This window comes from Delphinus delphis, chromosome 16 (genome assembly GCF_949987515.2).
Source record: "Delphinus delphis chromosome 16, mDelDel1.2, whole genome shotgun sequence".
Taxonomy (NCBI): Eukaryota; Metazoa; Chordata; class Mammalia; order Artiodactyla; family Delphinidae; genus Delphinus; species Delphinus delphis.
Window position 1 is genome coordinate 35,297,199 of NC_082698.1, and position 67,779 is coordinate 35,364,977.

Here is a 67,779-nt window from a genome sequence, read left to right on the forward strand (position 1 = left end):
CGCCACCAGGGAAGCCCCCATCATTCTTTTTGACATGACATATCCCAAATTTGGAGAGCAGGAGCCCTTACAGCCGTTACAGCTGCATCTTTGGGCAAGTTCCCCATACTCCATGAGTACCTCCTTGCTTTCCAGCACAGTGTAGTCTGAGCTCATCTTGTACCTTCTCCATTCCAGACCTGGAATCAGCTATTTCTCCAAGGAATGGGAGCCTATATATATTAAAGTGACCAAGGTATAAACCTCTGTATAGGAGGAGACAAAACATGAAATGATACAGTGTGGGCATTTAAATACTTGGAAGGGAATAGACCACTGAATATCAGCTAGCGTGAAGAAAAATAACCAAGATACTTGTAAGCTGGGGATGGAGTACTGGCCTGGAAGTAGGGAGACCTCGACTTGGATCCTGACTCTGTGTGTGATTTGGGATGAAGTACTTAATCTCTTCTGGTGTCACTTGCTCCACTGTGTTTAATTTGGGGACTGGGCTAGACAGTACTGAAACCCTTTCTATGCTCCAAAATTTGATGTCCTGAAGAGTTTGACAATACATAGTTATAAGAAGGGTTTTGAGCCCATAGAGGGGATTGTTCCTGTAAGATTTCAAGGGCAGAAACTTCACCTTTTAGCTTTTTCTCCTCTTGATCTAACAAAACTCATTGTAAATGTGCTCAATCAATGTTTTTGGTGGTGATGATCTTTCCTGAAGCTAGAATGAAACAAACAGACTGAACTGCCAAGATTTAGGTAAACCATAAAAAAAAAAAAAAAAAAAAAACTATGTTAAAGTGAGAGTTTAAGCATTGGGATGTTTACAAAGGGAGGTTTTAATCTTTAAAGTAAGAGGGTCCTACCTGCCTAAACCTGGCCCTTCCTGATGGTTAGCAAATGGACTCAATGAGTGCTCAGTGCTTTTCCTGGCCCTCGAGTTCTCTTCTTCCCAAACTTAAGATGTTTTGCAGCATTTTCTCTTTTATTAGGAAACTCCAAACTACACCAAGAAAAATTTTTTTCTAACACTCCTTAAAGTCAGAAACTGTATTTAAAAAATAATTCTCCTCTGCTTTAATAAATGGACTAGAAAGCTTAAATGGACTTTCTTTCCGTTTGCAGTGACAGAAGCACTTATCTCTCACCCCAAGTGGATGTCCTATGTAATTGAATGTGAAGTAATTCCAAAGTTGCATCAAAATCTTTTCAGAGTGTTACTATGACAATCAGACTTCTTTTTTAAAAACCACTTCAATGCAAACTCTCCATCATCCCACTGTCCATTCAGTACAATTTCATCGCATGAAGTAAGCTTAGCTTTTCAGAAAGCTTAGGGGCAGGAGGGGGAGTCATTATGCACTCACATTAGCTGCTTCTTCCACACACCCATTCTTCTCCGAGTGGTAACAGGCAGTCCACTCATCTTTATCACCATCTCAGAATGTTGGTTGTTAAAGGCTCTGCCTTCCTAAGACTGGGAATTAGGACAGAAGCCTAAAAGAGAACACACTGAGGAAATAAAGTCACTGGCAGCTCTTCCTGCTTATTGATACCTTTCCTGCATGGACTCTGGCAAAAGCAAGAACCTGGGCAGAGATTCTCAGAGGGGAAGGAGGAGGGAAGGAGCCTTATCAATATCTCGAAGGCCTGGGAAACTTTGGAAAAGCATATTACCATTTCTTTCATTGGTTTGGGCCCCAGGCTGATCTTGACATTTCTATTCATGTTAACAGAGGGTGTGAGATCTTTATGTTTATCAAGTGGGGCATGTCTTAAAAATGGTTGAAATACACTGGGCAAGTGAAGGCTTTACCGGCCATTTCCTGTTTTAGAGGTTTTGGAGAATCAACTTTGTGGTCTGCAAGTGACCTTCACACGTGAGTGTTGTTTATTTCTATCTTTTGATTCAGTGGTTTTGAGACCTCAATAAAACTTTAGGGGCCCAGAAATCATTTTGTTCAAAGTTCTCCTTTGGTAACTTGAGGAGTTGAAGGGACTTGCTCAACTAGTCCCAGGGCAGAGGCAGGATTAAAAGCCAGGTTCCCTAATTCCTCATCCTACACCCTTCATCCTTTACAACTTCATATATATACAACTGCTGCCTTCCCTGACCCTCCTTGGCTTTGTGCCAGAAGAAGCATATTCTATTGCCTGCAGTTTTCCTTAAATAGCTCAGTAAAACTGAAAACTCCACAAGGGCAGGAGAGTTTGTCTCTTGTGTGCATTGGTATATCTCAGCTCTAAAAAATGCCTGACACATAGTAGGGCCAAATAAATACTGATGAGTAAATTTTATGTGTGTGTGTGTGTTTGTTTCCCATAGTCATAGTAAAGGCAAAGCCTTTCACAATCAGAATTCTGAGACTGGGATAAGGATGGCTTGACTGCCTTCTACATCTTCAAGGATATACGTATGTATATTTACATACATATTCATTTAAATCTATACCCTGGAGCGGTGTTCTCAATGCTGGGTGGAAATTAGAATCAACTGGAGAGTTTTTTTTTTTTTCCAAGATAATACCTGGATATTAAAGCAAAGATTCAGATTTCATTCACCTGGGTTGAGGTCAGGGCATCAGCACCTTTTAAAAGCTTCACAGACGATTCTAAGATACACCCAGCCTTGGAATCACGCCCTAGGAAAGGGCACTTCTGAGGTGCCCTAACTGGGAGGTTACACTTGCTGTGGTTAGTTGGCGTTTGAAAGATGCTAATAGGTTGCTCACACTCCAGAGTAGGTCACCCACTTTAACTATCTTTACCTCTAATTAGTATTAGCAGATTATTTGTTATTTAAGAAAGGAGGATTCAAGATATGTGGTTTGGCTAGAAAAGAATGTAAGACTCCTGCCAGTTGTCAACTAAATATTTAGCCTCACTATGTGTCAGGCACTTTGCTGTGCCCTTTAGAGTCCTAGGCCTATATTCAGTAATAGGAATTGGTCAGATCTTGTGTTGGGTCATCCACGAAAGGTTCTGTCATCTGATTAGACTAGAAAGTTAGCTGAAATCTACTGCTAGAATGCTTTCATTTGCCTCAAGTAAACTTTTTGCGCCAGGCACTGTCTTAGGATCTAAATGGCCAGGGGCTGCTTCATTGAGTTTACAGAACAGTCACGTGGCTGTGTGTACCTGTTGGCTGACATGAATCCATATGTGTGGTAGAATTTGGCTGGAGACACAATTTACATAATTTACAACAAGGCACCTGCTGCTGTAAGGTGTGGAAGAGAGACCTACAGCCTTCACCTACATCTACCAAAGGAGGCCGCCGATATCTGCAAAAAGGCAGCTTGTACTGGGTTGCTCACAGCAATGTGCATGCACTTTCTATACAGAGCCCTGGATACAGGAGGACTTTGGTCTTGACTCTGTCCCTTTTTTTTTTTTTTTTTTTTTTTTGCGGTACGCTCACTGTTGTGGCCTCTCCCGTTGTGGAGCACAGGCTCCGGACGCGCAGGCTCAGCCGCCATGGCTCACGGGCCCAGCCGCTCTGCGGCATGTGGGATCTTCCCGGCCCGGGGCACGAACCCGTGTCCCCTGCATCAGCAGGTGGACTCTCAACCACTGCGCCACCAAGGAAGCCCTTGACTCTGTCCTTTGAGAGGAGATAAAGGCAGATGCCACAACCCTGCTCAAAATGTCTCAGTACGTGCGGCTTTTCAAATGCAGGTGATGCCATCCCTGGTTGGCAGGGGAGGGGAAACAACCTTGAACCTCATTTGCTTCAGCCTTATGACCTCCCTTTGGTATTTCTGACTGTGTAACTGAGCCTTGGCTTCCTTGTAGGGATACTTGGGTTCCTAGTTGCACAAAGTCAGCTATTTCACTGAGCCAACAGTGGTGAGTAGCAGCTGGGACTGGGAAGGCAATTAGGAGGGATGGCAAAATGAGCAATTACAGGTGCAACAGCAGAACAATGTGGCTTCCAAGTCAGAATCTGGCTACAGTCCCCCAGGTCCTTCCTTTTAGTATCAAGGTGGGTGCTCTAAGGGCAAGGAGTATTAATAACAATAACATATTTGTGCTATAAAATACTTTGGATTGTAGCAAATAAAAGGACCATTTTGAAACACAGCCTGAATGTCCATAAATAGGAACATGGTTAAATAAGCAACGGTATGTCCACACAGAGAAATCCGTATAGTTGTTGAAGATAATGAAACAGACCTAACTGTGCTGTTAGAAGATGATCTCTAAGACAAGGATCAAGTGAAACAAATCAAGTACCGAATCAACACTCAGCAAGATTGCAATTAAGCAACTTTCTCTCTGTGTTGTTTTAATTTTCAACAACATATTTATATATTACTTACACAGTCAAGAAAATATAGTAAAAAGTCTGAGTAGAAGTATAATATCCTAAAATTTGGAAAGACAAAATTGTCTTTGGAGCTGAGCTGTGGCCCACGAACCCTGGTGGTGTCTGGGCATGTCTCTCAAACCCTGGGGGACAGCAATAGGTGCTTTAGGCCCTGCTTCTCTGCCTCTCACTTTCCTCACCTGTAAACAGGGTTATAAGTCTGGTCTTGTTGAAATGCATAAATCCTGAGGGGAGGGGAAAGGTTCGTCAGGTAACTCTGGCCAAGCTCAGGACTATTCCCCTGCTCATTCCAGCCATAGATAGTTGACACTGGGTTGCTAAATCATTCTAGAACCAACTTGCAGGTCTGTTGTCTTAATTCATCTTGGTAAGGAAAGGTTATGCCTAGTTTGAGGTTATGATCAAGCCAAATATACAAATTTCAGAACTTATCCCACTAGGGGAACTTTTATGGGAGGGAAGCTCCTGAAAAACAAGTGACAGAGAACTCTCCTCTAGTTGCAAAGTTTGGTTCTCAATTTTGATGAATAAGAATGATTTGAAAATACAGTTTTGTCTGATGTGTTGTTAGGGAGCTAAATGTATCTAGAATTTCTTTCTGAAGAGCAAAATCCTCTCATGTTTTATAATGACAAATTACGATTTTCCTCGTCTGAAGATACGCGAGGATCTGGCCAGCTGGCTCCTTCTCTAAGTTCTGCCCATTCCATCAACCCTTCCTCAAGCGTCATCCTCTGCAAAGTTTTAATACTTCTTGGACTCTCCTGCATACAACCAGTCAGGTTTGAGGGGATGATTACTTGACCAGAGGAAGGAATGGGCTTGGTGAGCCGTCCCACCCACTTTCACTTCCAGTTTTTGAGGTGATCTGAACACAGAAGAGCCCTTTAATCAGTTTTGGTTGGGCCCTGAGTGGGTCTAGGTATGAACCACCATGGGAAATCTGCTCTGGCCTCAGTGATTCTCTGCTTCTGATGGATGGAATCCAAACTCTTCAGCCTAGCATCCACCAACTGGCTGTGTGTCTGCAGCCAGTGACAACACATTTCTGTGCATCGGCATCCTCTCTGCAGAATGAAAGCACTGGTCTTGTTTGAACTCTGAGGGCACTAACAGCTCTGGGATTCTATATCCAAGATGCTTAAACAACACACAACCCTTCCCTCAAAGATATCTCCTAAGGCTCCCCTCAGTTTGGGTCAGGCCTGGAACAAAAAGGCATAACACAAATGGTAGGAAAACCTTAAATGGCCACTTCTTATTTAATGAGACCAATGAAAATGGTTATAGCTGTCTCCACCTCAAAGAAAATGCCAGGAAATTTCCTTAAGTAAAACCTTTTAGGATAGAACTTTAGGAGACCAGAATAGATAACAGGAGTTATTGCGAGGGTCCCTCTTTGCCAGCACTTTGGTTTTGGGGTGTGTGTGTCAATGTCTCATTCTGAAAGTTCCAGAAAAAACATCAGTTCAAGGGGGAAGAGATTGGCAGCCATGTTTGTTGTGTGGGCACGTTTAAGGGAGTGATAAACACAGGTCAACATAACATCCTAATGAACACACTTGTTCCATTCAGACTCTCACTCCCCCACTCCTTTCTTTTGTTAGACCTTCGCGGTCTCCTAGGAGTTTCGACTCGCCCAGGAAACAACAAGAGTCGGAAGCCGATGCAAAACGCAAGAGGTTTATTGAAGGCCGGTGCACCGGGGTTCCTTGATCCTCACGCAGGAGGTCGAAGAAGGAACCCCGGTTGGGCGCGAATATGCCAGTTTTATAGGTTCCCACTTCCCCGTATGTAAATTATAGATTTGGTTGTGTTTTCCTGCTGATTGGTCCCGGTTTAGGCTCGGACCAGAGAGGGAACTTGTCCCCAGCTTCCTGATTGGTCTTTGACAGACACCTTTTTTACATTTTGTTTATCTCCCTCCTTCTCGGAAGGGGGCCGGACATCCTGGAAATTCACCCATTGTCTAAGAAGCCCCTATTGTCTGGAGAGTTCTTAATCATTAGCTGGAACAATGTCCCTCGAGTCCCACACTTTTACTAAGAAAAATTAGGTTTTAAATGGCTTTGGAGATAGTAATCTCAGTTTCTCCTTGAACTGTAAAGAGACCTAAGTATTTTCACATAGTTAAACACCTCAGAGATGAGAAGCCAGAAACAGAGGTCTTTTCACCCCATCCCCAAGTAAAGCTCTTTGCTCCTCTTGCAACCTGTCTCAAGCATTCATGCATCAGAATTACCTGAGTGCTTTGAAAAATACAGATTCTTAGGACTCACCATAAATCAACTCAGAATGCCTGAGGTGGGGCCCAGGGATATGCATTTATTATTATTATTTTTTACTTACTAATTAACTTTATTTTTTTTCCAGGAATTTTAAATTTCCTTTTTTTTTTCACCACAACTCACCCACACACACTGTATTTTATTTTTACAAGACAAACAAACTGACACCACGCATTGTAAATGGATGACCGCAACAAAAGCAACAATGATTGCAATTACCAAACACGAAACACACTCATACTATGTCATAATATTGACATTCAGTCCAGGAATCCTCCACTGTAACAGCTCCTTTACTTTGCAGTGAAAATTGATTTGTATATTTTTTGCCTCTGTGTCCTTGTGGGATTTTTTTTTTTTAAAACGGAGAGTCACAAAAATTATAATCATCCTCATCAGTTCACTCAGTCCCATATAATTAATTTTTTTTATCTTGATCTTTTGTTAGCACTTTTATGAATTCATCAGTTTTCCATTGACCAGCTCCCACAGGTTAGTCTTTTATCCACAGCACCTGAGCACTCTGGCTCTATGACCTAATCAAGGTTATATTGTTACTAATAACCGGTCTCATATAACCTATCTTGGGACATTTTGGAAACTTTTTGAATAAAAATTGCTCCAGTAAGCATGCTGTTTAAGAAGACAGTAAGCATGTCATGTGCTAATTATGGCCTGTGACACCATAAAATAAAAGTGCATTACTGAATGCTTTCAATTTCTTATAATGATGGGAAGGTGGCATGTCATGGGGCCTTTTTAGCCCCAGACATCACTCCAGAGAATTCCAAACAGATATAGACAAGGGCAATTAGGACCCGGATCCTTTCCTCGCAGGCTGTTTACCCATGGGAATAGGATGTCCTGAAGCAACACTTCCCTCAAGTGACGTGTCGATAAGTCTGGTTATCAGAAAGATATTATTGGTGGTGTGATACGCAGGGCATTTACATTTTCTTGATAGGGTTAGTCATATGAAAGCTGACAAAGAAGGAAAAGGAGCAGTGGTGTGGTGCAATGTCAACAGACAGCTGTCCCCTGGCTTCCCGATAAATAGGATGACTTGCATTGCTGAGCGGTGTGGTCACTGCCAAAGGAATGGCCCTCTCACATTTCTTCCTGATTCACATATTCAGTGGGGTTACTTGTCATCCCCTCCCTCTCCTGCTTCCCAGACACTGAGTCTGGAATGAAACTTCACCTGCCTCTGAGCTGGCCCCGGGTGGGGGCAGGGGTGTTACTTGGGTTCCCAGGTTGGAAGATTAGCTCACCCGGCCCTAGCTATATAAGCTGATCAGAGCAAGGGGGCTCCCCAGGGCCGACTCAACGTTTCAACCCCCAGGAGGAAAACAGACAGAGGAACTTTAGGTCAACATGATGGTTCTGAAAGTAGAAGAGCTGGTATGTAAAGGACATTATTTCTACGAAGTGAAAAATGGGGCAGCCTTGATTTTTATTTGAAAATTGAAATGCCCTTTTCTTTCTTGCATAATGTGCTGGTACTCTGAAAATGTCATATATGGAAAATGGTTGGTTTATGTGATGAAATAAGTGAAACTGGAAAAAGAGAGCTGGCAGTAATGAATTCTCTACATATTTCCTATCTATTATCTTCTCCTTTGCTTTTATTACTAAAGTGTGTAATCATGTATAGTTATCAAAATGCCTTAGGGGAGAAGTTCTATTGCAGGAATATATGTCTGGAAACTATAACTCAAGGCAAGGGATCATCAACCTAAAATGAAAGAATTTTAAATAATCGGTGGGGATGCGGAGGACAGATTGTGATTTTCCTAGGAGAAATGTGATTAAGTAGATTAAAAGTAGATTTAAACATTTCAACCTAACCTAAACCTTGATTTAACCAAGAGAGGGGGACAAGCATCTGAAGGTTATCCTGGAACACTGCAGCAACTCGTTGCTGCCTGAGATAGGAGAATGTGCTGCAATGGAGGCCACTGTCAGCAGGGAGGGAGGGCTGGGGGCTGCCTGCAGCATCTTCTGTGGAGAATGACCCCAGGACAGGCCTGCTACTTCTGACCCTGCCATCTTCCCTTGTAGGTTACAGGGAAGAAGAATGGCAGTGGGGACGCTGGGGAGTTCCTTCCTGAGGATTTCAGAGATGGAGAGTATGAAGCTGCTGTCACTTTAGAGAAGCAAGACGACCTGAAAACACTTCCAGCCCACTCTGTGAGCCTGCGGGAGCAACAGTGGAAAACTGAGAAACAGCGAGAGGCAGAGGTAAGACCCTTCCATGAAATTCATGCGTGGGAGGTTGGGGACGGGGCAGAGGATGGAGGTGCCAGACAGGAAGGAGAAGAGAGAGAAACCAAACAAATGCAACCATTCCAAAGATGTTTCTTTACCAGATTCTAACCTATAAAGAGGCAACTTCTATGGGACAGGTTGCAGAAAATAATTCTTTGGCAAGACTATGACCTCTGGATTCCAAATCAATCACTGTATGTTCTGTGACTGTGTTTTGATTGAAAGACTTGGAAAGAGAAATGTGTCCAGTGAATTTCTGATGTCTTACACTGTCTGGTTAATCCCAAACAAGGGAGCCTTCTTTTTCTTAGTAATGTGGTTTGTGGTCCAAGGATCATTGTTTGACTGTGGCCGCTTTCTGTGTTGACAAAATGTGTTGCTGGGTGAATTTTCATTACTTACTAACCACAGATAAAACATGCATTTGTTAGCTGTAGTCCAGGATAGTCTATTTCATGAGCCCTGCTTAGTGGGCCACCTGAAAGACAATGGCATTGAAATTTTAGAGCTTAAAACTTATTAGTGGAGTCTTCTGGGTAAAAAAAAAAAAAAAATTCATGAGCATGATACAAAATTCTACAGAAATCTGGGGTTTGTTTATGGAAATAATTACAAAATCATCACTTAGAGACTAGATCCTATCTCCAGTGAAAAGCTGATGCTATGAGAAAGGAAAGTGAAGATGAAGGCAATTAGCGGAAAAATTTGACCCCTAAGTACTTGAATAAGAAATCACTAAATCCAAGTCAAAGACTTATTATAAATTTTTTATCTTTTTGCGCAAACTGTTCACGTACTTAGCTCAGACCTTGCAGATTCTGTTTTGACACAACCAGAATGCTTGTCAGTAGAACTCACTGTATTTTGAAACATGGATTTCTTTTTTAGCTCAAGAAGAAAAAACTAGAACAAAGATCAAAGCTTGAAAATTTAGAAGACCTTGAAATCATCATTCAACTGAAGAAAAGGAAAAAATACAGGAAAACTAAAGTTCCAGTTGTGAAGGAACCTGAACCCGAAATCATCGTAAGGGCTGCTTGGTTTTGCAGTATTACACCTCGGCATTAGGCTACAGGGGAATAAATATCTGTGGAGGGTGTGATTGAATGTTGGAAAACCCATGGTAACTCTCACACTGTTTTTTCGGCTTTAGACAGAACCTGTGGATGTGCCTAGTTTTCTGAAGGCTGCCCTGGAGAATAAACTGCCAGTAGTAGAAAAATTCTTGTCAGACAAGAACAATCCAGATGTCTGTGATGAGGTAAGGCTTATACAAAGCACTGCAAAATCCAGCTCATTAATTTCGTGTTTCTTATGCTTTGCTGCAGCCTTGCTAATCTAGTGCCAAAAATCAATCCACCTGAAACAGTCTCCCCAGCTGTTGCCACATATGCCAATAGCATAACAGGGGAGTGCAGTGGTCCAGAAAAAGAAAATGCTGGATCAGTGCTAGGGATTGCATTATTGTTTGCACTCTAATATACTTCTGACTGCTTTTTCAGCTTGTCTTTAATTTTTAGATCTTTGGGATAGACTCTTAATATGGCAGGACCAACGAGTCACCAATGGAGAAATATATTATTAGCATTATCTTTGATTGGACTCAAATACATCAGCTCCACACAGGGAATCTGTAGACTGGAGTTCAAGTGCTAGCTCTATCACTACTGGCCTATTGGATTTTTAGCAGCCAGTCTGCATTTTCTGGACCTCAGTTTCCTTATCTGAAAATAGAGGGCATTGGAGTGAAATGCCTAAAAGGTGTTCCAGCACGGTCTATTAATCCATTTATATGAAGCCATTTACCAGAAATCACTAACCCTTTTTGTATCCTTTCCCCCATGAATTGGAATAAGGAATCATTTCTGAAGTTGAATGAAAAATGTCTCCCATTTTCTTAAAAATGAATTGAATGCTTTTTGATATTCAACCTATCAACTGTCCCAGATGGAAGAAAACAGCCTGAACTGCATGGCAAATACTACAGACACCATGAAGGCACAAAATACAAGAAAGGGAAATGTCAGCATTTAGGTAGTTTTGAATCTTTAAGCCCATGTGCCTTGATGTAGACCTCGAAGCACTTAGAAATGTATGTTGCAGGAGGCGCAAATCTCAGTTGCAGAATAATTGTTGTAGACAACGAGTTTAGTAAATTTGACATTTCTAATTCATAAAGAAGCACTCAAGTTTCTATCAGCTAGGTCATCAGAGTCCCCAGCTTCATACTTCTTAGAAAGGATTTATGCTCATTTTTATATGCATCGCTCCCTCTCTCTTTCTTAAATCTCTATTTTGACAGTATAAACGGACAGCTCTTCATAGAGCATGCTTAGAAGGACATTTGGCAATTGTGGAGAAGTTAATAGAAGCTGGAGCCCAGATTGAATTCCGTGATATGGTAAATATATTTCTTTGTTTGGAAGTGAGCCAAAGTAAGTAGACTATATGAAACTTGAGAAAACCTACAATGGAAAAGGGGGCTGACTGTATTGAAAATTGATCTGCAAGAACTAGGCAGAAGTTCGTTTCTCCATACAAAGGGAAGTTGGGAGATGGGACTAGGTCATGTGGGAAGTATTTTCTACACATACTGAAAGGAGAGGAGTGTTCCAGGGAAACGAAGGAAGTGAGAGCTGCTGGACAGAATTCAATATCCTCATCGAAGACTTGGGTCATTATCAAGTCAGTAGCCTTACTGAGAAGTAACGCAGTCAACACTTGCCTTTCACCCTCCATGTCCTTCCACCATATGTGGCCGCCTGCTCCTGGCCCCTTGGCTGCCAACAGCATCTCAGAATTCTCTAGCTGCACACCTTATATGATAGATGCTGATTGCCATCTGTGAGATTTGGGGCTAGACTGCATACAAAATGAATTTCATCTACGGAAAGTAGCTGCTATTCAGACCTCAGTAATTCAACCACTGTGATTTCTACACAGACCGGTACACAGCATATTTTACGACCTGAAGATTGAGCTGGGAAAATGCTTTATTTAAATACAGCTCAATTTGACTTTTCAGCAAAGTGGAAAAGGGACTGGAAAAGTCCAAAGGAACTGGCCAAAATTGAACCCAAAAGACGTACACACAGAAAAACAAGAAAAGAAACAAAATATAAAGTTTGTATAGAAAGACACAAAAATTCACGAGCATGGGATTTGGAGGGCCAGGGATATACCAGACTTACTCCTATGAGTAAGCGCAGTGACCACGAGTGATGATGGTCAAGGTACAGAGGGTGTGCTGGCACAAATGGCAGGAGAGAACCAGCAAGGGATGAGGAAAAAACAACAGGGACAAGGGAGAGGTGTCAGATCCAGATGAACATCTTTTGGAAGGGACTACTTTTATTCTGCCAGAATTTTAAAATACATTTGTCTAGAACTTTTGAGTCTACCTGGCAAAAGCGGTTAAAAGTTCCAGGCAGACTGTGGGTTAGAATATCTCTTCTGCCACTTACTAGCTGTGTTTCCTTGGGCAAGAAACTTGAATATTTCGGAGCCTTGTTTTTCTCATCTGCAAAATGAGCACAGAATACCCACTTCATAATGTTGCTGGGAGCATCATTGTGTCTGAAGTACGCGGCACTATGTTGGCACGAGGAAATTCCCAATAAATTGCAGTTCTTATCCTCTTTTAAAAAGATTTATTAAGAACCTCCTAACGATGCAAACACGCACATAGATACATACACAGGAGCGCATACACTCACATTCACACACTTAAGAGTTTAGCCAAAACACTAGGCAAGAGCCTTCGACTACAATAGTTACAACTGGCAACCTAGACGAGGACAGCCCAGTGTCACCCACGGATGCCCTAGCAAACCTGGCGTTCCCGGGCTTTAGAAACGAAGTACTAATTCCTCTGTCTAGGTTCTTCTTTCACTAACTCCTTTTACCTTCCCGGTATAGCTTGAATCCACAGCCATTCACTGGGCAAGCCGCGGAGGAAACCTGGATGTCTTAAAACTGTTGCTGAACAAAGGAGCAAAAATCAGTGCGCGGGATAAGGTATTTCTCCTCCTCCTGTCCCCCTCCTTCTTCCCCTCCTCCACCCTGTCCCTCCTCCACTTCTCCCCTTCACACATGCCTTGGGGTCTGGGCAGCCTTTGTCCTCAAGCCCAGGGACACAGCAGACTCTTGCATTTTGCAGTTGCTCAGCACGGCGCTGCACGTGGCGGTGAGGACCGGCCACTACGAGTGCGCAGAGCATATCATCGCCTGCGAGGCGGAACTCAACGCCAAGGACCGAGTGAGTAGCCCGGCAGAGTTTGGCCTCCTAAAGCTTCACTCATTTACATATTTGGAATAACTGCCCCAGCCGGGCACCCTTGCGGGACCCACTTCCTGGCCTCAGGCTCACCTTGTCTGTTCACTCTGCTTCTCTAGGAAGGAGATACCCCCCTGCATGACGCCGTGAGGCTGAACCGGTACAAGATGATCAGACTCCTGATCATGTATGGCGCCGACCTCAACATCAAGAACTGTGTAAGTGCTCAAGCAAGGGGCCCTGCTTGCCAGCTTTCTAACGAACAGAAATATGGCTCACATACTTGAAAAGATTCTTACAACGGTAGTGTTGATATTTCAGGGGTCTCTTGTTGGTTTAAATGCCCCTGGTCATTCCCATAAGGACATTGCCGAGTTTGGCAAGGACTCAGATCACCTGGTCAGAGATGGGGAAGCCATCGTGACTGCTATGACCTCGGTGCCTGTAGTAATTCTTTAAAAATTTGGCCTTGAAGATAAAAGATGGCCAAACCGCCCACGCTTACAGACATAAGCACAGTCTGCCCTGGCCATCCCTGGCTGAGCAAGGTTTGGGGTAGTCAGGAATAAAGACACCCACCATTGCTGAAGTTGTCAAAAATTCCACAGTGGTCAATGCAACCAAGGGCCAAGGAACTCAAATTAATCAACATCTAATCCAAGTAATTCTGAATAGTCCTCCCCTCCTTACAGCAGCATGACAGGCTACCACTTTTTCCAGGGGGAGCCATGCTTTTGCCTTTTTTTTTTTTCTTTTTTTTTTTTTGCGGTACTCGGGCCTCTTACTGGTGCGGCCTCTCCCGTTGCGGAGCACAGGCTCCGGACGCGCAGGCTCAGCGGCCATGGCTCACGGGCCCAGCCGCTCCGCGGCACGTGGGATCTTCCTAGACCAGGGCACGAACCCGTGTCCCCTGCATCGGCAGGCAGACTCTCAACCACTGCGCCACCAGGGAAGCTCCATTGCCTATATTTTTGAGATAATTTCTGTTCATTCTCCTCTTTGGTTTATCTGCACATCCCTCAAAATACTTTCCTGTATTTAGGCCCTGAAAATGCTTGTATAAGTCCCCTTTATAAGTACGTATTAATTAAGCTTCATCTGTAAGCCAGGGAATGTAACCAAATTTTCCTCATGGTCCCAATTCCCACTCAAGCATCATCTAAGCTTTAAAAATATCACTGGGAGGGGGCTTCCCTGGTGGCGCAGTGGTTGAGAGTCCACCTGCCAATTCAGGGGACACGGGTTCGTGCCCCGGTCTGGGAAGATCCCACATGCCGTGGAGTGGCTGGATCCGTGAGCCATGGCTGCTGAGCCTGCGCGTCCGGAGCCTGTGCTCCACAACGGGAGAGGCCACAACAGTGAGAGGCCCGCGTACCGCAAAAAAATAAATAAATAAATAAATAAATAATTTAAACTATCAGAAAGAGTAGATTTAATGAAATCCCCAAGGCTGCAGAAAATATGATTTTTTTTCAGGCAGTGAGAGACACTACCTGCAGAGATAAATAGCGTACAGATTTGGGGAGACTGTGTAAGTAGCCAGGGAATCACGAGATAAATTTCAATACAGAGGAGTTCGATGAATTCATGAAAGAATAGCTCCAAATATACAAATAGTACTCAGGGCTCTGAATTATCAGTAAGACCCCAGCATAAAGGTTCTGGAACTGTTAATGTCACTGACCCAATGGATGGATGTTCCCAAAAAAGACCACTAAGCTATTGGACACCATCTTGAAGGGAACTGGAAACAATACATTACTGTATTGTTGTCCAAAACTCTGTCTTCGTGTTTGCTGATGAGTGTCCCTCAAGGTGCGATGCTACAAGGTGAGAAGGTCCAGAATGAAGGTTGCAGGGCCACTAACTCAAATCCGCACAGGTTCCAGGCAGATGGCATAGATGACTTACATGGTGGCTGCTGGTGCCATGCACACAGCTTACTTAAAGGTAGCAGCCCTTCCCCAACTCAGCCCATTGCTGCTCCGTGAAACCACGGGAATTGTGCTGCCAGGTCTCCCAGTTTTTTCACAGAGATCACAAATTCAGCTGGGAAATCTCTTAATTTCCAACTGTTGCCAATTAATTCCAGGTTTAAAAAAAAATCTAAGCTCTGTTTGGGCCAAAACAGGTCTCTAGCTTTATTTGCATCTCAAAGCTGCCAGTCTGCAGTCTCTGGGATAAAGAGAGACTTCTGAATGAATAGAGATGGAAAATTTTAGGACTTCTCAAATTTAAAGACAAGAGTTGAGAGATGACACAGTTTTAATTGTTGTAAATATCTTGAGATGTATGCTTAAGGTAAAAAATGTTTGGTCTCAAAAGTTATTTATTCATACATCATTGATATCATCTCCAAGAAAAATAAATTTCCTGGGAGAGACCAATGTAAGTTCTGAGCAGCTGTGAAAAATCTACCCCTTGGAGTGGTACTTGTGTACTTAAGCCAAGGTGTTGAAGCAGCTCATTCTCTACCAGTTTTTATCAATCAGGAATCATTTTCCAAATTGATAGGAAGTGGTTCTTGACCAAGAGGGATACTACTACCTCCCCACACCCATTTTGCAGGATACTGGGCAAGTATGGAGGCATTTTTTGAGTTTGAAAATGACTTGGCTTACTCTTGCTGTTTAGTGTCTAGGGACTGGGGATTTTTACCACCACCTGGGATATCCCACAGGAAAGAAAACCATTGCTAATCTGAAATGCCAAAAGCATTCCCGTGAGAAACAGTGAAGGGCTGGTTTGAATATAAACTGCAAATCACTCATAATGGAAAACATAAAACACTTCAATAACATACACCTATCCATTACCTCATTAAATACACACACACACACACACACACACACACACACACACACACACACGAGATGAATTTATAGACGCCTCCCCCCTGGAAGTCAAATTCCCTCCTCTATTTTGATTAGGCTGGGAAGACCCCGATAGATCTGGTGCTACAGTGGCAGAATGGAACCAAAGCAATATTTGACAGCCTCAAAGAGAACTCCTACAAAGCCTCTCGCATAGAGACATTCTGAGGAAAACGACGATAGAAGCTTCCATTGGCTGCTCTTCACCGCCCCGAAGAGCAACTCATCATGAAAACCAGCTTCTCTTTATCAACTGTTGTAAAGCGGCACCTAATTATGTTTTGAGAAAGCACAGGGACGTAGGTATTGACATTTCCCTTAGTGAAACCCACTCTATTTATTTGTATTTATTATTGTTTATTTATTTATTTACTGTGATACCACCGACATTCAGATCCTTTGTGGTCACCCATTTGGAGAACAAGCTTAGTTTCTATGGGATGCATCAGAGCCTCTTCCCATAGGTAGCCCTTAAACTGTGTTAACCAGAAGCGCTGTCAGTGCCAACTTACGTGTCACCTCGCTCATGGAAGATGTTTCTCATGGAAGATGTTTCAGGGTGTTTTTGAAAGACAAAGGGGATTATTGCAGCCTTCTTTTCTCCTGAATTTTTCATGCTGAAGTGTGAGGCCATGGAAAGCCTGTAGCGACAGGAAAGGAAACAGAATGAAAGTGATTCTGTGAGGACTGTAAAGCCCGCCATTCGACGCCTGGGCCTGGTCATTCTTACTAGGTCACACGCTGTACGTACCAAGGTAAAGAGAATGTCTTGAGTGTAAGTGGAAGGAGCGGGCCGCTGGGCCGTGCAGAACTGAATGAGTTCAAAAGAGATGAAAGTAACTGCGAATTGTAAATGTGTAAATGTATATTATGCTGTATGTATATTTTATGTTCATAATAAAAGCAAATCCTAACCCTCTTTCCTCCTTTCAGTGAGAATCATGCAAAAAGGCCATTTAGATGGGGTTTTCTTTGTCTTCCAAGCTTTTCATATTAGGAGTGTCCCGTAGAACCGCACCTCTCAGTATTTAACGTGTACACAGATCACCTGAGGATCTTGTTAAAATTCAGATTCCGATTCCTCCAGTGTGGGTGGGGCCTGAGATTCTGCACTTCCGACAAGCCCCCAGGCGATGCGGAAGTGGTGGTATAGCACAGCCACATTGAGCAGCACAGCTGTGAAAACCATAAAGATACCCAGGAGTTCAAGCTTTTTTGGCCCCAGTGATGGGGAGAAAGAGACCTCTGGTGGGCAAAATGATTACTGCAAGTTAAGGTGTTCCCTTAAGATGTTCCCCTGGGGCTTGACTAATCTGAGGATTAACAATTATTGTGCACACCCGCCGTAATGGCAAAGCCTGCCCACGAGAAAACACACCTGGCCAATGATTGCTGACCTCCAAGGGGAGCTACTTTGCCGCCACGTGCTGGGCCAGGTGCTATGACCTGTGATGAGAAAACCAAACTGTCCCCGTCCTGCCTTCCTGGAATAGATGAATATTAAAGAAATAATCACAGAAATAAATATACGGTAACAATCTGCAGTAAGTATATAAAGAAGTAAAAAGTACAGAGTGCTGAGAGTCTAAGCTGTGGAGGCCCGTCATTCGATGGGGAGGCCGCGGAGAGGGTTTCTACAAAGACTTCTTTGAGGTGGGAACCTTTCAGGGGAGTCTGAAGGATAAACTGGAGTTATTCAAGCACAGCGTTCAGGCAGCAGAGAGAACACAGAAAAGGGCAAGGTTATGGGAAAAGTATGAAGGCCAACGTGAAACACTCGCACTAGTACCCCTCCCATAAAACACCCCAGATAGGATAAAACTCATAACCTCTTTGCTATGCCTCTAACACTTTGAGAGGGCATGTAGGCACAGTCCGTACCCAGAAGATCCTCCAGTTAGCTGATCATGGAGTTGTGAGGATGGTTTGAAATGTTTTTGTACCTTTTCTATCTAGTCTCTGAACAATCTGTAGAGTCCACCTCCTGGGGGCGTCAGGAGCTTCATTCTCTCTGCTATCTCCCTCTCAATCCCCTTCTGCCACCCCCTGCTCTCCCTTGAGGGTCCTGGCTCTAACCCGTCAGATCCTTAAGGCTTGGGGGTCCTTCCATTTCTTCCAAGTAAAGCACCTACAACATAGGCAGCATCTCCACTGCTGCAATGATGTCTCCCACAGCATAGCTTGGGTGTGTTATTATTTACGTGGCTAAGTTTTCTCTTGATGTCTTCCTCAAATTCCCCTCCCCACAAGAGCTGGAAGCTAAAGGAGAGAAGGAAGTAAGGGGTTAAAACACTTTTGTGTTGCTGTATATAAAGATTTGCACTAGTACAGAGGAGGGGGCATGAGAATCAACATGGAATAAGTCCCATTATAACAAGGCCAACTCAGTGACCTTTGCTAATGGAAAAGATAAACACTTCAGGCAAAATCTTCAAGTTTCTGTCATACTGGCAGTCAACATTTTTTTTTTTTTTTTCGGTACATGGGCCTCTCACTGTTGCGGCCTCTCCTGTTGCAGAGCACAGGTTCCGGACGCGCAGGCTCAGCGGCCTTGGCTCACGGGCCCAGCCGCTCCGCGGCATGTGGGATCTTCCCGGACCGGGGCACGAACCCGTGTCCCCTGCATTGGCAGGCAGACTCTCAACCACTGCGCCACCAGGGAAGGCCCTGGCGGTCACCTTTTATAAGCTCCCTGTCTTCCCACCTAAGCCAGCTCCCACCTAAGCCAGACCCACAGTCTGCGTCTTGTGTCCTTTTACCAGTGAAGGGAATGTCCCACTGGCCGATGGAGACTCTTGGAAGTTGTTCTAGACTTTCCCTTTGCCTCATCCCTCGTTCAACCAACCACCAAGACTTCTTACCAAGCATACTACCTAAGGGGTGCTGTAATCTGTCCACTTCCTCTCATCCTAGGGGCCACTCCCCTAGTTCAGATCACCACAGCAGCTCCCAGATTACTCAAACGCCCTCAGCTCACTTCCCTCCAGTCTGTTCCTCAAGTTGCAGCCAGGGTGATTTTTCTAAAATGCAAATATGATCAAGTCATTCTCCACTTCAAAATTTTTCAGTGGCTGCCCACTTCTCTCAGGATGAAATAAAAGTGCCTTAACGTTTTCTAAAACTCTTGAAATCTGGCTGCCGTTAACTCTTTATTCTCATCTATTTCTCATTACTTTCCTAGCTAAACAGCAAATTTCAACTCTACTGAATTTTCAGTTTCTTAAAAAATCCAGGCACTAGCTTTTGTTCTCATATATTGTGCCAACTCCCTGGAAGGCTCTTCTTCCCACCCCACTGCATCATTTCTCCTCATTCCTCCCCTTCAGGGTAGCTGTATGTCCTCCAGGAAGCCATCCTTAACTCTTACTGAGACTTCGTTAGTCTCAAGTGTGTTCCTGCTGTACTTTTTTTCTCCATGTCATAACATCTGTCATACTGCCTTTATCCCCCAAATGAAAAAATTTCCTCTCCCCTTGAACAAGCAATACATGCTCGTTAAGTATTAAGCCAATTATAGAAATGAATGAAGAAAGCAAACATCACCAGTAATCCTAATTTAATGACGCTGGTTATTTCTGTGCACATTACGTATGGGCACTGTACATTTAGCTTTATAACTCTTTTCAATTGAACAACTTACTCTAGACATCTTCATAAACGGTAGTCTTATGTTTCAATGTACAATGGATCATTTAACCAATCCTATCATTATTGGACATTCAGGTTGTTTCCATTTTCCCATTTTAGACATTGTTGCAATGAATATTCTTATCCATGCATCCTTTACACCTAACCAGTTATTTCTGAAGAAATACATTTATAGAAATACCTATAAGGTTGGTATCAAATTATCCCTTCCACAATGTTATTGCCTTTCCCCACAATCATGAAAATACTCATTTTATAAATGTCTTATTTTTTCAACCCAATTAGCAAAAGAAAGATATATTTTTGATTATTTTCCCTTGATTACTAAAAAAGTTCAGCATCTTCAGGTTTATTGAGCATTTTTCTGGGCCAGTCTTCCTTGCTCAATTTTCTATTAAGTCAGGTTCCCTGGAAGCGGTGCTTGAAATAAGGATTCTTGTGGAAGTGATTTCTTGACAGTGGTCTATAAGGGACTGAGGAAAACAGGACAGGGCAGGAGAAGAAAAGAAAAGAGGCAAAGACATGGTTTAAGAAGTCTCTCCTAAACCTAATCCCATGGGGAGCTCAGGAGCATAAACTGCACCACAGAGGCCAGAAGGCCAGGCTGTAAGGCCCTGCTCAGGCATTCACCATGGGCCAACCTCCAGGGGAGGGTGAGGATAAACCATTAATATCCAACATCTGCAGCAGCTGGAGAAGGGGTACACCAGCCTGGTAAAAAGGACCTGGGACTTCCCTGGTGGCGCAGTGTTTGGGAGTCCGCGTGCCGATGCAGGGGACACGGGTTTGTGCCCCGGTCCGGGAAGATCCCACATGCCACGGAGCGGCTGGGCCCATGAGCCATGGCCGCTGAGCCTGCACTCCGCAACGGGAGAGGCCGCAATGGTGAGAGGCCCACGTACCGCAAAAAAAAAAAAAAAAAAAAAAAAAAAAAGGATCTGGATGGACACTAGCAGTATTTGTCATGTTGCATATTTGTTTTTTAAAAGCAATTTCTTTAAAGAAGCGTATTCCTCTCTGGAATATGCACTGTAAATGTTCCTTCCTAGTTGTTCGTACTTTTCTAACACTAAATTTTTATAGACAAATTGATCAAGCTTTTATGTTTCCTGGCTCTGGTGACCACGTTTAGGTCTTTTCCAATCCAAGCTTATTTTCTTTTTAAATAATTACCTTTTTCTTTAGTATTTTACACTTTAAAAAAATTTAAATCTTTAATCCACCTAAATTTATTATGCGTGTGTACTGGGTATGAGGTAGGGAATGGACTTGTTGTTTTCCCTAAATGACAGAATAACAGCTGACATTTAGTAGGTACATTCTATGAGACAGGTTCTGCTCTGGGCCTTCTACAAATTTTAATCCACTTAACCCTTGCAATAATGCCATAGGGAGAAGAGAAGAAGGAAGTGAGGCACAGAGTGGTTACGTCATTTGTCCAAGGTTACAGGTGGTAAGTACTAGCAAGTTGGAATTTTAACACAGGCAGTGTGTCTACAGTCTTTGCACTTAACTGTACTGTACTGTGCTGTCCTGCCTCTCCTGCCAGGTAACCAGTTGTTCCAACACCACTTACTGAACAATCCATCATTACTTCCTATAACTGAAGTGTTCCGGACTCCCAGCTCTTTCATTCTTCTATATGAATTTCTGTACCAATTATACACTGTTTTAGTTACTAGAGTTCTGTTGTACTCTGTAATACTCAGCTGTACAAGTGTCTTTCATTGTTTTTCTACAAAATTCCCTAGCTATTCTCAAACTTTTTTCTTTCAAAATAGCAAGCCTAAAAAGAAAACCCATACACAAGCAAACAAAAATACATACAGACACTTTGTTTTGGATTTTGTTAAATTCATAGATTAAATCGGGGGAGAATTTGATGTACCACAACTCCCTTCATGTATTCCAGTCTAATTTCCCACGTCACTTTTATTTAACAGTTTTCCTCACAGAGTCCCATCATTTCTTGGTAATTTATGTCTTTGTGATTAGGGCCACTTTTTTTTTTTTTTCCCCATTTTAAAGTAGACTTGTTTTATTTTTATAAATTTTTTAACATCTTTATTGGAGTATAATTGCTTGACAATGGTGTGTTACTTTCTGCTTTATAACAAAGTGAATCAATTATACATATACATATATCCCCACATCTCTTCCCTCTTGCATCTCCCTCCCTCCCACCCTCCCTATTCCACCCCTCTAGGTGATCACAAAGCACCGAGCTGATCTCCCTGTGCTATGCAGCTGCTTCCCACTAGCTATTTTACATTTGGTAGTGTATGTACGTCCATGCCACTCTCTCACTTTCTCCCAGCTTACCCTTCCCCCTCCTCGTATCCTCAAGTCTGTTCTCTAGTAGGTCTGCGTCTTTATTCCAGTCTTGCCCCTAGGTTCTTCATGACCGTTTTTTGTTTGTTTGTTTTTTAGATTCCATGTATATGTGTTAGCATATGGTATTTTTCTCTTTCTGACTTACTTAACTCTGTATGACAGACTCTAGTCCCATCCACCTCACTACAAATGATTCAATTTTGTTTCTTTTTATGGCTGAGTAATATTTCATTGTATATATGTGCCACATCTTCTTTATCCATTCATCTGTCTATGGACACTCAGGTTGCTTCCATTTCCTGGCTATTGTAAATAGAGCTGCAATGAACATTGTGGTACATGACCCTTTTTGAATTATGGTTTTCTCAGGGTGTATGCCCAGTAGTGCGATTGCTGGGTTATATGGTAGTTCTATTTTTAGTTTTTTAAGGAACCTCCATACTGTTCTCCATAGTGGCTGTATCAATTTACATTCCCACCAACAGTGCAAGAGGGTACCCTTTTCTCCACACCCTCTCCAGCATTTATTGTTTGTCGATTTCTTGATGATGGCCATTCTGACTGGTGTGAGATGATGTCACATTGTAGTTTTGATTTGCATTTCTCTAATGATTAATGATGTTGAGCATTCTTTCATGTGCTTGTTGGCAATCTGTATATATTCTTTGGAGAAATGTCTATATAGGTCTTCTGCCCATTAGGTCTTCTGTCTTTTCTTCGTCTTGTTTATGGTTTCCTTTGTTGTGCAAAAGCTTTTAAGTTTCATCAGGTCCCATTTGTTTTTGTTTTTATTTCCATTTCTCTAGGAGGTGGGTCAAAAAGGACCTTACTGTGATTTATGTCATAGAATGTTCTGCCTATGTTTTCCTCTAAGAGTTCGATAGTGTCTGGCCTTACATTTAGGTCTTTAATCCATTTTGAGTGTATTTTTATGTATGGTGTTAGGGAGTGTTCTAATTTCATTCTTTTACATGTAGCTGTCCAGTTTTCCCAACACCACTTATTGAAGAGGCTGTCTTTTCTCCACTGTATATTCCTGCCTCCTTTATCAAAGATAAGGTGACCATATGTGTGTGGGTTTATCTCTGGGCTTTCTTGATCTATATTTCTGTTTTTATGCCAGTACCATACTGTCTTGATGACTGTAGCTTTGTAGTATAGTCTGAACTCAGGAAGCCTGATACCTCCAGCTCCGTTTTTCTTTCTGAAGATTGCTTTGGCTATTCGGGGTCTTTTGTGTTTCCATAAAAATTGTGAAATTTTTTGTTCTACTTCTGTGAAAAATGCCAGTGGTAGTTTGATAGGGGATTGCATTGAATCTGTACATTGCTTTGGGTAGTAGAGTCATTTTCACAATGTTGATTCTTCCAATGCAAGAACATGGTATATCTCTCCATTTGTTTGTATTATCTTTAATTTCTTTCATCAGTGTCTTATAATTTTCTGTATACAGGTCTTTTGTCTCGTTAGGAAGGTTTATTCCTATTTTATTTTTGTTGCAGTGGTAAATGGGAGTGTTATCTTAATTTCACTTTCAGATTCTTCATCATTAGTGTATAGGAATGCAAGAGATTTCTGTGCATTAATTTTGTATCCTGCACTTTACTAAATTCATTGATTCGTTCTAGTAGTTTTCTGGTAGCATCTTTAGGATTCTCTATGTATAGTATCACGTCATCTGCAAACAGTGACAGCTTTACTTCCTTTCCGATTTGGATTCCTTTGTTTCCTTTTCTCTTCGGACTGCTGTGGCTAAAACTTCCAAAACTATGTTGAATAAGAATGGTGAGAGTGGGCAACCTTGTCTCTTTCCTGACCTTAGAGGAAATGGTTTCAGTCTTTCACTAGTGAGAATGACGGTGGTTGTGGGTTTGTCATATACAGCCTTCATTATGTTTAGGTAAGTTCCCTCTATGCCTACTTTCTGGAGGGCTTTTATCATAAATGGGTGTTGAATTTTGTCAAAAGCTTGCTCTGCATCTATTGAGATGATCATATGGTTTTTCTCCTTCAGTTTGTTAATATGGTGTATCACATTGATCAACTTGCACATACTGAAGAATCCTTGCATTCCTGGGATAAACCCCACTTGATCATGGTGTATGATCCTTTTAATGTGCTGTTGGATTCTGTTTGCTAGTATTTTGCTGAGGATTTTTGCATCTATGTTCATCAGTAATACTGGCTTGTAGTTTTCTTTCTTTGTGACATCTTTGACTGGTTTTGGTATCAGGGTGATGGTGGCCTCGTAGAGTGAGTTTGGGAGTGTTCCTCCCTCTGCTATATTTTGGAAGAGGTTGAGAAGGATAGGTGTTAGCTCTTCTCTAAATGTTTGATAGAATTCGCCTGTGAAGCCATCTGGTCCTGGGCTTTTGTTTGTTGGAAGATTTTAATCAAAGTTTCAATTTCAGTGCTTGTGATTGGTCTGTTTATATTTTCTATTTCTTCCTTGCTCATTCCAAGGCTGAGCATTTCTAAGAATTTGTCCATTTCTTCCAGGTTGTCCATTTTATTGGCATATAGTTGCTTGTAGTAATCTCTTATGATCCTTTGTATTTCTGCAGTGTCAGTTGTTACTTCTCCTTTTTCATTTCTAATTCTATTGGTTTGAGTCTTCTCCCTTTTTTTCTTGATGAGTCTGGCTAATGGTTTATCAATTGTTTATCTTCTCAAAGAACCAGCTTTTAGTCTTATTGGTCTCTGCTATCATTTCCTTCATTTCTTTTTCATTTATTTCTGATCTGATTTTTATGATTTCTTTCCTTTTGCTAACTTTGGGGCGTTTTTTTTATTCTTCCTTCTCTAATTGCTTTAGGTGTAAGGTTAGGTTGTTTATTTGAGATGTTTCTTGTTTCTTAAGGTAGGATTGTATTGCTATAAACTTCCCTCTTAGAACTGCTTTTGTTGCATCCCATAGGTTTTGGGTCATTGTGTTTTCATTGTCATTTGTTTCTAGGTATTTTTTGATTTCCTCTTTGATTTCTTCATTGATCTCTTGGTTATTAAGTAGTGTATTGTTTAGCCTCCATGTGTTTGTGTTTTTTACAGATGTTTTCCTGTAATTGATATCTAGTCTCATAGCGTTGTGGTTGGAAAAGATACTTGATACGATTTCAGTTTTTTTAAATTTACCAAGGCTTGTCTTGTGACCCAAGATATGATCTATCCTCGAGAATGTTCCATGAGCACTTGAGAATAAAGTGTATTCTGTTTTGTTGGATGGAATGTCCTATAACTATCAATTAAGTCCATCTAGTTTAATGTATCATTTAACGCTTGTGTTTCCTTATTTATTTTCATTTTGCATGATCTGTCCATTGGTGAAAGTGGGGTGTTAAAGTCCCCTACTATGATTGTGTTACTGTAGATTTCCCCTTTTATGGCTGTTAGTATTTGCCTTATGTATTGAGGTGCTCCTATGTTGGGTGCATAAATATTTACAACTGTTATACCTTCTTCTTGGATTCATCTCTTGATCATTATGTAGTGTCCTTCTTTGTCTCTTGAAATAGTCTTTGTTTTAAAGTCTATTTTGTCTGATAAGAGAATTGCTACTCCAGCTTTCTTTTGATTTCCATTTGCATGGAATATCTTTTTCCATCCCCTCACTTCCAGTCTGTATGTGTCCCTAGGTCTGAACTGGGTCTCTTGTAGACAGCATATATACAGGCCTTGTTTCTGTATCCATTCACCCAGTCTGTCTTTTGGTTGGAGCATTTAATGCATTTACATTTAAGGTAATTATCGATATGCACGTTCCTAAGACCATTTTCTTAATTGTTTTGGGTTTGTTATTGTAGGTCTTTTCCTCCTCTTGTGTTTCCTGCCTAGAGAAGTTCCTTTAGCATTTGTTGTAAAGCTGGTTTTGTGGTGCTGAATTCTCTTAGCTTTTGCTCGTCTGTAAAGGTTTTAATTTCTCCATCAAATCTGAATGAGATCCTTGCTGGGTAATCTTGGTTGTAGGTTTTTCTCCTTCATCACTTTAAATATGTCTTGCCACTCCCTTCTGGCTTGCAGTTTCTGCTGAAAGATCAGCTGTTAACCTTATGGGGATTCCCTTGTGTGTTATTTGTTGTTTTTCCCTTGCTGCTTTTAATATATTTTGTTTGTCTTTAATTTTTTTCAGTTTGATTAATATGTGTCTTGGTGTGTTTCTCCTTGGATTTATCCTGTATGGGACTCTCTGTGCTTCCTGGACTTGATTATATATTTCCTTTCCCGTATTAGGGAAGTTTTCAACTGTAATCTCTTCAAATATTTTCTCAGTCCTCTTCTTCTTCTCTTCTTCTTCTGGGATCCCTATAATTCAAATGTTGGTGCGTTTAATGTTGTCCCAGAGGTCTCTGAGACTGTCCTCAGTTCTTTTCATTCTTCATTCTGCTCTGCGGTAGTTATTTCCACTATTTTATCTTCCAGGTCACTTATCCGTTCTTCTGCCTCAGTTATTCTGCTACTGATCCCTTCTAAAGAATTTTTAATTTCATTTATTGTGTTGTTCATCACTGTTTGCTCTTTAGTTCTTCTAGGTCCTTGTTAAACGTTTCTTGTATTTTTTCCATTCTCTTTCCAAGATTTTGGACCATCTTTACTATCATTATTCTGAATTCTTTTTCAGGTAGACTGCCTATTTCCTCTTCATTTGTTAGGTCTGGTGGGTTTTTACCTTGCTCCTTTATCTGCTGTGTGTTTTTCTGTCTTATTTTGCTTAACTTACTGTGTTTGGGGTCTCTTTTTCACAGGCTGCAGGTTCGTAGTTCTTGTTTTTGTTGTCTGTCCCCAGTGGCTAAGGTTGGTTCGGTAGGTTGTGTAGGGTTCCTGGTGGAGGGGACTGGTGCCAGTGTTCTGGTGGATGAGGCTGGATCTTGTCTTTCTGGTGGGCAGGTCCACGTCTGGTGGTGTGTTTTGGGGTGTTTGTGGCCTTATTATGATTTTAGGCAGCCACTCTGCTAATGGGTGGGGTTGTGTTCCTGTCTTGCTAGTTGTTTGGCGTAGGGTGTCCAGCACTGTAGCTTGCTGGTCATTGAGTGGAGCTGGGTCTTGGCATTGAGATGGAGATCTCTGGGAGATTTTCGCCATTTGATATTACGTGGAGATGGGAGGTCTCTGGTGGAACAGTGTCCTGAACTTGGCTCTCCCACCTCAGAGGCACAGGCCTAACGCCTGGCTGGAGAACCAAGCGCCTGTCATCCACACGGCTCAGAATAAAAGGGAGAAAAAAAAAGAAAGAAAGAAAGAAGATAAGATAAAGTTATTAAAATAAAAAATAATTATTAAAAAAAAATTTTTAAATAAAAAGAAAAGAAAGAAGAGAGCAAGCAAATCAAAAAATAAATCCACCAATGATAAAAAGCACTAAAACCTATATTGAAAACAAACAACAAAGGACAGTCAGAACCCTAGGACAAATGGTAAAACCAAAGGTATACAGACAAAATCACACATAGAAACATACACACTCACAAAAAGAGAAAAAGGGGAAAAAAAATATATCGTTGCTCACAAAGTCCACCTCCTCAATTTGGGATGATTTATTGTTTATTCAGGTAGTCCACAGATGCAGGTACATAAAGTTGATTGTGCAGATTTAATTCGCTGCCCCTGAGGATGTTGGGAGAAATTTCCCTTTCTCTTCTTTGTTTGCAGAGCTCCCGGGGTTCAGCGTTGGATTTGGACCCGCCTCTGCGTGTAGGTCGCCTGAGGGTGTCTGTTCCTGCCCAGACAGGACGGGGTTAAAGAAGCAGCTGCTTTGGGGGCTCTGGCTCACTCAGGACGGGGGGAGGAAGGGGTACGGAATGTGGGGTGAGCCTGCGGCGGCAGAGGCCAGCATGACGCACCAACCTGACGCGCGCCATGTGTTCTCCTGGGGAAGTTGTCCCTGGATCACAGGACACTGGCATGGTGGGCTGCACAGGCTCCCATGAGGGGAGGTGTGGATAGTGACCTGTGCTTGCACACAGGCTTCTTGGTGGCTACAGTAGCAGCCTTAGCGTATCATGCCCGTCTCTGGAGTCCGCACTGATAGCCACGGCTCGCGCCTGTCTTTGGAGCTCCTTTAAGCTGTGCTCTTAATCCCCTCTCTTCACGCACCCCGAAACAATGGTCTCTTGCCTCTTTGGCAGCTCCAGACTTTTTCCCAGACTCCCTCCCAGCTAGCTGTGGCACACTAGCCCCCTTCAGGCTGTGTTCACACAGCCAACCCCAGTCCTTTCCCTGGGATCCGACCTCGAAAGTCCAAGCCTCAGCTCCCAGTCCCTGCCCGTCCCGGCAGGTGAGCAGACAGGCCTCTTGGGCTGGTGAGTGCTGGTCAGCACTGATCCTCTGTGCGGGAATTTCTCTGCTTTGCCCTCCACACCCGTTGCTGCTCTCTCCTCCGTGGCTCCGAAGCTTCCCCCCTCCATCACCCGCAATCTCCACCCATGAAGGGTCTTCCTAGTGTGTGGAAACCTTTCCTCTTTCACAGCTCCCTCCCAATAGTGTAGGTCCTGGCCCCATCCTTTTGTCTGTTTTTCCTTTTTTCTTTTGCACTACCCAGGTACGTGGGGAGTTTCTGGCCTTTTGGGAGGTCTGAGGTCTTCTGCTTGCATTCAGTAGGTGTTCTGTAGGAATTGTTCCACATGTAGATGTATTTCTGATGTATTTGTGGGGAGGAAAGTGATCTCCATGTCTTACTCTGCTGCCATCTTGAAGCTCCTCCCTCAGGGGCATCTTTTAAAATGGTATTTTATAACATGTTATTGTTAATGAAAACTACTGGCTTTTATATTTATTTTATAATTGACCACTTTGCTGAACTTTTACTGAAGGTAATGTCACCTTGTTGCAACTAAACCAGTTCACGTTCTAACAAAAGCAAACTTTAAAGAAACCCACTTGCTGTTCTTCACTGGTGACCAGCCATCATGCCCTCCTATTTTGAATAATAGGATAAGCACCTGCTCATAAACAGAAAGCAGGCACAACTGCAAATACATAACAAATGTGTTTGAAATACAGGTGCTAAAAAGCACCTGTATTTCTATCCTTTACCCAGTTGCTTTTCTTGAGTTTTTCAAGACTCACATTGTGCCATTAACTTTTCTTCCTTTCTAATATAACACGAAAGACCTCAATGTTATACCTGGTACAGTTGGGGCTAAAATATAGTCAGTTGGTTGAAAAACTAGATCATTGTGGGGCATCAAAAAAAAAGTTGAACATACATCCCCTTAAACATTTTAAGTTTAAAATATATAAATGTACACTCACGTGCCAATCTTTTAAAGAAAGGTCAAAGCCTATTCTTGGAAGTATGGCTCCACTGATGGGAGATCTACAGTTTGTTGAGTTCCAGTCTCTTTAAAGAAGAAAGAAAAGTGATATTTCATTAGGTTTGATTTGCATAATTAGTAATGTTGAGCATCTTTTCATGTGCCTATTGGCTATCGGTACATCTTCCAAAGATATATTGGATACTTTTCAGATCTTCTGCCCATTTTTATTGTATTCACTTATTTATTTTTGGCTGCGTTGGGTCTTCGTTGCTGCACGTGGGGTTTCTCTAGTTGTGGCAAGCGGGGGCTACTCTTGGTTGCAGTGTGTGGGCTTATCATTGTGGTGGCTTCCCTTGCTGTGGAGCATGGACTCTAGGCACGTGAGCTTCAGTAGTTGTGGCACATGGGTTCCGTAGTTGTGGCTCACAGGCTCAGTAGTTGTGGCACATGGGCTTAGTCACTCTGCAGCATGTGGCACCTTCCCGGACCACGGCTTGAACCCATGTCCCCTGCATTGGCAGGTGGATTCTTAACCACTGCGCCACCAGGGAAGCCCCCTCTGCCCATTTTTAAATTGGGTTGTTTGGTATTTGTTGTTGAGTTGTATGAGTTTTTTATATATTTTGGCTATTAACCCCTCATCAGATATATGATTTTAAAGTATCTTCCCATTCAGTAGGTAGTTTTTTTTTTTAACCTGACAAAAACTTTTACACACACACACACACACACACACATATATATATGTATATTTCCAGATTCTTTTCCTTTATAGGTTATTACAAAATACTGATTATAGTTCCCTGTGCTATACAGTAGGTCCTTGTTGGTTGTCTGTTCGTTTTGTTGATAGTTTCTTTTGCTGTGCAGCTTTTTAGTTTTGCATTTGTTTCCCTTGCCTGAGGAGATATATGTGGAAAGATAATGCTAATACCTATGTCACGCCCGATAGCCTGTTAGAATGGCTATTATCAAAAAGGCAAGAAATAAGAAATGTTATAGAGAGGATGTCGAGAAAAGGGAACCCTCATGTGCTATTGGTAGGAATGTAAATTGGTCCAGTCACTAAGGAAAACACTATGGAGTTTCTTCAAAAAATTAAGAATAGAACTACCATATGATCCAGCTATTCCTCTTCTGGGAATTTATCCAAAGAATATGAAAGCACAAATTCGTAAATATATACATACTCCTATGTTCACTACAGCATTACTTATATAGCCAAGATATGGAAAAAACCTAAATGTCCATCAACAAATGAATGGATAAAGATGTGGTGTGTGTGTGTGTGTGTGTGTGTGTGTGTGTGTGTATACACACACACACACACACACACACCCCCCACATATATAAAATGGAATACTACTCAGCCATAAAGTTAGAGGAAATCTTGCCATTTGTGACACCACTGATGGACCTTGAGGGTATTATGCTAAATGAGATAAGTCAGATAGAGAGAGACAAATACTATATGATTTCACTCTTATGTGGGGAAAAAAAAAAGAAAAAGAACAAACTAAATGAAACAAACACACAGATAAAGAGAACAGAGTAGTTGTTACCAGAGGGGAAGGAGGGATGGGGGGGAAAGCAAATCGGGTAAGGAGTCAACTGTATGGTGATGGATGGAAACTTTTGCTGGCAAGCTGTAATGTACACATGAGTTGAATTATAATGTATACACATAAAACAATGTTATAAACAATGTTACCTCAATTTAAAAAAAAAGAAGAAAAAAGAGAACTTACAAAGACTCTGGTAAAGCAATCCAAGTGCAGAATTTCCACTGGATCTCCTCTAAATCTAGTTGTCTTGCTCACAACTATTTTGACAGTTCTTTTTAATGATTCATCTTTTCCAAACTTTTCAAAAGCATTAATTTTCCAGGGAATTCCTTTTTTTCCCCTCCTGGTTCATCAGTTTTTATAATTTTAAATTAACTTGTATTAATTTTACAATGCTAAATACAATGGCATAAACAGACTTGTGAATAAACACACACCTAACTTTTGGTGAATCCAAGTGGGGTGAAGGCAGAAGCAAGCTGGCACTCAAGGAAGTGGCAGACTCTGGGTGTGAGGGCTCAGCAGCAGTGGCCATGAGTTTTATGGAGGGAGTGTAGTAGGCTAATCCATCATATTGCTTAAGAAGAAGTAAAAAATGCTTTATTTTTAGAACCATGATGCTTAATATATATACAATATATAAAGAGAAATGAACATATACACATATGTGTGAAATATTCTTCTATTTGTATTTTGTCAAGGGTTTTTATTCTTGTTTATTTTTCAAAAGTCAGGAGTGGACTTTAAATTTTATCAAATGTCTTACAGGCATCTATTAAGATGAGTCTGATTTTTCTCATTTGACCTAGTAATATGATAAAGTGTAGTACATTGAAAAGAACTGAAAAATCCTTACATTTCTAGAATAAATCTCACCTGGTTATGGTATACTCTGTTTTACCAATATCTTATTTAAGGATCTAAATTCATAAGTGAGTTTGGTGTAAAGCTTTCTTTTTAAAATTGTCTATTCTCTGACTCTCAGAACAGTGTTCATATCTTCATCTAAATGATTTTCTTAATATCAATATAGCATAAATGCAGATATTTACAAAAAAGGCTACTTCTACTTAATATAATGATCCTGCTATTAAAAAAATTATTTCCAAAGTTGATTGAGTCCAGTGCTTTGAGATTTTTACTATAGCAATTAGAAAAATCAATATTAGGTTTTCAGGGGCTTCCAACTCAAAGGAATCCTATTTCAAGGACATCACGGAGGTAAGAACCAGCAAACGAAGAGGCCAAGTGTGATTTTACGTGCACTTTTCCTTTCCTTCCGCAAATTTTATAGCAATTCCTTTTAGAAAGGACTTGGACTTGACGATTATAATGAAAGAGAGGCTTAAAGCAAGAGTAGATCAACTAAAAGCCAACCCCTTAACATAAGTTTTAAGAGTCCTCAAAATAACCACTTTTTGAGCAGTAAAATTTAAATAAGCCATGTATATCAAGTAAAGCTGAAAAGCATGAACTTTTAAATGAGCAAGAAACATTTTTAAAGAGTCTCTTGAATATTGAAACATCTTATTCAATTATACCTTCCATTTATCACTTAACGGAAAGGATAAATGAACTAGTCTTTGCTTTTCTCTTAAAATATCTAAATTCTTTATGGGGACAGCCTTTTTTTTTTTTTTTAAATGCTTTACTAGGTTTTGCTATTTTAATGGCTTAAATATAAGACTGCTTTTATAGACTACCGGTATCTAGCTCCAAGTGAAAATAGTGAGTCATACGGAGGTTCCGTTTCTGTTGCGGCTGATGGATTCTCAAAAGGCAGAAGGGAGTGCTGACAGAGACGGGGACTCATTTCAGCTCTCACACTTGGCTTTCTTGCAGGCTGGAAGAGAATCATCATCTACTTCTGATGTCCGAGGTTTCTTCACCGTGGAAATAATTCCAAAAGCAGTTTTTCTAGTTTCTATAAGACAAACAGGGAAACCAAAGTGCCTGAAGTTAAGCCATGATTTCAAAAGAGGTGGTTTTAACAAGCATCCCCATGTTACTGTGACTTACAGCATGAGTAAATGATGAAACCATAATAAACTGCTATGAGTGTTGATGCCATTTACAGTTCTCACCTTGCCCCACCACCAGCTTCTACAAATATCTGTATATTTTTAACATCTAGTTCATTCCAAAGGGACTACCCCAAGGGTAAAACTATATAGGGCAGGTTATCTCTAATGGTCTGTCCGAGGCATCTTAGGTAGCCAGAACCCAAGTTTCAGAGCTTGGTGCAGCACATGCTTAAAGTGTGGTAGAAACACAAATGAATCAAGACAGCAACTACAACAGTCTGCTTCCCTGCTTGTGTGTGTGCTCACTTCATTTTATAGCACAGACCATTCATTATCTGTGTTCCCCACTAGATCATGATTATACCTCTGAAGAATCAATTGTATGGCGAACATCCAACAATGCCTGGTTATTTAACAGGTGTTTAAGAAATACTTGTTGAGTGAACGAGGAATAACGCACATGGTTATTGATCTCTTATATATTGGTGACAATGAACAAAGAAGAATGGGAATTATTGAAAGTTTAGGTCAGGTTGCTAGTAGAGTTCAACTTAAATGTAGCTAACTTCTGCTAAAAATGTACTAAGGGGCCAGGCTCTGTGTCATCTACAGAGGATCTTAGGATGCCTAACACAGTACTTCTTCCTACCACACACTGAGATAGCACATCAGGGGCAAATATAATAGGAATGGAGGCACCACAAGAAGTAACTCTGCCTGGATGAATCAGGAAGGTATCATGAAAGAAGTGATGCTAAGAATAGGGAAGAAGGAAAAGGAAAGGAGAGGAAAGTGTTGCTTTGCAAAGGCATAGGGAGAGAGGTAAGAAGAATCTAATATACTTAGGGGACAATATGGCCGGTGTAAAGGAGGAGCATGAAAAAATTAGGGGGAAACGAGGCTGGTACTTGTGAAGGGCCACAGTGCCGTGAAAAGAGATTTAAACTGAGTCCTTAGGAAACAGGGAAGGACTGGGGAGGAGAGAAAGAGAGACCCCTTGGATACAAAGGAGATAAAAATCAAAAGGATTTGATAAACATAAATTTAGTTAAGAATTATTTCTTATTTCATGTACAAAAGTCAATTCTAAAAGTTAAATATTACCTTCTCATTTATCAGGATTAATTTACCAAGTCTACTAAATCTTTGCCAGTTATTTAAAAGCATTTTAATTTATAAAAGGGACAAAACTGCTCTCAAGGTCATTAAAATACCAACATAATCAGAGAACCTCAAAATAAACAGCAATTGCCCGTGATTTCCAAAAAATGTTACATTTAGAGATGTTTATCACTATGATTATGAGTAAACGTCTAAAAATCAGTAGAATGAATAAAAAATATAAAAATTAAATTGTGAAAATCAACACTTTGTAACAAAACTAAATGCATTAGTTTCAAAATTATATTAGTTTCATCTCAGAAATATTTTTTTTTACATCACATGAACATTTACTTCTTAATCTAAGACAACGGATTATAAACCGTTGAAAAACAAGACTTTTATAATTATCAGATAAAGTAACTCTTTTAGATCTTGAACCTCTTTCCTCTGTCCCCTCCCCACAACCTCCTTAGAATTGCTATTCATTGGTTTCTAGAATCCCACAGGACCCATCTAACTGTGATGCCCTGTAGCAAGCCTTCCCATGTAGAAGCCCAGCTACTGCATGTCCCAAGTCTTCTGTTTTCCAGGTATCCATTCCTGCACTGCCTTCAACAATTGCTCTCATGATAAGGTTTTCACACCCTCCAAGAATTAACCATCTTCTGGTAGTGCTTCAGTGCAGTGCTGTCCTTCTTAAATGTGGCACTCAGGGTGATAGAGATGCCAGCCAGGACTTATCAGTGCAGAGGATAATGATGACACTTTGAATCTTCCTGCCTCAGAATCTTGTATTTCTTCTAATGTAACCTTAGGCTGAATTTGCAATCCTAGTAGACTGAATTTTGAAACTGCTGTCTCAAATTGATCCCAATGTCAACTAAAGTCAGGGTAATTATAACATCCTGTAGATGTGTTGTTAATTCTTCAGGGACAGCAGGCATACACTAGGACTGTCCTGGGCACAACTAGAATGAATGGGAATGCTAAAGTCCACAAGGCTTCTTTTAGTTTAGCTTCTGTAAAAGCCTAGCTTTATATGTAACTTATTTTGAATAGCTGAGTTTTTTGAAGCACAGATCTTCATATTTTTCCCTACTAAATTTTAAAAATTAACTTCCCTTCCTTGTCTCAGTCTGTTTTAAACCACTAATTGTTATCCAAAATCTTGACGATTCCTTATGTTCATTTAAAATAGACAAAAATAATGGCAGAACTACCAGTGTGAACCAACTGTTCCCTAATTCCAAGAAAATCCTGATAAAATTTTAATTAATTTGGTCATTCCCAGAGCTTATGTGATGGGTCTAGGCTATGTAATACAACAATCTCAAACTAAAAATGTTGAAAACAAAAGCAAAATCATCTAATTCATGGTAATACAGTAACCAGTTCTACGAAGTGGAAATCAGATCACTAAAATCCAGACGTAATACACAAGCTCTCAATAACCTAACTATTCATATGCTAAATCACCCAGTTTACATGTAGCAACCAATTCTGAAGTTTAACATTCATCTGGGTGATATCAAGTCAATTGCTTCCTGACCACTACCACCAGTGCTAAAACTTACAAAGAGAATGAAGATAAAACAACAGATGAAAAGTGTAAACTTTTTTCTTTTAAAAAGCCTCATTTTTCTTCTCCAAAGTCCTAGCATATCAAACACTTCTAGTTCAATTTTTATCATCTGATGAGTAAGAAATTCAGTGCCTTCAAGTAGTGAAATTAAGGTGAGGAGGAAGATATATATAAATGAAATGTGAGTAAGAAATGTGTAGTCTGTGCATAATTGAACAGGTAAACCACACATGAGACAATAATCACAAGTAATAAATGTGAAAAGTTATGATTTGAGTTTGTTAGCGGGATTTTTAAAAACGTATTTGGTGCTTTTGTGTTCCTCATAACTGGCTTAACATATATTTTTCACCGTTCAGTTCTCTAAAACAGTGATTTTCAGCAGGGAAAGCATGTCCCTATGGAGGAAAAAGGGAGATGAGAAGCCTATCAAAATGCAGGCGGGGACACACGTGCAGAACTGGAAAGAACGCATTCAATACTCATTTCTGGAAGGCAAACTATATTCATTCCACAAACTACTGAAAATAAAGCCTGAAGTAAAGGGCGAGAAAGCACTGATGGGTATGGCTAAACAGGTTCAGAAAAGATGATCCTAATGGAACTCTGAGGGGCAGGATAATGAAAGTAGATATGGCTCAACTGTTTCACAGAAATGACTGGCTCTTAACATGACCACTTGGTGTTTTTCTTGGAAGGACTTGCTCACCTCCGTGCAGAAGCACCGCTCGGCAGTTGGTGGACACTGCGGCCTTGGCGTCACTTTCCGACAGCCCGAACAGCAACCCTCTGGGGGGTCGTTAAAGATTTCAACCCAGCGTCAGCTGAGGACAGGAGACTAACAGAAACATAACTGACAATGCCAGTTCACCAGAGAGAGGCACTGAGAGAGACACTTTAATTCTATAGTTCTTACTCCAAATGGAACAGGCATTTGAGAAAAGACTCATTTAACTCTAAGCTTTTATAGAGTCCTTCTTTCCCCCTTTTTCTATTTCACCCTTAATCCAGAAAACAAAAGGATGAAGTTTTCACAACCTGATGTAATTTGGTTTTGAAGCTATTAATTGATAAATTTATAGTAAAAGGTTAAAAAATCTTGTTAAAGTATAACATACCAAATTCCAAATTTCCTAAAAGAAAATTTCAATGACTTCTTACTCAGAAAAGGATACAAGTTTGCCACATCGTATGGGCCTCTTATTTCTAAAGGCTAAAATAAAATGAACAAAAAATAGATATGAAAGAAGTTATTCGTAACATTTCAGTGACTTCATCTGCAGTAAATAGGATGCTTAAGTATCTAAAAACAAGGAAGTCAACTGCATAAATTTAAGTCCTTATAATTTTGACGGGTTACTTACATTTTTGAAAATATAAAAGATCCCTGAAAAGCATTTTGCAACAATTTAAAGGAAAAACTATTTATATAAACAAAATTTGAAGCCCCAAAGGAATGGAGATAAATTTTACTCTTCAGCAATTACAATGAGCAAATGCAATTAAAAACGAAAACATGCAATAAACCTTTATTACATGACTAATTTAACTTGAAAAGGGAAAAAATAAAGTACTTAATGCCAGACTTACCCTTTCAGCAGCACTAGATATAATTACATTCTACGAAATAGAAAGTAATCAATATTAATCTCAGATAAATGTCAAAAAATTGAAGTCTTATAATACAAATAACCAGTAATCAAGTTTTAACATAAATACCAACTTCTAAAGTTAAGGTAAATAAAGTGAAAGGATGAAAGACCTCATGTCAAACTAAAGCAGCCTAAAATAAGAAACAGAACAAGAAGCCTTCCCAACAGTTCTTAGAAAAGATGCATTAGTTTAAAAAACTAGTTGAAAAGGTCATATAACCTTAATTCAACTCAATGATGACAACTGTATCTAGATGATTCTTTCACAGTAGGTAAACGGCCAATTCTTTACTGAAAGATAAAGACTTTCAATATAACTTTTCCCCCCTCATATTATTCTTCCTTAGGATATTTTTCTTTCTCTTAAAACTTGCAGAGCTCATTGAAATGGGAGAATTTGTTGCTGTGCATTGAGAAGTTTCTGCTTTAAGGATATGGGGTCAGCTTGACAACCCCAGTATATTAATAATAATAAACTGCTAGGTTTGAAAAATATCCTAAAATTATGGAACCATACCTTTCCTTTGCAGACCTGCATCAAATTGAGGGCGTTGGAAATTGTGTACCTTCTCATTGTGGAGTCTTTGATAGCGGGGCTATAGACAAGTTCAAAGCCCACACCTCGGTCAATTGCCTTCACAGGAAATGAAGAAAATAAACTGTTAAAGCTAAACACACACTGTCTTACTTTATTTTCACTGAACTTCCCCCTCACCTCACACCCCTCCCCCGCACTGCCCACCTCCTGCACGTCCAGGTACAGCCTTGAATAAAGGCGGATTTGTGCCCGAATGGCACCATCTACAGGAGAAGAAAACAGATCTGTGGCTCTGTCTCAACAGAGTTTATCTTAGCTGTGGGGAAGCTGACTTTATATAAACAGGAATCATCAAGAGGCTGAGGAGAGCAACGTCCCAGTGGGGTGGCAGAAGGGCTACTACTCCATGAATTATCAAAAGGAAACCGGAGATGTGTTCCCTACACGCAGGATAAACTGTTTGCAAACATAGTAAACCAAGTAATTTGACCCAAGAATGAAGAGACAAAGAAATGAGCTGAAAAACGTCCAAAGAACAGGAGTGGAACGCCTCTCGGGTAAGTCATTTATTATGCATATGTTGAAGGAAGAAACTAATGGGCCACAGTTGAGTGCCATGTGCTAGGCACTGTGCTAAGAGTCTTATGTATTTATTTAACCCCTACAATACCTTTAGAAGGCACTGTGGCAGAGACAGCTAACTGCCCCGCTATCTCTTCTCTTCTCCCCTTTTTCTTCACTAACAGAGCCCCTGATCTTAAACGGGGCTCATGGATGCCTGGCAAAGAAGATGAAAGCAACCTGGGCCCTTGACAATTCTGCCAAGCTTACCATACTAGCTTGGCGTTTTACATGAGAAAAAGAAACTTCTTTCATATTTAAGATGTTCTTAATAGGCAGGCATCCACAGGTAAGAAAACAGCCTGGAAGAAGTGGCAATGGGATCTACTACACTATGCAGCTTCCCTGATGAGTGATTTAAATCTTCATCCATTCACAACAGATACGTATTTAAGCCAGCTGTGCGTGGGAATGGGTGAGCAAAAGCTGACATGGTTCCTCTCTTGTAAGAGCTTCCAGTTTAGTGCAGGAGACCATCAAATAATTACACAAAAATCCAAAACTTCCACTGTGCTAAGTGCCATCCAGAAGTCTGGGAGCGGGTGAGGAAGGACTTAATTAACTAGCAGAGAGGAGCGTCTGCAGAGGGAGGGGGCAGTATGTGAAGAAGCTCTAGGGTTGGAGGAAGCATGTAGCATGTAGGCTGGAGAGGAGAGAATGAGGAGAGCCCTGTGGTGGGAGTGGGGGCTGAAGAGGATGGGAACTGCCAAACGGAGACAGAATTAATCTTAACAGCCACAAGAAGCATCTAAGGATTTTAGCATGGAGGGGATAATCAGAGTCAGGACGGCAAAGTCGCTTGGTTTCAGTGGTCTTTCAAAGGAGCAAAGGAGGAAAAGCAGGCAAAGACCAGGCAGTATGGTCCAAGTCTCTGCCTGGCAAACGATCTTCTATTTATTACCCAGAGGATGAGTTGGGACTGGTCCAGCTGTGACTGCTGGAGGTCTACTCCTGCGTGTTACAAGGACTGGAAAAACCTGTCTTCTTCAGATCTGGCAGTCCACCTTATTTAATTCACATGTACTGGCAGATTCCTTCCACTTGCCCTTCCTGAACAAAGACTTCTTTTCTTCTGCCCCACCCCCCAATCTTCCCTTTCCTTAACTTTTATGCCTGCCTTGAGGTGCCCAGAATTTATTTTAGATTACCCTATATATATGATATTAGTTTAATTAGCATTTACATGCTATTTTCCACACTGCAACCTCCCCGTCTCCCCTTTTCAGACAACTTTTTCCTGCCTCCAATTCTTTGGCTTGTGTTAATTATATCTGGGAATGATGTCTGTTATGATACTCTTTGTGCCATAAATATATATCTCATTCTCCCTGCCTAACTTGTACACTTGAGAGCTGGTATCATGATACTTCTTTGTAACACAGAACTGTCTTTTATACAAAAAGCATTTAATGTATTTATATTCTGAGTGAATAAACAGTAGCTTATGGAAAAGAGGTCATGTGATAATGCTGTTCACTATGGATTAGCCATCACAAAAGAAACCAGGGTTAACTTGGCAAACTGAGATTCACAGATAAACCAAAACATGTCCTTTAACCTTAGTCTCAACTATCCCCCTGGCTATTTCTCTTACCAAAACTACTAATTAGCCAAAGAGGCTTACTTACAGGTATTTCTTTTCCTCACCCCTCTAGTTGCTGAACTAAAACACAAGTCGGTAGGATGGAGAAGAGGGGACATAAAAGACGTGGATGACACACAGAACTAGGTGACCAGGTCCCAAAGAATTCTGGAAAATTTGCTGCCCCCCCTCCTTGGGGACCAGATCAAAATACAAACTCCTTTTTTGGGGGTTGGAGAGGGTTAGATGGACATAATTATCCACTTAATTTTTTTTTAAGAAAAAAGTTCTGATTCTGATCTTAGTACATTAATCAAATTCACTTTCAAGCTGAAAACTCTCAGAAACTGAAGATAATGTGCTACTGAAGGCTGTGAACATTTCTTTCATAACACCTTATTTAAAATTTTTAGATAGATGAAATACAGACTCATTACCTGAGCTCCTGCTTCTAAGCCCATTTTAATGTAAATTGCCTTAAGCTCATCACCTGATTGTTCCTAACAGCCTTCTCATAAAGAATGCCAGTGCCTGCCTGATTGGCTTTTGTTTGCATCTCTGACCAAAGGTTCTGGAGTATGCAGATGATTTCTTTACTAATGAGAAATAACAGTCGTAACGATGCTACAAACCAAGAACAGGTGTGTGATATTTGAAAAGAGATGGTGGTAGTAAAATTCCAAGAACTAAGCAAAGCTTAAGAGAAAGAAGAGAGAAAGGAAATAGGGGGTTGATTACTGGGACAATACACAGATTCCCTGTTAATTTCATAAAAATTAGTTCTTTATTGAATTCGAAAGGATGATACTGTTGGTGTCATTCCTGGTTTCATTCTTTGAGATAGGTAACTTGTTCATATGATTCACAAATCAAGTAACATAAGAAGGCAAAAAAGCCTTCACTGTACCTCTGCTCCCACTTGCCCCACCCACACCTCCCATAATCACTTTCACTAACTTCTTGTGTCTTTTTCTAGCGTTTCTTCAGATACAAGCAAATATGAATATATATTATTATTTTTCCTCTCTCTTACCCCAAAGGTAGCCTACTACTACATTCTGGTTCTGACTTGAAGGGTTTTCCACGTCAGCTCCTAACTTCAGCATTGCTTTACAGCTGCAGAGTACGCCACTGCAGAAGTATGGCATTTACCCAAGCCTCTACTGATAGATTTTGGGTCGTTCCAGTCAATCTATAGCATAAACACTAACTTTTTAGTGTTTTGGGGGATTGCTGGATATTATGGGTTCAATTGTTTCCCCCCATAAAAGGTTATGTTGGGGTCCTAATCCTCAGTACCTTAGGATGTAACATTAATTGGCAATAGTGTCATTGTAGATGTAATTAGTTAAGATGAGGCCACACTGGGATAGGGCAGACCCCTAATCCAGTAGGACTGGTGTACTTATAAGATGATGGCCATGTGAAGACAGACAGGGAGAAAGAACATGTTGTAAAGACAGAGGTAGAGATTGGAGTTATGCAGTTGCAAGCCAAGGACCAGCAAAGATTGCCAGCAAACCATCAAAAGCTAGGAAGAGACAAAGAAGGACTCCCCTAAGGTTTCAGAGGGACCATAACCCCAACAATGTCCTGATTTCAGACTCCCAGTCTCCAGAACAGTGAGCCAATACACTTCTGTTAGTTTAAGCCACCCCATTTGTGGTACTTTGTTATGGTAGCCCCAGGAAACTAATACACTAGGTCAGAGGGTAAAGCATTTATAATTTTGATAGTTGTTGCCAAATTACCCACTGCCCCATAAGGACTGTTCCAATTACACTGCTACCGTCAAAGTATGAGAATGCCTGCTTTCCCACAGCCTCACAAAAGTGTATCATCAAACTTCTGGGTTTGTGCCAATCAGATAGGTGATTTTAACATGAATTTCTCTTAGCATGATGAATTTAAACATCTTTTCATTTGTTAAAAGACCATTTGTATTTCCTTTCCTGTGAAATGTCTTTTCCATATTCTTAATCCATTTTTTTGGATTGATCATCTCTCTCTCTTTTTTTTTTAACCTTATCAATTTCTAGGAGCTCTTTATATATTACAGAGATCAGTCACCTGTCTATGATATAAGTGAAACTATTTCTACCAGTCTGTCATTAGTCCTTTTAACTTTGTTTCTGATGGTTTTTTTTTTTTTTTGGCCACACAGACATTTTTTTGGTACTGACAGGTTTGCTGGCACTGCTCCAAGTACTGGATCAATAAAGTACTTAACATAGTTAGGTTCACAATATGTGTGATGAAAAATAAAGTTTACAGAGCACTCACACCCAACTCAAGGATATATGGCAAGATTCCTGGAACAACCTCACTGCTTCAGATACTATTTACTGGATTTCTCTCAGTGGGGACTAACTGGACCATGAAGACAGAAATGGATTAGGGTTAAAGGAAATGCTGAGGGGAAAACATCGGAAAGAGAGCATAAAACATACAATCACTGGAAATGGCTCAATAAACTTGAAGTTATTGTTGAATGGCACTAACACTGTAAAAAAAAAATCAAAGGTGAAGATACGTGCTGCTTAAAAAAATTCTTCTCAAAACCTGAATTCATAAAGATCATGTTTTAAAATATGAAATTATTCTGTGCATAACAAAGAGCTCTGCTGTAAAGTAATTTTAAATAGCATTTCCCAGTGGGAAATGACAGCAGATTTAGAATCAAAGCTTAAGTACAAATCCCAAGTCAACCTTTGAGAGAGACATGTACCTGTTGTGAGCCACAAACTACCTGAGTCTCAATTCCATCACCTGCATCACAGAGGTAATTCACATCTACCCCACCCTAAAGCTGCTGGGCTAGAGCAGGTGTGAAAGTGCTTAAGCCTTAAAATGCTAAATAATTAGAAGCCATCTGGCTATCCAAGAAGAGGAGTTGAATTCAACTTTTTTGAAACCCAACTATTACATGATAAAATAATTCCCATACAACTTACTTAAGACTCCAGAGGAGGTTTGCAGGAGATTTTAGAGGGAATTAACATAATTGAAATTATGGTGCCCTAAGCATGTGGTGAAAATAACAAAAGGATTGAGAGCTGAAAGTTATACATAAGGAGTGCTTTGGTATGTTTTAGCTCCTGGGCCCTCCTTTATAATCCCAACCTTCTTTTTTTTTTTATAACTTTGTTGAGGGATCATTGACAAATAGAATGCATATATTTAAAGTCTATAACGTGATGATTTGATATACATACACTCTACACTGTAGAATGATTACTGAGATCAAGATAATTAACACATCCACCACTTGACATAGTTAACCATTTTTTTTGTTTTTTTGTTTTTTTGTGTGTGTGGTGATTGTGGTGAGAGTGCCTAGGATACTCTCTCAACTACTTTTGAGTTATAATACTGGACTATTAACTACAGTCACCCACGCTGTACATTAGAGCCTCAGAACTTGCTCTTTTTTTAAGTGAAAATCTATAACCTTTGACCTACAATCCCAACCTTCTGAGCTGATAATTCGCACATGGCTTATGGCCTCTAGGTTAAAGCCTAATGAATTAAATATCTTAATGCTCCTATTTCTCACCACCCCATCCAAATTAAGATACCTATACAACTACTATTATTTACCCTGAACAATAAGGTGGACACTTTTTATTGTATGCTTCTAGCTTTTAATTTAATTTTAATTAATTTAACTTTTAATTCCAGTTTCTCTTAAATGAAAAAGAGGTGAATGAATTAATAGGGACTCTTCTGCTTCCTGACCAATTCACACCGCAGCCTACTTCTACACTAGACGAGGGCTAAAAATAATCCTGCACAGCCTTCCCTCTACTCCATCATCTAGTTTTTATTAAACAACATATGTAAAATGTTCATACCAGATTTTTAAAAAAGCAGACACTGTGTTAAGTACTGCCTATCCCTCTCACTTGTCAAATTTTTACTTTTCAGAATTCTTAAATTGAAAAATGTGGGAATGAAGCCAAAAATATCCATCAAAAAATAGCACCTTCAGGAACTTACAGATGGAATCAGAAGGTGGGCTGTACTAGTGCTGCCGCCTCCAGTGCATCTCCTCCTCACGCTGCCCCAATGCCCCACCCCCCCTCACAGTGAATGCTGCCTGCCAAGCCCTGACAACCAGCTAAGGACTAACGGTTCACAGGATTTGGCTGTGTTCCCCAAGCTGTACCCAGACATGCAAAATTAGACATATACTCGTTCAACTGACAGATTTTAGGGAAGACCTCTTATAAGCAAGGTATTTGGGTAATGAAAAAAGGACCATGACACAGTTGGTGCTCTCTAGAAGCTCACAATCTGGGTTGGACAGCAGGGCACATTCCTAAGAAACCAATCAAAGGACGAAGCCAAAACAGTCACTGGGCAGCTTATCACTGTTGTGGGACATGAGGAATTATGTGCTGTGCACTGCTGTCCATTCCATGGACTTGGCCTTAGCATCACATGCACTATCTCCTCCCAGCCAAGGACACAGTATCGTATGTGGGTTTACTCAGGCAAAGCCATCTAGAAAATGGCCTTCCTAGTTCATTAAGGTGAGGAGAAAAGCAAAACAGTTGTAAGTTTAAGAGCAACTTAAGGAGGGTGCCATCTACATGGAAAATGGACTGGCAGTGTGAAGCTGGTAAAAAGCTTTGGCAACTTCTAGAGACAGACACTACTAGCTCTGGGGAGCAACAACATGTGAGGCCAGTAAGACTGTCATAACCTTGGGAACTGTGTTAGTTTGAGCCTTTTATCATGGTAGCTGGGGCACATCGGAGATCTCATCTGATGGGGAGTCAACCAGGTCTGTCCCACCCCTGTGTCTGGAGAGCTGAACAGCTTCTCCTTCTTCATTTTACCACTTTTAACAACATATATCTCCAATTCTAAAATGTGATGATTAAGGGTCTTTTTTTTTTTTAGTGTTTACTTATTTAAGTACCGGCAAGAATGTGGGGAAACAATGATTTGAGCTTAACCAATATTGTTATATGTTCAGTAGTACTCTCATTATTGATCAGAAAAGAGCTGTTTTATAGTTTGCCCTTTAAATATATAACTTTAAAGTTCTGAATACTTTTCAAGTACAGCTTTAGTAGCACACACTTAGGGGTAGAACACAAGCCATCTTAAATTTTTCCACACTGCATTCAATTTTTCCATACCATACAGATCATTTTCTCCTCTCACGGTATCTCCCTACTCTCAGCATCAAGCTAATTCCTTAGCAGTGGAGAGGGAAACAAAAATTGAAGAACTTGTGATTCTACAGAGACAAAAGAATAGGGGAGTTATCTATCCTGAAAATCCATAAATTTTTAATTTTCCCATTCTGACAGGATTGGGGATGTAATCTAGATTGTCTGTCAAACCTTTCTTCTCCTTCAACAGCACTTCTTGAGAATGGGAGAGAGCTTTGGAAGCCTCTATTCTAAAAAAGCATCCTAACTCCTCCCAGGATCTGGTTGTCAATGCAAATAGTTGACAGCTCTGCCAACCTTACAGCTCCCATTGTGAAACAATATCACTTTTATGATGGAGTAAGACATAAAAAGGTGTGACAGGTGGAAGATAAGGAGTAGAGGAAAACAAGAGAAATTACGTAGAACGGTAACGAGAAAAATTCTATAGCAGAGGAAGGAGCACAAGATCTGTTGAATGCATGGTCCCCTCTTAGGTTATCATAAAGGTAACCCTGGGCTTTTGTGTGAGCCAGCACATTTCAATGCAGATTTTAATTCTGCAGAGACCACGCCTACCGTGCTTTCCAGGCCCTGCCCCCTCCAGTCCCTGCCACCCCACCTTTCCCGTTTGCTGGTGCCTTGGGAACCCTCTCTCTATTTTGTCCTACGCCTTTCTTGGCTGCTCTGTCTCCATAATGTTCAACATTCAGACTGTAAGTGTCCATCATTATTAGCTATCCTCTTAGGAAATTTCCTTCACAAATTTGAGCTTCTAAGGCCTTTCAAACACATCTTGGTAATTCACTGGATGTTTTTTATTTTAAGCTTTCTTTTCTACCTTTAGTCAGCTTAGAAAAAAAATCCTCTTTTTAAATTGCCTATTTATTACTAGCCTTTGTTTTTTCCCCTCTAAGAACAGCAGTTTCTTCTGCCCCTTTTCCAGTGTGTTAATGCACATGTAGAGATTCACATACAGAATGGAAACTGTGACACTTACCACATTAATAGGGGGTCTTTTGAAGTAAAATGGTAGCTTCTCTGTTACAGTTATGCAGACTAAATCCACATCTAAATGCGTACAAGCAACCTGTCAAGAAGAAAAAAACAGGTAAAGCCAAAAGGAAAATTGGCACATGTTAAGAATGGGGTAGGGTCAAACGTGATACAAAGAAATGTAAATAGATATGGCTCACTCCATAGGCATTACACGGTTCTGTGTTCAAATACATCTGTCCCTTTACAAAGTCAATGCTTAGCCATTCCTTCACATTTGGTTTGAATGGTTTAGCTGTAATCTAGCTGAAGCAGAGTGATATGTCTATAGACCATCTCAACAGATAGGGTCTAGAGACCCTCTAATTCATGGTCAGCTACATAAGGAGAGGTTGCTAAGAGAGGCTGAGTTTCTGGAAGGTTACTTCAGATTGTTCTAGAAAAAGGAAACTAACTGCTCTGAAATCCAAGAAAAAATAAATAAATAAGCCAAAAGGAATGTATGCATGGTCCACTTACTCCAGAAATTATTTATTTTTATGCCAGCAATTGGCCCACACCTGTGGCTCCTATCAGTCTATTGACTGGCCAAAGAAATACATGGCACTACTAATGGCATTTTGTTCAAATGCTAATAGAAACAGAGCATCTCCATAAATGGTCAAAGCAGAGCTGTTATAAATCAAATGACACTGAATGCATTTTTTTCAACTTTTAATTTCCCTTTCCTTTGTTCTCATTTTTGCTATTATTTGTTGATACTCTGCATTTACTTCCAAAAGAGATTTGAAGCTGCTTATAAAAAAAGACATGCAAGATAAAATAAATAGATAAGGAAATGAGGATGAAAGGAAAATCAGGGAAGGAACATAAAGCCAGGGAAAGGTTACTAGCATAACAGTACAGGCCAAAAGACAGGGCCAGAAGCTGCATACCCGGCTCTCATTTTGCCATTATTTGATTTACAGCAATAAAAGGAATTGGCTGTTTTGTACCATGACAAAAATAAGCCTTACTATCAATGCTGGTGTAAATCCAAGCTGCCAGGGTGGCTGTGCTGGCAAACTAACATCCGTGGCACGGACCAAGAGAAAGGGGTCAAGAGGGGGTGACAATGCCCCACACGGTCAGCTCGACCTTCAGCAGTGACAGGAATATCACATCTTATCCTTTCTCTTCAGAATCCCCACTTCAGTCGTTCCTACCCCCACCCCAGGGCTCCAGGAAGCAGGTAGTGATCAGAGGCTGCCTGGCTTTAAGACAGTCATAGTAACTTAGTAAGCCTGGGAAGTAAGGCTGGTTTGGCAGAAACACTTGGCTCATAAAGAATCTGCCCCATCCCAACTGCCACCGCTCTCCAACTCATAAAAGAGTCATTGAAAATTCGATAAGAATGGATGAAGTAAAGGTCTGAATAGCAGATAAAACATAAAACACGCTCAGCTTCTGTTTGCCATTTGCAAACTACCAGATTGGCAAAGATCAAGAAGTTTAGCAATATACAGGTGACACAAAAATAAATAAACAGGGACTCACAGGGTCTTTAAATCAGTACAGGGTCTTGAAAAGCATTTCAGCAATAGGTATCAAAATTTTATAAGCACACATCAGCAAATTCCTATACGTATAGGAACGTATCCTACAGAGACTAGAAATGCATTCTATAGCCATATACCTTACAAATGCTTGAGGATATTGGTGAAAGGACGGTCGCTGCAACACCAATCACAAAAGACTAGACACAACTAAACATCCCTCAATTTTACTTAAAACAAATTATGGTCCCTTTATGCAAGAGAATATGCTGACTCCTTAAACAGAATGAGGTACCTCTCTAGTGGACATTATGGAACCATCTCCGAGATATACTGCCAGGTGAAAAAACTATGGTATTAGGAAGGAAGGAAGGAAGGAGAGGAAGAGGAGAATGAAGAAAGGAAGGAAGGACTAGGTAAAAATACTTCTGAAAAGAAACACAAGAACTGCTAGCAGTGGCTGCCTCTGGAGAAAAGGGAGAGAGCGTTTTGGGTGGGAGGAAGGTGTACTTTTCAGTGCATACCTCTTTGCACTGTTTCAATTCATTATTACAAACACAAATTATTTTTCATTTCAAAAAGCTGATTCATTTCTTAAAAGCCTGTTAAACATTCTTCCCCAGAGTAAAGCTAAATCAGGTTACCTTTTTATTTATGTATTGCTCCTTTCTTCCCTCTTTTATATAACAGTAGCTAATTAAAAAATATCCCTTGTGTTGGTTTAAGTACACGCATTATAATAAACTTTCAGTTACAAAGGATGGCTCCACTTGGCTCCCTCTGACACCTCAGACTTAAAATGTTTCAAACCGAATTCTTTTGTTATTTAGCTTTCTATTAATCCAAATGTTCAACTGATACATTTAGATAACTATAAAATAAGAGCTAATGTTCACACTATAATGAAATGCTTTCTAAATCATTAAAAAGATTAAATTACGTCCAAATATATTTGTGGTTAAGAATTTGATTATAGTGGTTTTGGCAGGTTGTATATGAATTCATATCAATTCTTCTTAACCTTTTCTTTGGCCAAGGATTCCTATGAGGATTTAAGGAAGGTATTCCCCAAACTGCACATATACACACATACATTTATCTTTGATTTTATGGAACAAGCGGAATAAGAGAAGGGGGTTCAGTCTCCCCCAACTCCCCTTCATGGATGTCAGGTTAGTACATTCTAATATTTTATTCAAGGGAGAGCCAGGCTTGCCCAGGGAAAAAAGAGATGCCCGTAAATGGGGCCTCCCAAACTAAACTGTTTTAAGAAAAAAAACAAACCTCCCTGAAGAATTTATTTAAAATGGAGATTACCAGGCCCTACTCTCAGCAGTAAATTCAGTAAGCAGGGTCTAATAACCTGCATTTTAACAAAGTTTCCTGGGAGATCTGACACCAGTGGAGCCAGAGCATACCTTAAGAAGAACTGCCTTGAAAGATACGCCTTTTCAGTAGCCTCAGGTGTTAGCAGCATATACTACAATAATGCTCTGCAAAGAGTAAGGCATGGATTTTGGAAGCAGGAAGAAAACAGAACTTCTATTTTCATTTATTTTTAATTCCTTCCCTTAAAATGTTTTGTTCAGTGTGTGTATATTATTTCATAAAGCACACTGATATAACGGAGCATGCAAATAATTTTTATAATTGCTTTACACTGGTGTGTTAGTTTCTGCTTTATAACAAAGTGAATCAGTTATACACATACATATATCCCCGTATCTCTTCCCTCTTGCTTCTCCCTCCCTCCCTCCTTCCCTATCCCACCCTTCTAACTGGTCACAAAGCACGGAGCTGATCTCCCTGTGCCATGCGACTGCTTCCCACTAGCTATCTATTTTACATTTGGTAGTGTATATATGTCCATGTCACTCTCTCACTTTGTCCCAGCTTACCCTTCCCCCTCCCCGTGTCAAGTCCATTCTCTAGTAGGTCTGCGTCTTTAACCCTGTCTTGTCCCTAGGTTCTTCATGACTTTTTTTTTTTTAGATTCCATATATATGTGTTAGCATATGGTATTTGTTTTTCTCTTTCTGACTTACTTCACTCTGTATGACAGACTCTAGGTCCATCCCCCTCACTACAAATAACTCAATTTTGTTTCTTTTTATAGCTGAGTAATATTCCATTGTATATATGTGCCACATCTTCTTTATCCATTCATCTGTTGATGGACACCTAGGTTGCTTCCATGTCCTGGCTATTGTAAATAGAGCTGCAATGAACATTGTGGTACATGACTCTTTTTGAATTATGGTTTTCTCAGGGTATATGCCCAGTAGTGGGATTACTGGGTCATATGGTAGTTCTATTTTTAGTTTTTTAAGGAACCTCCATACTGTTCTCCATAGTGGCTGTATCAATTTACATTCCCACCAACAGTGCAAAAGGGTTCCCCTTTCTCCACACCCTCTCCAGCATTTACTGTTTCTAGATTTTTTGATGATGGCCATTCTGACCAGTGTGAGATGATATCTCATTGTAGTTTTGATTTGCATTTCTCTAATGATTAATGATGTTGGGCATTCTTTCATGTGTTTGTTGGCAATCTGTGTATCTTCTTTCGAGAAATGTCTATTTAGGTCTTCTGCCCATTTTTGGATTGGGCTGTTTGTTTTTTTGATATTGAGCTGCATAAGCTGCTTGTAAATTTTGGAGATGAATCCTTTGTCAGTTGCTTCATTTGGAAATATTTTCTCCCATTCTGAGGGTTATCTTTTTGTCTTGTTTACGGTTTTCTTTGCTGTGCAAAAGCTTTTAAGTTTCATTAGGTCCCATTTGTTTATTTTTGTTTTTATTTCCATTTCTCTAGGAAGTGGGTCAAAAAGGATCTTGCTGTGATTTATGTTAGAGTGTTCTGCCTATGCTTGCCTCTAAGGGTTTGATAGTGTCTAGCCTTACATTTAGGTCTTTAATCCATTTTGAGTGTATTTTTGTGTATGGTGTTAGGGAGTGTTCTAATTTCATTCTTTTACATGTAGCTGTCCAGTTTTCCCAGCACCACTTATTGAAGAGGCTGTCTTTTCTCCATTGTATATTCTTGCCTCCTTTATCAAAGATAAGGTGACCATATGTGTGTGGGTTTATCTCTGGGCTTTCTATCATGTTCCACTGATCTATATTTCTGTTTTTGTGCCAGTACCATACTGTCTTGATTATTGTAGCTTTGTACTATAGTCTGAAGTCCAGGAGCCTGATTCCTCCAGCTCCATTTTTCTTTCTCAAGATTGCTTTGGCTATTTGGGGTCTTCTGTGTTCCCATACAAGTTATGAAATTACATGCAAATAATTTAAAAGAAAATAAACATACACATATTGGGGATGTCAGATCACTATTTTTTTTAATTGATACAGTACACACTCAAGGTAGTTTGGAGACCATTGGACTAAATAACCTGAATTCTCCTCACCCTGTCTTGTCCTGAATGGGAGTAACAATGGAAAAGAATATGAAGAAGAAGATATATGTTTATAGCTGATTCACTTTGCTGTACAGAAGAAATTAACATAACATTGTAAATCAACTGTACTTCAATAAAAATTTTTTTAAAAACCCTAAATGGGAATAACTAACTCAGAAGCTCCTGAAACTTCTATGTATCTCTCTCTGCCAAATTCCACCATCACCCCCATCCTAAGAAGCCCCAGCCAATGGAATCTGCTTACAGCCTTTCATCTTTGCCTTATCCCCTGGGGTAACTATGGAGAAAAAGGATTTATCTATGAGATATCTTCCAGATACTCTGTGGAAAAGAGTATGTTATTTCCCATGGAAACAACTCTATTTAAGGTGGTTAGATTTTATACTACTAACTGTTAACATGTGTATAGGAATGCTTTTATAACTCATTTTGGAGACCTTAGTTACAGAATATCGTATCTACGGACACTTGTTTACATTTTAGATAATCAACTTACAAACCAAACAAATAAAATCACTTAACAGAACATAACCTGTTAAGCAACAAACTGCTTGCATCTGACCCAATTCCAAACCATGATATGCTTACAAAAGCTTTATAATTAAAAGAAAAAAGTCTTTTTAAATTGGTTTTCTATATAAAACGGGGAGAATGTCAACTTCAACTGAATCTTAAAGGATGGGTAAGATTTGGAAAGATAAGATGTTCTGATTTTAAAAACTGTTTTCTCTGCAGTCAATTCCAAACAAATACTCTGTCAATTATTTATAGCTTTCTTCCATCTTCCAGAATATTTCTGACTGTTCCACCCATCATCATGAATTACGTGTTCACAGTTTTGAATTAAAACTTGTGAATAATCTGAGAAAAACAAGTAATAAGATAAATTCACTAAATCAAATTATAATGTATTCTAAGACTCCAAAGTCCTATCTCTATGACATAACTACCTTAAGTTTAGAGCAAATCATTGAGCCTAAGTCTCAATTTTCTCTTCTACAAATGGGGATAATAACAGGCCTTTGTCCCAATTATCCCCAGGATTGTTGTTTTCTCTAATCACCAGTAAATGGCTATGGAAATTTTAAGTTGTATGCTCTTCAAAATCCATTCGAAAAACAAGTGTACAATAAAAAACTGGGTACACTACCAACTTTTAGTCTACAGTATAACTGAGTTGTTAATATTTAATAACAAAACTAAATAGCTATTTAACAAATTTGGACATATCCATGGTCCATCTTAGGGTCTCAGCACTGAATTAGAACCCCTGTGGAACTTAAAAAAAGATACCCAAACTCAACCCCAAACCTACTGGATCAGAATCTCCAACAGTGGAGATCTGAACGTGCCTGATTTTAAAAGGTTCCACAGGGGTCTCTGATGACTAAGAACTACTCAATCCTACTCCCCGTTTTTCTGAAATGAAATTCTTGAGAATTACTATAATTGAGCATTTTAGAAAAGGAGTCACCAAAAAACAGGAATTCACAGATAACTTGTACTATTTCTCTGCATTAATACAGTAAGTCCCCTACATACAAACCTTCAAATTACGAACTTTCAAAGATGCAAACGTGCCCCTGTATGTCAGCTGTTGTACTGTACTACTGTACTTTTCAAGGTACTGTACTGTAAGATTAAAAATGTTTTTATTTTTTGTGTTTGTTAGTTTTTTATGTATTATTTGTGTGAAAAGTATTATAAATCTATTACAGTACAGTACTATATAGCCGATTGTGTTAGTCGGGTACCTAGGCTAACTTTGTTGGACTTACAAACAAATTGGACTTACGAACGAGCTCTTGGAACGGAGCTCATTCGTATATAGGGTACTTAGTGTATAAACAATTAAGAATTGTTAATGTGACTTGAAAATGAAATTTGCCACACACGAGTCTCCTTAGTCAGCAACTCCATCTACTGGATAAACTTAGGGAAAATCTTTTAATTTTAGAACGGACTTTGCTTAAAAACAAATTATGCTGTAAAAGTAAAACATCAAAGACCAGTGCTTTCTTCCCCCCCCCATAATATCCCTTTAGTGGATACACTTTTGGTAGATGGCTACCTAAATAAAGACAACATTCCAAACTTCTTAAAGGAGCTATACCTCACTTTACACAGTAAAACATATTCCTGAAAAACTATATTACATTTGATTTTTTCTTTTCTGTGATCACTTACAATGCCCAGTGTGTTCTGTCTCAAGTTGACAAAATGACCATACACATTAAACAATTTTCCCTCCTGAAAAGTCATAGAAATGGCCATTTGAAAAGGACAAAAGAAATTAAATTCATAAAGGTTCTCTTATACAAAAAGGAATAGTATCAGCAGATGGTTGATTCTGAAGGATTTCTAGAAGACCAAAAGCTGATATGATCATGCTGGCATATGGACCACACCTCAGAGCACACAAACGGGAAAGCTAAAACAGAGAAGGAATCTTCTATGCCACAGTAGAACCTTGCTCCCTTCTTCTGTCACAAGCAGCAGCGAATAGTAAGAAGGGCAGAAACTGAAGCGCTTTTAGAGCTAGAAAGAGATGGACCATCATTTACCTAAGAGAAGTTTCAAATGAATGAATGAAGCAGAGATAAAGAAACAGAAGAAAAGTTGATGGACTCTTTTAATCTCAGCCCATCAAATATCTAGCAGAATAAATAAAACAGAACAAAATATGTCACCCAAATACACCCTTGTGCAATTCCAGAACACCAAGTATAAATGAAAAATCCTCAAATTTTCCAGATGAGATGATACAGGTCACCTACAAAGGTATAACATCAAACTTCTTATATAAAATAATGAGTATTATTTTCTTTTACTATCTGTTACTTACATGAAAAAGTTTTTCTGTCTTTGGAAAAACTGCAACGATATCATACAGCCGGACTCTTGAAGAAGTTGCTCTCTAGTAATATAAAAAGAATGTTACCATACTTATGCAACAACAAATGCATATGGAATTCTGACTAATGTCCTGGCTGCACTTATATTTCAATTGTGTAACACTTCTAATATGCCACCGACATTTCTGCTTTGCTTCGTATGTTGTCAGAAAAGACCTCCTCAGCACATGAGACTCCAGATACCAACTTCCATCCCACCAAGGAGGAAGGAATCATCCTCCTTCCTTCCTTCCCACATTGTTATGCTTTAACTGTGTACCAAACATTTTGTTTGAGATAGAAAAATCAAATTAGATAGCTGCTGCTCTTACAAGCTAGTGGAGGAGCTTGCCAGAAATTTACTGAGCACCTGCTGTGTGTGGGGCACTGGGGATACAAAATCACTTAAGGCATATGTCTGTTCTCAGTGGAACTCACCATTTTTTGGTGAGATAAGAAATACACGTGACTAAGTGTGATGTGATTAGGTTCACAATGAGAATACTGTTAAATACAAATTAAACTGCTAAGCATGCAAGAAAATACCCGAGAGTCCTAAGACAGAAGAAGAGGAATTTATCCGTTAAAGATTGTTTGTAAAAGAAAGTCTCAAACTTATATGTGTATGCATGTGAAAAGGCTGGAAAAATATATATTCAAGAGTACAATCTCTGAGTGATGAGATATTGGATATTTCTTCTTTGCCTGTTGGCACCTTTAAAATTTTTTACCTCTTATTCTGCAAAAAGAAAAGCCATGATAAAAATTAGAGGAGGAAAGAGATAGGTTGAAGAGAAGCAGCAGGTACTGTGCTTGAGCAGGTAAGAAAACCTGCTGGGCAGATGTATGCTGAGACAGGGCAGGCTCCAGGTCTCAGAAAAAGTCAGGATCCAGGACTCTTTGTCCTCTGCTTGCCCACTCCCATCTGGGATGTGGACAAATAGGGGCCACCAGGATGTTCATGATAACAAGAGAAAATCAAACTCTTCGTGACCATAAAAAGTCAGCTCCATTTATGTCTCCCTGGGCTTAGATAACCAGAATGCTGCCTGCAGTTGTATAAAATCCCAAAATTTGGCTTTCTGTAATTTCTTTAGCAATGCTAATGTTAGAAAGGAGGCCAGCCCTTCCTTGACTACTCCTGTTCTATGATAGAGGAGGCCATTCCAGCTAAAGATGAAACAGCTCACCTTCTCAGAGATCTCACTTTCTCTCTCCCTCACTGGACCCATCCCATCAGCACCAGGCATTCTCAAGTCTCCACCTAACAAACAAAATCTAGACAGCAGGTTCTCATCCACCAGCCTCCCTATGCCTTCTGTTCCTCCACAGAAGCAATTTTCTCAAGCAAAGTCAGCAGCACACACTGGCTGCATGTTCTCACGTCCCTATCATTTCCGTGGAAATGGCTTTTACTAAGGCAACCAATGACCTCCACGTCATTAGGAGACTTGCCCATTCAACACATGTTTTAGCCCTTCTCTGACTTAACTACTTAGGCACCTTGATGCTGCTGAGCCTTCTCACATTCCTCGTTGTCCACCTACTTCTCAGACAGTCCTGCCTCAGTCTCTAATCCTAGCTCATCCCTCATCCTTTACTCCACCATTAAATACTGAATTTCCTCAGGGCTCTGTCCTAGACCTTCTCTTCCCACATATTTTTACCAAGGAGTCTCATCCAGTCTCATGATTTCAATTACTCTCTACAGGATGACCACTTCCAAATCAGTATCTTTAATTAGGGTCCCTCTTCTGAGGGTCACACCTTTTTTTCCAACCCCCCATTTGACAAGCTCCACTGGAACTCTCACAATAACCCATCACGTCTGAAACGTGATGATCTAAACTTACTTCTTTCTATGTCCCATCTCAGGAAATGGTACCATCTACTTACCTGGCTGCTCAGGCCAAGGCAGGGAGTCATCACCTTCTACCCAATCAACAAATCCATCCAAATCCTGTCAATCCTCCCGTCTCCCCCAGCCCCAGTGCCTCTTAAATCCCCTCCTTTATCCCTTCTCATCTATTCTCTATAATGCAAACTTCATAATTGTACTCCCTTGGTTAAAACCTTCAAAGGCTTCTTCTAATTGCTCACCCAGACCCACCTCCCTAACCTCATCCCAGGATAGACAGCTCATCAGGCGCAACTCAACTGGTGTTTCATTTTCCAGAATGCACCATGTTTCTTCTTGGATTCAGGACCTTGCATAATCCATCCTGTCTGTGGAAACATTCTCTCCCTCACTTGGCACCTATAACACTGATTCTTCTGGCCCCTGTTTGAACATCAGCTTCCTCGGTGGGCCTCCTGTTGCACATTCCCAGGACATTCCTTATTTGCTACCTCCCACTTTTTAAACATTCCTCCCATTTTTATTTATTTTTAATTTTTAATTTTTTTGCGGTACGCGGGCCTCTCACTCTTGTGGCCTCTCCCGTTGCGGAGCACAGGCTCCGGACGCGCAGGCTCAGCGGCCATGGCTCACGGGCCCAGCCGCTCCGCGGCATGTGGGATCCTTCCGGACTGGGGCACAAACCCGTGTCCCCTGCATCGGCAGGTGGACGCTCAACCACTGCGCCACCAGTGAAGCCCCCCTCCCATTTTTAAAATGATTGTGTCTGTGTTATTCATAGCAATATCCCCAGTACCCACCTATGTCTACTTCATGTAAGTTCAATGAAAACCACTTGCTGAAAGATTCTTTAATTGTGGTATTCTTATACATGTGCCATGAGTAGAAGAGATTCTGTTATACTATGTGAACTCTGAGCTAAGGAAAGCAGTCAAGTGTCACACACTGGGGGTCGGGGGAGATGGAAGAATGGGAGGAGTTGGAAAAACAACAGTATTCAGCAGAAATCAATACAACTTACAAGGCCAAGAGAGAAGAAAAACAACTAACCTACCAAAACATTGCAGTGAGATGGATCCGAAACGATAATTGTCAGTCTAGTTAAAATCTTAATTGGTTTTGATTTTCCCTGTAATCAAAAAAGCACAAAATAGAAATGACTGATTTTCCTCCTTAGCAGTGGAAAGTACTCATTAAAAGGTACTAACAATAAAAGATAGTGAAGATCAGTAAAACCTAGTCCTCACTCTCAAGGAATTTATAATACAGGTGTACCTAGTTTTATTGTGTTTTGCTTTGTCGTGCTTCACTGATATTGCATTTTTTACAAATTGAAGGGTGGCGGCAACCCTGTGTTGAGCAAGTCTACTGGCGCCATTTTCCAACAGCATTCGCTCACTTCATGTCTCTGTGTCATATTTTGGTAATTCTCCCAGTATTTCACACTTTTTCATTATTTTCATATTTGTTATGGTGATCTATGATCAATGCGAACCGGGGCCCTCGCAATGGAAGTGCCGAGTGCTAACCACTGAACTGCCAAGGAATTCCCTGATCACTGATCTTTGATGGTACTATTGTAATTGTTTTCAGTGAAAAAAACCATACCCATATAAGATATCGAACTTAATTGTTGAAACGACAACAAAGGATTCAGAATATTATATAAACTTAGTTGATAAAGCAGTGGCAGGGTATGAGAAGACTAACTCCAATTCTGAAAGATCTGCGGTGGGTAAAATACTATCAAACAGCGTTGCATGCTACAGAGAAATCATAGTGAAAGGAAGAGTCCATTCATGCAGCAAACTCACTGTTGTCTTATTTTAAGAAACTGCTGCAGCCACCCCAACCTTCAGAAACCACCACCCTGATCGGTTAGCAGCCTTCAGCACTGAGGCAAGACCCTCCACAGGCAAAAAGATTACAACTTGCTGAAGACTGAGATGACGGTGAGCATTTTTAAGCAATAAAATATTTTAAAATTAAGGTATATACATTGTTTTGTTTTTTTTTTAGACATAATACTACTTCATACTTATTGAACTACAGTACAATGTAAGCGTAAATTTAATATGCACCAGGAAACCAAAACATTCGTGTGACTCGTTTTATTGTGGTGGTCTGGAACCAGACCTACAATATCTCTGAGGTATACCTGTACAGCCAGAGAAAAAGAGATGTACATAATGTTTCATGGAAGAGCTGAGTCTTCATGGAAAGCTAAGACTAGTAGACAGAGGAAGGGGCAGTACAGATTAAAGAACCACATATATGACTGGGCATGTCTGAGCTGGATGAATAAGTACTATGTTTCTTAAAAAAAACACTTACCTGTACAATTGGCAAAGTTGTAAAGAGTTCAGAAACAGCTACTGGTTTTTCAATTTCCTACAACAAAGAAGAATATTTTTTTAAAAAAGCTAATTTCTGGCACTCAGAAACACTAAATAAGTTGTGTGTATGTGCATGTGTGTGTTTTTTAATGAAGAAAGCTAAAGCAGAGAAGCAGCTGAAAACACCAATGGATAGGAGGGATGAACAATAGTTTTTAGAATGAAACAATCTGTAAGGAACAGTTGTTGGCCTAAAGGGAGATATACATATTTACTAGTATGTTTGGGAGGGAAATCAATTAGTAATGAGTCCATGACAGTACAATAAAAAAGATTAAATATTGTGATTACAGTTTAATGAATAACAATGCACTTTTAAGAAGTTATTGAAAGTTACTTAACATCAAATCAACTTTAAGAATCCTTATACCATGCCCTAGCACTTCACAAAAAACTATCATTTGTACAAATACGCATCAGCTGAACTATTAACATTAAAATAAGATAATGCACAAAGAGTGCTCATCTGTAGCTTCAATATTACCAATATACACAAAATAACTATAAATGCTGGTTATTATTAACTTAAGAAATTGTATTTTACCTGTTTCTTTTCCTTAAATTCAACAACATGATTGATGGCAACAACTGAATAGCCCACTGAAAAGAAAAATTGAACATTCTTGTTAAATACAACAACCTCTTTTACACATAAGCTCATCCCAATTCGTGTCAAGACTAGAAGGTAGTAAGAAGAATGGTTATGGGCTCTGGAGTCAGACGGCCCATTTTCAAATCTATGCATTACTACTTAGAAGTTACTTAACCTTAAGTTTCAAGTTCTTCGTCTGCCAAATGGTGATAATAACAGAACTCACCTTATACGACTGGCAGAATTCAATGAGATAACACACAAAGGATGTTTTAGAACAGTGGCTGGCACAGAGTCAGGGCTTTGACTTTGGTGGTGTATTATTAGCATTATACCAAAGACACTTTGTGCAACTCCTTTAAACCATCATTCTCCTTCGTGTCCTTTTGTTCATTTTCATCCCATCACATGTATACTTTTTCACCTTCATTCTTACTCGTTTCTTTTGCTTTTTACCCTTTCTACTTCAAAGGCCCTTTTGCTAAGGAGAAATGTAGTCACGACTCCCTCACACCACTGTCCACATACACCTCTGAGCTACCCACCAAGAGACTGGGAACTCTTTGAAGCCAGGGCCTTGCTTTATCAGCCTCAACACAGCCTTGTTTTGGACATGTGGACTATCAAAAACATGCCTAAATCATGACTCCAATCTTTAAGTTATTTAAACACCAATGGGAACAACAGGATATTAATATTAAAAGCTAATGCATATTAATGCCAAAACAGTGGTCCCCCTCTCATTAGTTTGTCCAGTTTCCTTCTTTTCTTCCTCCCTCAATTATTTACTGAGCAACCATTACTTAACAGGCCCTGCAGAAACCTCTTTATTTTTAACTCCCTCTATTCCCACGTAGACATTTTACAGTCTAAGGAAAGAGACAGCAGTCGCGATTAACTCCAGTAATTAAAATGGGGGTCTTAACTCTCAGAGCTTTTGCTTCCCTTGGATTCAAATATGCGTAACATTCTAGCATTTTGGCCATGCTGCTCCCCTCTCACTCTCCTAGTATGTCCTCCGCCCCCACCAACCCTCCCTCTCCATAGTATAATTCAAACACTCTCGACCCCATGTCCCTCCCTCACTTCTCGGACCCATAGGTGCACCAGCTTCCTGCATCTGAGTGTCAGGACACTGTCGTGAGACGCAGGAAGGGGCGATATTAAAAGCACTGACGTAGGAGACTATACTTGGAAGCCCTGGCTTCTGCCATCCATCAGCCGTGGGGCCCTATGCAAATTCCCAGTTCTGTCAGGGCCTCAGTTTCCTCAATTCGCAAGAAATAAGGAGCTAGACTGGGTAACAGCTCCCCAGTGCTTTCGAGTTTCCCGCGCCCAGAATCAGAGCGACACCGCAGGGGCCTCAGCTTCCAGGGACAGCCAGGAGACCCCATGAGACGGGACGAGGCCCGCCCGGGTCCCTCCCGAGCGTGGCCTGACAGTCTGGGGGGACAGAGAGACTGGGCAGGCACCGCGGCCCGCGAAGCCGGGGAGACTCACAGTGAGCAGCATTCTCCACTAGCCCGCGCAGCGCCTTCAGGTCGGAACCCGCCCGCAGGTCCAAATCCGCAAACGCCGCCATGGCGAAATCACGTGACGGTCGCGCGCCTATCTGCGCAGCCGCCGGGCCCGCCCCCTCGGGCATGCCGGGAATTGCAGTTTACCTGCGCGGTCTGCCCCCCGCCCCCCCTCCCCGACTCCCGTGGACTAAGATTAGCAGGTTCCTCGCTCGCCTTCAAGTACCGGCAGAAATTAGTGTGTGTGAATCTACAGCCTCACTTCAATCCTTCTTCGTCTTCTTCCGAATGAGAATGTTTGGTTTCTCCCGGAGGAGTTCACATCTTCCACCGTTCCTCCTATGAAATAATGTAGAAAGTGATTCTTTCAAAATGTACGTATACAGCATTTATTGAGCGCCTACCATGAACCAAACCCTTTTGCTAAGGGCCGGAAACGCTTAAAAAGTAGTAGGAACCCGTTTTTCTTTCCCTTCCCTAAAGTCCATTCCGTTGTTTATAAAATGGACTTAACGGGGAAATGGAAAAACTGACCTAAAAGAGGACTGCCCGAGAAAAAGGTCTTTTTGCCCAATCACAACTGGCGGTGCCCCAGCACGCTACTCTTTCTTACAGTCAACGCTCTCGGCCACGAGATGACAGGATTCTCTCTAGGATGAGCGGTTAGCTCCAACGCTGGTTTAGCCAAAAACCGGTTAGACAAGGAGGGGCAAAATTAAAATGTTTTACAGTTTTCCATCTAAGAAATGTACAATCAAATCCCACACATTTGATGTTTCCACATTTTTGAACTTCGTGTAAGTGAACTCTTCTTAAAGATTGATAAATCAGTGATCCGAGAACATAAAACTGTGGAACTATACTTTACATCAGTGCTTCTCAAACGTCTGTGATGAAGGGCCAGGTCGCTGCCGCCCCCTGCCCCCCCCCCCAATTCTTCTAGGACCAGTACGTGGTCCATTGTGCATTACCAATAGGCAGATCTGTCCTCAAAAGACTAATCTAACATCTGAACTGCTCTGTACTCAGCTGAATAAGAAGAGTCCACTAACTGGGGGCTTGGGCATCCAGACAATGCCTAATGGCTGTGAAAGTTTCTAAACATTTCCAATTTCTGTGCTAACTTGCCACAAACAATACACAGTCTCTGGTCTATAGGGCCACATCTTGATTTGTACTCCTCTTCATGATTTCTTTCTTGGTCTCAGAAGAGAATTTTAAGAGGGATCTGTCCCATGTAATAGCATGTAATTCTCCTTTTGGTTTAATTTAGTAAAGACGAAATCTTTTGCTTTCCCAATACTTGGTATTTCCTGAGTAAGAACAGAAGAAAAATGTACTTCTGCAAATAGAACAAAGTCATATAAAGCAAACCCTTTGCTTTTCATCAGAAAACCTGGTGTTAATTTCACAGGTCTTCACCTATGACCACAAAATCTAGATTGGCCAGAAATATGTGTGGTGAAGGTGAATAAGATGACTCATTATTTGATGCCAGCATTAGACTACAAAGAGCTTCTTTCTTTGAAAGTCATGGTGCTGTTGCTGTGAACTGTACCCTTTAGACTTCTTTTCTCATCTTCACCCTGGGCTTCGGTGACAAGGAAGAGAAAGGGCAAGAAGGAAAATGGATAACACTTGAGCACTTTACTGAGGGCAAGTCTATTTGCTAAGTAATTACCTACATATCTATTTAATTTGCAAAGCAACTGTGAGTTAAGTCCTGCTTTTTAGCAACATCTGCATTTTACATCTGAGTCATCTAAGGCTTAGTTAATCGTGGTAGACCTACATTTGGATCCGGGTAGTTTGGTTCAGTTCTCACTTGGTGTACTGTCTCCTGGGCAAAGCAAGCAGAGAGGAGAGTTGGAGGATAGGAAGGGAGGAGGGAGAGAAGAAGAGGGAAAGGAAGAAGAGAATGGAGGGCTGGAGGAAGAGGAAAGAGGAAGTAGGGAAGGAGAGAGGAGGAAAGGATGGAGATGGAAGAGGGGAGGAGGGATGGGAAGAGGGAAAAGGGATGATGGCTTAGGGGAGAGGAGCAGGGAAGAGGGGTCAGAAGTTGGCCTGGGGGGCTGGGTTCCTAGAGCAGAAAGGATCTGGAGTTAGAAGACCTTGGAAATTTCTGACTGGAAGATAATTGTACTGTATAATTACTCTACAGACTTCCTATCTACTGTCTGATTTAATCCTCACAACCAGCCAATATTGTTATTGTTATTCCTATTATATCAAGTAGGAGTCCTGGGCTCAAAGAGGATGACTCTTCAGTTATTTCCTCTTCCTTAGGGAGCTAAGAAAGAGAAAATGGGCTTTAGCATCCAAGGCCATGTTCCAGCCCTTCTGGGTCTTCCTGAGGGCCTCTCTTGGGCTGGCCCCTCAGTGTCAGTGCATGCTCAGTTGGTCTGTGCCCTTATCCTCTTCTGACTTGGCTCACCCTTCCTGAGGGAGCTGAGAAACACTCCTCTGGGCTTCCTGTCCTCTGTCAGCTTAAGGCTGAGGTGGGGCAAGGCAAGAAAGCAATATTATAACATGACTTGCACAGGTGTGTCAAAAACATCTGGCAGGGTCTTCTTTTCCAGATTGAGGGAGAAGTTTGGGAGATTTGGAGGGGATATGGGACAGTTTCCTGGAGGAGGTGATGCTTGAATTAAATTTTGATGCGTGAAATCGAGGAGCAACAAGATGCAGAGGTCTGGCATGTATCCAGAACTGGCATAAATTAGGTGGTACTCAGTAAAAAGTTGCAGATTTAATAAATGAACCCATGACCTCTTGTTTACCTTCATACCCATGTCAACCCAGTTGTAGCACTGTTGGATGTATTCAATTGCCTAAACACATGGCCAGAAATTCACTGAACTATGCATGTGGTAGACTGGCATGATACACCAGCAACCCAAATAGAACACCCCCTCTTGTTCCCAATGATGGAGCACTTACTGGAGCTCCTGTGCTGATCAGAAAAAGATGCCCTTCCTCCGACCAGACTCGCGTTTGCCCCTGTTTATCACATGGCTGGTAAGTCTGTACAGTGAATCACCTGCCCAGCTTTTCCCAGGGGCCCTGGTAAAGCATACTAGAGGAGTTAATTGCTAAGTCTAGAACTCAAATGGGACTCCACAGGACATCACCAATTCAAGGAGCCTCTCTCAATAATTCCTCCCTCAGAAACTCCCTTTACTGACCTGATAGCATAAGAATTTGTCCATTTTCTAGGCTGTGAGTATCCCTGCTTGCAATGGTAGGGTTTTTTTTTTTTTTTAAAGTGCAATTAAGATGAAAGTGAATTTTTTTTATATCTATGTGTCTATCAAAAGTTTGAAAACGAAACACAGGTGAAGAAGTCTAGTGTATTATAAAAATTATCATTGTAAAAATAAGGAGTATTCCTACCTTTTTAAGATGCAAAGTGTGCCTGTTACAAAAGAATACAACTTAAGACGTTATTACGAAAGAAATCAAAAGAGCTATGATTGGTATCTGAAAAGATGTGTGATGGAAACGGATGGAAAGAAAAGGGCTAAAATTTCAATATGGTTGTTTTTTTAATGCAAGTAAAATAAGTGATTTTATTAGTGTCAGGGTCCTCCAGAGAAATAGAACCAAGAGTGTGTGTGTGTGTGTGTGTGTGTGTGTGTGTGTGTGTGTATGTATATATATATCGTGAGAGACAGAGAGAGAGAGAGAGAGAGAGAGAGAGAGAGAGAGGAATTTTAGAAAGAAGCGACTTGTGTGATTTTGGAGGCTGACAAGTCCCAAGACCGGCAGTTGGCAGGCGGGAGACCCAGGAGAGCTGATGGTATAGTTCCAGTCTGAAGGCAGGCAGGCTCAAGATTCAGGAAGAGGTGATATTTCAGTTTGAGTCCACTGAAAGGGGAACACCCCTGACTCAGCTTGAAGGCAGTCAGGCAGGAGAAATCCTCTCCTATTAGAAGGGTCAATCCTCTTGTTCTATTCAGGTCTTCAACTGATTGGATGAAGCCCACCTACATTATGGAGGTTAATCTGCTTTACTCAATCTACTGGTTCAAATGCTTATCTCATTCAGAAAAAAACTCAAATACACAGCCAGAATGTTTGATACTTATCTGGGCATCCAGTGGCCCAGTCAAGTTGACAGAACCACTGCAGTGATGCTGCCTTGAATTGTTGTGTATTTTTTTTGCGGGGGGAAGTATAGTTGTTTTACAATGTTGTGTTAGTTTCTACTGTACAGCGAAGTGGAGTTCCCTGTGCTATACAGCAAGTTCTCATCAGTTATCTATTTTATACATATTAGCGTGTATATGTTAATCCCAATCTCCCAGTTCATCCCACCTCCCCTTTCCCCACTTGGTGTTCATACGTTTGTTCTCTACATGTGTGTCTCTATTTCTGCCTTGCAAACTGGTTCATCTGTACCATTTTTCTAGATTTCACAAATATGTGTTAATATACGATATTTATTTTTCTCTTTCTGACTTCACTCTGTATGACAGTCTCTAGGTCCATCCATGTCTCTACAAATGATGCAATTTTGTTCCTTTTTATGGCTGAGTAATATTCCATTGCATATATGTACCGCATCTTCTTCATTCTTCAATGGACATTTAGGTTGCTTCCATGACCTGGCTATTGTAAATAGTGCTGCAATGAACATTGGGGTGCATGTGTCTTTTTGAGTTATGGTTTTCTCTGGGTATATGCCCCGTAGTGGGAAATTGTTGTGTATTAAGTGAAGAAAAAAACTGCTCAGGCAACTAAAACTTTGTGTTTTTTTCCTGAAGACTAGTTTGCAAAGAATATTTATAGAAGGCAAAAGAAAGAACAGGTCCTAAACAGAAACTAGCATTTGCAAACTCTATTCTCAGCATGTTGGAAATATAGCTTAGAACTTGCAGGGTAAATTGCATGAAAAAACTAGGTTATTTCTGGCATTTTCTATTACAGTTGATAAGTAGATATATAAAAGTTGTGTTGAGAATTTTGATATGAGTAAATATCTTTTGGAAATGGTGCTCAAACAAGGCACATCATTAGGAAGTGGCTTATTTTTGTGTATGGAGAAAAATTTTGAGCGTTTTAAAGTAGACGTGTTAGAATTGGTAACCATGACTACAGATGGGATTCCTGCAGCGGTCAGTGTTAACATCAGACTCATGAAACATAAGCACAATGTGACATTTTGTCAAGACACAGAATTTTAGCCAATTTATTATACTATAGGCCAGAACCACTTTGAGCTTTAAAACTTAAAATCTATACAAATGATAGCCATCATACTTGACCATGACCCACAGTCTGTGCTCAAAATAGCTGTAGTGCATATAGTGGATGCTGAGAAAATTTTGAACTGCTGAAAGAAATTTACTTATTGATGCTATCAAGGAAAAAAATATCCACCTCGGCTCACCAGTGGAGGCTGGACCAGATTTGCTTCTTTTGTCGATGCTATAACCCCTTTAAATACTCTCTCTTCCCACCTTTTGAAAAAGCATATAAACTGATTTGTTCATATATAGCAAAATTGTGTCTTTGACAAAATGATCTGGCTAGGAATAATCCAGCTCATTTTTGGCATAGAAACTGGTTTCTAGATGTGAAAATTATGGTCTAACCTCCTAGTGCAGCACCAATGTGGAGTTGAAGACTGTGATCCAAAAAAGATACTAAGATTTAAACCTTGAAACTTTATGGCAATCTGCTTAATTTTCCCTTCTCAATTAATATCACTAATGTGATTAAAAATTACAAAAGGAAGTTTTTCTATTTAAGCACCTACATAATAGCCTCAATTTTGCATCTTGGCCCACAAAACCTAAAATATCTACTATCTGTTGTAAACTACAGAAAACGTTGACTGAACCCTTCGTTATTTTTTTAAGTATTTTATTCAAGTATAGTTGATTTACAGCTGTAAAATTACAGCTGTGTTAATTTCTGCTGTACAGCAAAGTGATTCAGTTATACATATATATATATATACATATATATGTATATATATATCTACACATTCTTTTTCATATTCTTTTCCATTATGGTTTATCACAGGATATTGAATGTAGTTCCCTGTGCTGTACAGTAGGACCTTGTTTTTAGCTGCTCAACCCTCTTTAAATCAGAGGTCCACAACAGTGTTCAGACCCTGTATTCTACCTCTCAGCTAACCCTAGGGGGGCACTTGAAAATTTGTGTGGGTATGTTTTTTTTTTTTTCGCTTGTCATAGTAATTTGTTGTTTTAATCTTATCATTGTCACTATAATTGAGAAGTGAGGTGGTTGACACTAGCTTTTAGTGGGAAGAGGCCAGAAGTGTTAACTATGCTGCAGTGAATGAGAAAGTCTCATACAATGAACACTTGTCCCTCACCTTGTATGACTTTTGAATATCAAGCCAGGCATTCACATGGGGTAGAGCTTGCTTATCACTACCTGAGCCTAGAACCTAAATAGGTTTTACATATAAAAGCACGGCAATTTTTTCACAATTTTTATAGGCACAAAACTTTCTAGGAGTATAACTATTGAGTAAATAGAGGGAAGGTCATACTTTTCTTTGCTTGGAACTATGAGAGTTGGTTGGAACTACATATATAAGAGAACTACAAGAGTTGTTCCCAATTTCAAAAAATTATGTCATTGCAGCAACACTACTTTTGTTATTCGAGTTGACAATGCCGCACACCTGTATCGCTATGCGTTTACAGCAGTCACATTCATGGTGATTCATATATGTACATATTACCAGACATACCCACACATACATACATACATCATCTTATATGCTATCTGATATATGTTAAATAAGTAAATATATATATGTATTTAGCCCTTACTTCAAAATAGTATGCATAAGTTAGAACTATTGACAATATTCAGTTAGTTATCTTGTCTATATTTAAACATTTAAAAAATATAAACATATTTGTTATAAGTAGATGTAGGCATCTGCTATATTTTTGATACAGTGGTGCCCAAGCATTCATATACTTAAATACATATTTACTTATTCTCTCCTCTGTCACTACAAAATATTTTATTTAAAAAGCAGGTGCTGTGGACTGAATGTTTGTGTACCCCCAAATTCATCTGCTGAAATTCTAACCCCAAATGTAATGGTACTTAGAGATGGGGCCTTTGAGAGATAGTTAGGTCATGAGGGTGGAACCCTCATGATGGGATTAGTGCCCTTATAAGAAGACACATGAGAAAGCTTGCTTCTTCTCTCTTTGACCTCTGCCATATGAGCACATAGCAAGAAGATGACCACCTGCAAACTGGGAAGAGGGTCCTCACCAGAACCTGACTTCCCAGCTCCAGAACTGTGAGAAATAAATTTCTGTTGTTTAAGACACCCAGTCTTTGGTAATGTGCCATAGCAGTCTGAACTGACTAAAACAGGGGGTTCTGAATCTCATAAGTTGAGAATTTGCCTCAAATATAAAATCCATTGTGCAAAGAATTTATCTGTGTTCAGAAGTATTTTTATTTCTGCA

General features: G+C 40.4%; 2 protein-coding genes across 3 annotated transcripts; one reads left to right on the top strand and one right to left on the bottom strand.

The window, feature by feature from the left end:
- Positions 1–7,931: 7,931 nt before the first annotated feature.
- Positions 7,932–16,953, top strand: ANKRD1 (ankyrin repeat domain 1). Its single transcript, XM_060033648.1, has 9 exons — positions 7,932–8,010; positions 8,671–8,850; positions 9,766–9,903; positions 10,031–10,138; positions 11,180–11,278; positions 12,796–12,894; positions 13,037–13,135; positions 13,273–13,371; positions 16,084–16,953. The coding sequence occupies exons 1-9, from the start codon at positions 7,984–7,986 to the stop codon at positions 16,192–16,194; spliced, it is 960 nt and encodes a 319-aa protein (XP_059889631.1). The 5' UTR covers positions 7,932–7,983; the 3' UTR covers positions 16,195–16,953.
- A 14,448-nt stretch (positions 16,954–31,401) lies between these two features.
- On the bottom strand, positions 31,402–60,384 carry RPP30 (ribonuclease P/MRP subunit p30). 2 transcript variants are annotated; one of them, XM_060034487.1, is made up of 11 exons: positions 60,288–60,384; positions 58,740–58,795; positions 58,134–58,190; positions 56,854–56,928; positions 53,893–53,964; positions 46,092–46,181; positions 37,703–37,819; positions 37,124–37,153; positions 36,709–36,746; positions 36,243–36,322; positions 31,402–32,747 (listed from the first exon to the last, which is right to left on the bottom strand). In XM_060034487.1, exons 1-11 carry the CDS (start codon positions 60,367–60,369, stop codon positions 32,638–32,640), a joined length of 807 nt encoding a protein of 268 aa, XP_059890470.1. In that variant the 5' UTR covers positions 60,370–60,384; the 3' UTR covers positions 31,402–32,637. The 2 variants fall into 2 exon arrangements, with proteins under 2 accessions (XP_059890470.1, XP_059890471.1); XM_060034488.1 differs by lacking the exon at positions 56,854–56,928.
- Positions 60,385–67,779: the final 7,395 nt, after the last annotated feature.

Coding starts and splice junctions, on each gene's coding strand:
- RPP30 (XM_060034487.1), bottom strand. CDS start 60,369: ATGGCGGCGTTTGCGGATTTGGACCTGCGGGCGGGTTCCGACCTGAAG. Junction 56,929..58,133: donor CAACTTTGCCAATTGTACAG/GTAAGTGTTTTT, acceptor TTTTGATTACAG/GGAAAATCAAAACCAATTAA. Junction 36,747..37,123: donor TATCTAGTGCTGCTGAAAGG/GTAAGTCTGGCA, acceptor ATTTTATTTTAG/CCTTTAGAAATAAGAGGCCC.
- ANKRD1 (XM_060033648.1), top strand. CDS start 7,984: ATGATGGTTCTGAAAGTAGAAGAGCTG. Junction 8,011..8,670: donor TTCTGAAAGTAGAAGAGCTG/GTATGTAAAGGA, acceptor CTTCCCTTGTAG/GTTACAGGGAAGAAGAATGG. Junction 13,136..13,272: donor AACTCAACGCCAAGGACCGA/GTGAGTAGCCCG, acceptor CTGCTTCTCTAG/GAAGGAGATACCCCCCTGCA.